The 70,137-nt window shown below is 50.5% G+C and overlaps 2 protein-coding genes, 1 non-coding gene and 1 pseudogene across 6 annotated transcripts in view; 1 reads left to right on the forward strand and 3 right to left on the reverse strand.

Moving 5' to 3' along the window:
- The first annotated feature begins 3,406 nt into the window (after positions 1 to 3,406).
- On the forward strand, positions 3,407 to 17,722 carry PTMA (prothymosin alpha). 4 transcript variants are annotated; one of them, XR_010025706.1, is made up of 5 exons: positions 3,407 to 3,675; positions 9,213 to 9,284; positions 10,191 to 10,287; positions 11,146 to 11,307; positions 14,412 to 14,486. XR_010025706.1 is itself a non-coding variant. In XM_063131789.1 (5 exons), exons 1-5 carry the CDS (start codon positions 3,631 to 3,633, stop codon positions 17,080 to 17,082), a joined length of 336 nt encoding a protein of 111 aa, XP_062987859.1. In that variant the 5' UTR covers positions 3,407 to 3,630; the 3' UTR covers positions 17,083 to 17,722. The 4 variants fall into 4 exon arrangements, 3 of the variants coding, with proteins under 3 accessions (XP_062987859.1, XP_062987861.1, XP_062987860.1); XM_063131789.1 differs by lacking the exon at positions 11,146 to 11,307 and adding an exon at positions 17,035 to 17,722 and having other exon boundaries at positions 14,412 to 14,485; XM_063131791.1 differs by lacking the exon at positions 11,146 to 11,307 and adding an exon at positions 17,035 to 17,722 and having other exon boundaries at positions 14,418 to 14,485.
- A 41,721-nt stretch (positions 17,723 to 59,443) lies between these two features.
- Positions 59,444 to 59,607, reverse strand: LOC134403255 (U1 spliceosomal RNA). Its single transcript, XR_010025791.1, has one exon. It is a non-coding gene; the product is annotated as a U1 spliceosomal RNA (small nuclear RNA).
- A 7-nt stretch (positions 59,608 to 59,614) lies between these two features.
- On the reverse strand, positions 59,615 to 59,733 carry LOC134403251 (5S ribosomal RNA; annotated as a pseudogene).
- Positions 59,734 to 61,901: 2,168 nt separating this feature from the next.
- Positions 61,902 to 70,137, reverse strand: part of PDE6D (phosphodiesterase 6D) — a 49,695-nt gene continuing 41,459 nt past the window's right edge. Inside the window, exons 5-6 of the mRNA XM_063131758.1 lie at positions 65,951 to 66,056; positions 61,902 to 62,626 (exon numbers count right to left, since the gene is read on the reverse strand). Of these exons, the coding sequence (XP_062987828.1) occupies positions 62,545 to 62,626; positions 65,951 to 66,056 (188 nt within the window). The 3' untranslated portion in view covers positions 61,902 to 62,544. The remainder of the gene's footprint in view (positions 62,627 to 65,950; positions 66,057 to 70,137) is intronic.

Here is a 70,137-nt window from a genome sequence, read left to right on the forward strand (position 1 = left end):
CTTTGAATGTGGCACGGTCCCTGGTGCAACTGGGCATCTCTGTTTAGGGGAGATATGAAGTTACAGGTGAGAAGCCCACCTTCCATAAAGCTTTTGATTCAGAACACCTGGTTGTCAGCACTGGTAGGGCTGGATTACAGGAATTCCTATAGATTTGTTTCAGAATGGCAAGAGATCCTTAATGCTGTTCCTGCCCTAAATTCAGAGAAGAATTTTCTATTCTGGTACTGATGCTGATCATGAAAACAGACTTGCGACCTTATTTATTTATTTATTACATTTTTATACTGCCCAATAGCCGGAGCTCTCTGGGCGGCTCACAAAAAATATTTTTGCAATAATGCCCCTTCCGGAGAGGCTTTTTTTTTATAAAAAAAGGAAGAGCAAGAACAAAAGTAGCTGTTCTCAAAATAACATTCCAGTCCGTGGTTGTTCATGATCTGAACCCAGACCCCCAATTTACGAGTCTAGAACTCAAAACACTTAGCACACTGAAGCCGAGGGGAGAGGGCGATCTTAGGAACTCCAAGGCAAAGTTACTGTAATGTAAAGTGTTCAGGAACTTAAAATAACATTTAAAATTAAGAAAATATATGTTGTACAACTCAAGAGGAGACATTTAAATAACCAGCGTGACTTTAAAATGGTTCAGACCCGGGAACATGCAAAACTGCAACTATTTTTTATTTATTTACATTATTATTATTATTATTATTATTATTATTATTATTATTATTATTGTTATTATTATTATTACTATTATTTAAAAATGGAACACAATGGGGGAGAGGAAGAAATAAAAACTACACACGTAAAACGTCGATAGCAAGTTTTTAAAAGTAAGATTTGCAAAAGAAAACACAGCAAGGAGAAAAGTCCATGCCGCGTTCGGAACCGATAAATTGTTTCTTATCTCACCAATGCACCACTTTTAAAGGAAATCGCGTAAGGAAGAGCAAAAACAGAAAAAGAAAAACCCACCCCAAAACAAAAACCTTTTCTGCTGCATCCAGCCGCCCAGTTTATACAGGCAAATTTTCCCTTCCGTTCTTTCTTTCGCAAACTAGGCGGCCGCAGCTAAAGTCCATTCCACTGAGCCAGGATTATCCCGGCCTCCCGGTTTTCTTAAGCACCTTAATCATAAGTGGCACACACCTCGTCCAATAAAACACCGCAAAGCGTCAACATTGTGTTCGCTCGGCACCATTGGCCAATGGTCATCGTCGGAGTTCAATGTCCCGCCTTCCGTGGAGAAGATCTGCACCGGCCCAGCGGCCATGTTAAGTGTGGCAAAAGAGCAGTTCGGTCTCGGGGAGCCTAGTTCGGCTATCCTGAGAAGTCGCTGCCGGTTCTGGGCACCGGGGGAGGGTTTCTTAGGATGCAGAGGAGCGAGCTGGGTCGGATCCGATCGATTAGCGGTTTTGGCTGCGTGGGGAAACCGAGTGGTGTCTCCACCAAAGGCTCCAAGCGCCATCTTAAGTGTGGCAGATCATGCTTGCCTTGCCGCCTCCATTGGGTAGTCCAGGCATGATCCGGTGCTCAGTGCCCTTCTGCCCCATGCATCCAGCTGGGATGGTGGGGGGGTCAAATCTATTGCCCCTCACCAAGAATGCAAAGTTTTGCTACTTTTGCAAACAGCAAAAAACACCCACCCACCCAAAAAAACAACACTGCGCTCAATTGCATAAAACAAGCAATTTCATTTGGGTTTGGGAGGGGGAGATAAATTGTTTCTACCATTGCAATTATAAGGTTATAAGTCTCCGAATCGTTCCTCCAAATCTCTTTTGCAAAGTCATTTTTTGTTTTTTGGGGGCGGGGAGATATTGCAAAAGGTTTGAAAACTGAACTTCGATTTATCTTCTTTAACGGGTTTGGCCGAATCAAATCGGTTTGGATGTTGCCGGGGGTGGTGGGTGGGTTGGTGGATGGGGCGGGGAGTAAGTTTGGCAAGTGCCTTTATTAGAAACCAGTTTGGTGGTGGTGTAAGTGCGGGGGCCGGAGTGGGGGCGGGGGAGAGCGCGTTCGGCTTTGTGAAATCGGGATGACAGCAAAAAAAGGAATCGCAAAAGTGGCGAAAAAGCCAGCTCGAATTTCCCGGTTTTCTCGCGCTCGGAAATCGAATCGCTTTCTCACCACCCGCCTCGCTTATTTCACGTTTCTCCCTCTCCGCCTCCCCCCCCCCCCATCCCGCTTTTAAACTGGAGTAGTTTTGAGTTCCTTCTCCGCAAAGTGATTAGTGTGGCAAAAAGGCGAAATCTCTCCATGGAAAGAAAAGCGAGGTGATGGACTGGGGCGAAAGATGAATTGGACCAAGAGCTGCGGGTTTCAACAGCACGCCTCCACCCCGCTTCCCGTCATTCCCAGACACGCAAACGGACGTTTCCACGTGCACGGGAACTCCGCGATCGGGCGTGCGGTTCTCCCCTCCCAGCTCCGGTGGAAAACAAAAGTGCGCGCGCGTTTTTGCGCGCGGTGGGGCGCAGATCCTCCCCGGTCCACTTTGTTGGCTGCTGCGCGATCCAGCTTGTTCGCTCATCAGCCAGCCAGCGTCCCCGGGAAACTTCGCTGGGACTCGCTCCCGCGTGAAGAGCGCCTACACGCGTGTCTGTGTGCCCTTTAAAAGGCGCTCTTTCCCCCACTTCCCGCAGGATCGCAAGCCCGGTTGAATCCGGCGGGACGTTACTTGCTTGCAAGCGTGCAAAACAAGAGGAGGGTGGGCCGGGAGCTACTTCGATTCAGCGGGGGTGGAAATGGTTTGAACGCGCCTTTGTAACTTTGAAGTCGCCCTCGGTGTAGCAGCGGGCGCGGAGCGGAGAGAGAAACGTAAGAACTCGGCTTTTCTCCTCCTCCTCCTCCTCCCGCACCTTCTCTAGTCTCCGCCCTCGCTCCGAGTCTTTGCCGAAGTGTTGCGTTTTAACAATGCCACCGGGCTCATGCGCTTTTGCAGTATGCAAACCCTTCTCGCGCCCACCCCCACCCCTTCGCCCCACTTCCACCCCCAATGAGGAGGAGCAGGCTCCCGAGGGGGGCATGCCTCCTTTTGCCGCGCGCGCTTTGCAGCGCCTCCCTCCTGTGTAAGTTTTGCCAAACACACACACACACACACCAAAGAAACACAACCCACCTCCCTCTTCTCCCCCCCCGCTCTTTTTTTTTTTTTTTTTGCACGGCTGAGGCCAGGCATAAACTCATCGCAGTGGTGACAAGACGGGCGGGGAGGAGGAGGAGGAGGAGGAGGAGGAGGGCGCACAGCCTTGTACAGCTTTAAGCAGCCTTGCCCATTGTTCGCCCCTCGACCAATCGGCGGGCCCATCTTTTCCCAGGCCGTCCAATCGGCGCCGTCCAGGGGAGTGAGCGCGCCGCCCACTAATCTATATTAAAGGTAGTGGCGCCGCGTGAGCCGTCCACTGGCTCGGTCCAAAGCCATCTTTGCATTGTTCCTGCCTTTTTTTGCTCGGGCTCTTGGGGCTTTTATTTTTTTAATTTTTTGGCTCTTCTTCCCCCCCTTCCCGCTCCCGTTTCTTCCCACCTTGCTCGGCGCGCGCCGTCGGACCTGTACATTTTGGGGCTTATTTTTGTATTTTAGCTCTATTTTATATACCGCACAAACCGACTCGCAAGCCAGCCATGTCAGACACCGCCGTGGACACCAGTTCCGAGATCTCCACCAAGGTAAGGCGCCTCGGGCCGGATCGCCTCCGCTCGCCTTTCTCTCCCAGCGCTGCTTCTTTATGGACCGGCTCCAGCGGCAGCGGCAGCAGCAGCAACGACAACAAAACCCACTCCGAAGTACCATTTTGTGAGCGCCTCCCGCGTCTCCAACGTGCGGCGGGCGCTCGCTCGCTCGCTTTCTGCTCCCCTCTTCCTTTGTTTGAGACGGGCTCCGGGCTGCTGTCCCTTCCTTTCTTGCAATACAAAAATTAAAAAAGGTCTAACACCCACCTTGGGTTTTCCGTCTCTCTTCCCCCCCCCCCAGGGGACGGACAGATCGTGTCTTCTGGGGGGGGGGAAGATAAGAGAAAGAGGCTAGGATTTGGGGGGGGGTTTGTTGCATTAAAACTGCTCTCGCTTTCCAATCTCCAACGTTGCCTGTAACAACAGCGAGGCGTTTTGGAAAGCGCTCCCATTCAAAGGCGGCTTCGCGGGTTTGACAGACGCATAAAACTTCAGAGCTCCTTCCGTTGTCTTCTTTTTTTTTTTAAAGTGCGAGGAGATTGGGGGGGGGGGCGGGAGGAAGGAGAGGGAGAAACCCGAAGCCAGCTGGCGAGAAGCCCCCGCCGTGCCAGACGCGGGTGAGAGCGCCTTGCGATCTCTCCACCTGAAGCTGACACCAGCGAAGCGGTCCAAAACTAGCGCGCCGCCGCCGCCGCTGCTGCTGAACCTCCTTTGTGATGGTTCCGACGTACTTAAATGGAAGTTGACTGTGTGCCGCCGCCGCCGCGGACCCCCCCCTCCCTCCCTCCCTTTTCTTTAATTTGTTTCTGCTAATTGCACGGAAATAACTTTACGACCCCCGGTGGCTGTGATAAAAATCGGAAGTGGTTTATTTAAGAGGGGAGGGGGGAGCGGGAAGGAGGTTTGGGGGATTGGAAGTGGGGGGGGCGCTCGCGGAGGGTGGGGGGGGAGTTGTACAGACAAGACTTCACTTTGATGGGAAGCGATCGAATCGGAGACGGGCAAAATGTTTGCGGCCATCCGGCGCAGGTTCTTTGTTTTACTGGTGCAGGGAAGGGATTGCGCGGGGCGCCCCCAGCCTCTCCCGGGAGCTTTCCCGGTTTTCTACCTGCCTTCCCTGCTTTCGCCCTCCGGCAAACACCCGGCAACCGCCACCGCCGTGCCCTCTACGGAAGGGGTTTCCCCTCCCTCCCACCCATCCACCCCCCGAAAAAGATTGTGATCCCCCCCCAAAAGATGGATGTATAAGAGGCTTTTAAATCGAATCTCTTAATTTAACCTGTTCCCCCCCCCCCAAAAAAAGGGAATCTGTTTTTTTTTTAAATAAAATCGGTGGTGAGTTTTCCTCCCGCCCCCTTGGAAGTCCCGCTGCCCCCCAACTGAACTAGGATGACCTTTCCCGCCCCTCCGTCACCTCCAGCGCCCCCTTGGGCCGTTGAGGAAGCCTCTCTTGACGGGGCTTCGGGGGGGGGCAGGAGGGGGGCGCTCGGGGACGGAACCCACGCGTCCGCGGGCGCAGATGGGCGGGGATGAATGGGGAGACGGGCTGCGGGAAGGCGAAGGGGGAAACTTGGTGTGTTTCGGGCGCTGACGGATGGAAAGCTCCCTCCTCTCCCCCCCCCCCAATCGTATGGGCTGTTTCTCCCTGGCCTGGACCCCCTCCCCGGACGGGTGGCGGATACAATGTAGCAGCCGCCGGATACATTGTGCCAAGCGGGCGGCGCGCGGCTCCCTCCAGCCTCCTGGCCACTTGGAGGGGCGGGGGAAGGTTACAGCCGTCCGGTGGCCTCCTCTCTCTCTCTCTCTCTCTCTCTCTCTCTCTCTCTCTCTCTTTCTCTCTCCCCCCCCCGGCCCCACGTCCGTTTTTAGTCTCCCACGAGCGATCCGCACGTTCTTTCGTGGGCGCCCTCGATGTAGTCGCTTCTCTTTCTCTCTCTCGCCTCCCCCCCCCATGTTCAGCCCCTCCTCCTCGTTCCAGTCTCGAAGGGTTTTGAGGCCGGGGAGCGAGGGAGACCCACAAGGTCATTCCGCGGCACGCAGCACCCCCTTCCCCAAGTCCCCCCCTCGACGGGACCCGGGGGAGGGTCGCGCAGCGGACGCCTTCCGCTGCTGCCGGGAGCTCAGAAAGGGCCCCCCTTCCCCATGCTCGCCCGCCGTCTCCAGCCTCCCCGAAGGGCCGCTGCTGCTTGTTCGCCCCGACGGGTGCTGGCTAAACGGCCGGGGGTGGGTAGGGGGGCAGGGAAGTCTTTAAAACCGAGATCCACGCGCTTGGAGGTGCAGGTTTTGTTTTCTAAATAAAGTGATTCGGATTAAAGGCTTGACTGGGATCGCGATAGCGAAGAGTGGTTCCGTGTTCTGAAACCGACGGGGGGACGGGCTGCATTAATGCCCCCCTCCCACACACCCACACCCGTGTTAAGCGAGCGAGACCCCCGCTTGGATGCTCGTGCCAGATGCGGGTGGGCGCCCTTGATGTGACAGGTTGCCACCTGCGGGGGCCAAAGGCGGGGAGGAGGGAGTGTTTGGATCGCCTCCTGGACCGGGGGGGGGGACGTCCACACCCCCGCATGAAGAGCCTGCGTCCCCGAACCTATTACTTTTATTTTATTGCATAGGGGGGCAGCTTTCAACATTTACCGAATTGTAACCCTCTTGATGGTGTAAGCCATTACAATGACCCCTTCCCCGAATTCTGGACGGCTGCATCCCCGAACCTATTTCATGGGGGGGGGGGAAGCTTGCACTGCTTGCAGCACCAGGGCATTAAAATGCTCAGGGGGTAGAAAGCTGCAGATTTATTTCCCAGGCGGGCGGCGGCTCCTCTCTCCAGCGCCGCCCCCGGCTGTCTGCGGCCGCAGTAAACAGCCAGCGAGCAGCAATCCTGAAGCGCCCCACCACGTGCCGCTTTTTGGTCCCTCTCGCTCTCTCCCCTTTTCTAGTCCCCGCCCGCGCGGCGCCTCTTGGGAATCGTAGTCCCGCTCCCAACCCGCGCCGTGCCACTTCCCCCCCTGTTGGCCACCGGCCTCCCACTCGGAAAGAACTACACCTCCCGGCGTTCCTTGGGAGCTCGGCGGCGACTGGCCAATCGGAGTGGCGCCAAGTGTGGCGCCAAGGTTTGAAATGGCCCAGGGTGCATGGCAGTACCGCCAGCCGCGAGTGCCCAGTTCATGCGCCCCCTGCAGGTGGGAGGTTTTGTGTTAATGGCTGGCTTAATATTAAAGGAGTTTTTTTTTAAAAAAAAAAATTGCCTGGATAATTAGGGTCTTAATAAGTGTATCTGTTATGGGGGTGGGGGAGGCTGCACTTTTCCCGGCAGGCCTATCCAGATCAGTGTAAAATCAAGAATTTTTTAAGATGCATTGATTCCTGTTCTAATGTTGTTCCCCACCTCGATCCAAAGGGAGAGGCGGGTAAGAAATAAACATCATCATTATTATTATTACTATTATTATGTGAAAAGATTGCAATTAAACCAACAACACAATGTATTTAAGAGCTGGGTTAGCCCAGGCTGCTGGCTGCCAATGTTTTTCTCCTTTTGAAGGGGTTTGAAGTATTTCATCCGTTTGCCGTATGTGGGCCATTTTATTTCCACTCTTCACTTATCAAATGGGATTCTTATAAGCTCCTCCAGTCTATATTTCCTCTGCCAAGTGCCTTACATATTGATGGAGCGCGGCATATTGCTATTAATAAAAGATGTGTGTATCCTAAGTACAACTTAGATGCTTGGAAAAATTTCTCTTGACTGATACACAGCATTTTGCAGCATAGGGTGATTTTTTACAGCATACTTTACATTCTGTAGGGGTTTTTTTGTGTGTGTGTTTTTAAAAATCCCCAGCAATATTGTGACTGATTTTGAAGCTGCAAATGTATCTATTTGGCCTATAATGATAGAGACACCTCAAGCTTATTGCTTGTAACCTGGAGCGCCTCACAGATGGTTTTGTAGATGGAGGTGTTCTTTGGAGGTGGGGGGGAAAAATCTGATGGTTGTGACTTTTGAAGTGCCATCGCTCCATACAAACCAGGCCGGTCTAGCAATGCTATTGACCTATAATGCTGTACAGTGATGGGTTCAGGTTATGAAGTTAAATTCTTCACCAGTGAAATATGCTGCTTCTTAGGAGTGTTATCTAGTCATTAGAATTTGTGGCTGTATAAAAGAGAGAGAGAAAGAGAGAGATGGAATTTTCTCCTAATTCAATCACCCTTGGTGTATTAGTACTGCTGATGAATATAATCAGATTTATTTATTTTTTTAAAAAAAGATACTAATGTTTTTTTATTGGGGTTTTTATTTTATTTTTATTTTTTTGCCAGAGTTCAGTTTGAGCAACAGGTGTATGTGAGTAGTACTGGCACAAAGCACTTGGGAGTAAAAATTCCGTGTGTTTCTGGGCAACGCAGTCAGAGTTTGCTAATCCATTCCCGATTTACCCAGAAGCTTCGGCTGTCCTGAGAGGCTTAATCGGAACACCCTTGCCTTGGGCCTGCAATACTGGTGGAATAATCCGTAAGGCGAGTCTAATCCAAAGAAAGAAAGGGGAGGAAGAAGGCTTGGGGAGGGGGGAGCATTCCTTATTTATGGTGGAGCTGCTGCACGCGCCAGAGTTGCGTCGTCATTTTAACGCCAAGGTCTGTAAGGAATGGAAGCGAAGCATATGGTGGTTGAGGAGGCAGAGCTGTCAAAAGCCCAGCCCAAGCAGAGCACGGCCCTGCCAAGACGTTTTCAGGCACCACATGGCCTTCTTGAGAGGCAGGCTTGGGCCTGCGGAAGGCATCTTAGCTGTGCTGAGGGTGAGCAGTCCCCCCTTTTGCAAGTTCCTGCTGATATAAAGGGAACTTGGGGGGGTAGGTGGGCTCTTCTCTGGCTTCAGCCTTGGCCGCTCGGCATCTTTTTCACCTCTTCCTGCTGCCTGACAAAAGCAATAGGTACAAACATCGCTTCTCTTTCACTTCTGTGGGGAGCCATTCGCGCAAGGCTCAAGACGTGCGGTTTTTAGTGTTCAGTCAGTGGCTTGCTGATGAACTCTTAACTCACCCAGGCCTCTGTCTGACTTTTTCATAGCAGAGAGAAACTTGCTGTAATTTTGTGATGCCGGTGTGGCAGGGGGAGAGATGTTTCTTTGCCTCGGACGAGGAGCCTAATCTAATAAAGATTTGGCCTTTTGCGGGGGAGCTGATGCCCTGCATGGAAAGCATTAAAATCCGGCTTTTCCACTTGCGAGTTTCTGAGGTTTAAGCATGTTTGTCAAACGCCAGATGTTCTAAGCAGAGTCTGCCTTTTCGGTTGCAGGGAGCCAGCGAGTCAGACTTGAGCGTTCAAGCTGTTACACACGTGGGTGGGAAGAAATATTCCCACACTTTCCCCAATTGCTGTTGCTCTAATGTTTCCTGGGTTGTTGTTTTTTTCCCCTCTCCCAACTTTCCTGGGGTGGGGTGGGAGAGATGCCAAGAAGAAGAACGCCAACCCTATTAGAAGCTGGGACCCTGGTGACTCATTCTGGTTTATTTCTGTCCCTTTTAAGGACTTGAAAGAGAAGAAGGAAGTAGTTGAAGAGACAGAAAATGGCAAAGATGCACCAGCCAACGGCAATGCTGTAAGTACCTCTGCCAGGCAAGGGGGTGTCAGCAGGTGAATGGAGGGGAAGGTACCTTTTCTTGAGTCTGACCATGGGCTACACCTAGCCCAGTATTATTTACCCTTTAGCAGCTGCTCTATGGAGTCTCAGTTTCGTGCTACCCGAGATCCTTTTAAAATTAAAATCTGGAGATAGCAGGGATTGAAGTTGGGCCCCCAGTGTGAGCAGATCTGTCGTTCTGCTGCTAAACCGCAGCCTCCCAGAAGCTGAGGCCTGACCCCCTCCATATGTGTGTGGACGAATGCAATGCCTTAATTCTCCTCCCCGCCCCCCAAATCAAAAACCTCTCTAGTAAAAGCATACATGGGTGTATGAAAACCCAGCGGAGTGGAAGAGAATCCTGGAGGGTTTTATCAACCCAGGAATATTCTGCAAACGCGGAACGGTGGAGATGTTTTGCATGCCATGAAAATAGCTACAGCGCAGACAGCAGCCACAGTAAATAGTAGACAGAAGGTTGTTGGTAAAGTCTGTCCCTTGGAGTTGCCTCTCGCTTTGGGATATTACTCATAGTTCTGGACATAGTTTTGGCCCAGTACTAATGCAAAAAACCTCCACCCCTTTGCAACCTCCTGTTTTGATTGACTTAGAGTGCAATCCTAGGCGTGTTTAGACAGAAGTCAAAGTCCTACAGCTCCCCACATTCCACAGACAGCTTTGGCTCCTGCTGACCCGCAATGAGAGAGTGGCGAAGGGTGCCAGCCGCCCTGATGCATATTAGAGCAGCCGCCGCCGTCGGGAGACATGGGCTGCGCCTCTCCCTTTAAACGGCAGCTCTTAAGTCAACGGTCTGGGCTCCGCCAGGGCCGATAACGCACTGACGGGTCTTGGGGCACGTTTTTAAGTGTGTCTTGTTTCAACAAGGAGAACGAGGAAAATGGGGAGCAGGAAGCAGACAACGAGGTAGACGAAGAAGAAGAAGAAGTTGGCGATGACGAGGAGGATGAGGAAGAAGGCGATGGTAAATGCCCTTTTCGCTTTCCCTGTCCCCCCCCCTCGCCCCATCCCTCTTTCCCCGGTCCGCTGTTTGCCCCTCTTGCTCAGGCGGTGAGGGTTTGCGGAGGGCACTGGTGCCCCCTAGTGCCCATTCTGAGTTGAGCACAGTGAACCAGACAGTTGGCCTTTTCCACCAGTGTGCCACCCCCCCACCACCCGGCGCGAATAAATTCTTAGTGGTGCGGCTCTCAGCTTGAGAAAAGTGGAAGAAGAGGCTCGTTTCTCTTTGGGCAAACTGGCGCCAGGGCTGGGGATTAAATGAAATCTGGGTTTGGGCGTCAGGCCTACAACTCCCATGATCCCTCACCATTGGCTGGTGGGAGTTGTAGGCCCAAAAATCTGGAGGGCCACCGGTTGCCCTCCACTGAACTAGCTAGCCAGATTGGAGCACTAATTTTTGCTCGGCTACAGGGTAATGGGGAGGTAGCAGTGGGAAACAGCTACTTAATTATTTCATTTAGTTAGGTTTTTAATTAATTTTTCAAGGAGCATACATAATTTTCTAGTTTTCTTCTGTTCTGCTCCCCCCCCTCCCCATCTTCATAACAACAACCCTGTGAGGTAGGTTAGGCTGAGATTTAAGGCCTGGCCCAAAGTCACTTGGAAAGCTGAGTGGAGACTTAACGCTGGGTTTTTCCAGTCCTAGTTTTGACAGGTCCAGTGGCCATGCTGGCTGGGGATGATGGAAGTTGGTAGTCCGACACAACTGGAGGTTGGGGAAGGCTGCTTTAACCATTACTCCACACTGTCTAGGACTAGATTGCAGAGTCTGTCCAGGTGCGGGGAAACGGATCAGGTCTTGATTGCTGCCATTCCTTTGCAGGCCTGGCTCCTTTACATTTGCAGCTGCCTCCCCAACCTTATTCTGTTCTGGTGCTGAGGACTCGGGGATAACTTCTTGAGCCTTCCCCCCCCCACACATGCACTCCCGTTGGGGTTAAATGTGAAGGATGCCTCTTGGTGTGTGGGTGTGTAGAGGATACAGGTATATTTTCATGCGGCATTAAACCACTTACTCCATAACTGTTTCTAGAAGTGGCTAGTAGCTTTTCCACTCGAGTGCTTGGTAGTGTCACAACGAGCCAGCCGAAAGGGCCGTGAGGCATCTACTGTGGGCACCCCAGAGCGAGAGAGGAAATGTTCCTTCACCTCATCTCCCTAGGCCTAGATCACAACAATCTCTGCCTTGAAAGTGAGAACTGAAGGCCCTTTCTCTACCCTGCAGGCTGGGTGGAGAGTTCAGAGCAAGTGCCGCTGTTTTGCTCCCTGAAGCTTCGAGTTAGACGCTTGAACCCGGACTCTCTTTAGCGCTCAGAGGGAACCCTGCAGATATTTGGGAGTGACGGGACGCCAATTTTCCCGGCGGCTTTTCCCGCAACTGATCGCAGTGCCAGGATTCCCACTCGGTTTCTGCCTGCCCTTGTAAAGAGACCCCGCCCTCCCCCCAGGCGCTCCGTTCCCCTCCCCAAAACCCACTTGGAGCTGATATTGCCGGCCTTTTGCAAGGCCTCCCTCTGTCAACCCCCTGGTCCTTAACAGCTCCTCCAGAGATCTCTCGGGTGCATCTCCTCGCGAGTGGAAAACAAGATGCAGCTTGCCAAAAAGCCGGGCCCCTTTTGGAGGAGGGGGAGGAACCCTGCCGCTCGTTAGAAATGCTGCTGCCACCTCCGGCAGCCCCCATCAGCCCCCCCTGGCAGCCTGGCGGCTTTGGCTGCCTCCAAGGGAGGGTCTCCTGCGGCTCAGGGCCGTTTTGCATAATTGGGCGTTTGTTGCTGGGTGGGGAGCGTTGCTTGGAGACTGGAGACTGGGGGAGGAGAGGGGCGGGGAGCACAGCTTGGAAACCATGGCGATGAGCGGTGATGTCAGCGCCAGGCTGGGATGCAGCGGCAGGGAACGTTCTGGGTTGCCTACAGGGAGAGGCGGCGGCGGCCTGGAGCAGCTGGGAGGTTGCGGCGGTGGCAGCTTCTCCCCGGGGCGGGGGGTGCGGGGCGCCTTCCCTTCTCTGCCTCCCGAGTAATTGCCTCTGCCTCCCAGTAGCTCCCCGGGGCGATACCTTTGGCGGGTCTGTTTTTCCTCTCCTTTTTGGGGTGGGGTGGGGGAAACGAGGTTAGGGTGCTACTTTTAGGGTCCCTTTGTTTACTTTGCTGAAATCCAGGAGGTAAGAATGCCCCGATCTGCCTCCCCAGTTCCAACGCAGCTGGGCTCGGCTCAGCTTCGCTGATTCCTCGCCACCCCCCCCTCCTTAAACCGTGTGCGGGATGATAAACCAGGAGCGGCGTTGAGCTACACTTAATCTTCCCCGCTCAAGCCGACATCCTGGGCTGGGAAGGCGGGTTTTTATGTCCAGGTGACCCTAATCTATCACTCCCATAATCCACTGCAGTATCCCCTTGTGGCTCACGGTGGCAATTAAGGAAGATTACTGGCCTGAACGTGGCTGCTTAACCAAAAGAGCTTACACGGGAACAACCCCACCCCACCCCCAAGCTCTGTGGCTTTCGGAGTCACTCCCGCCAACTGGGCTGAGCCGTCCCCGATCCACTGGCCCATTTCACCCCTTATCTGGGTCAACCCACACTCTGCCTCGTTTCTCCCTCTCTTTCTCCATCCATTCCGTAGGATCCAGCCCACCGGCAGAATCGGTGCCTGCGACGCAGGATCATTAGAAAATGTCCTGAGTCAGAACTAATGAATTCTGGCTCTCTTACCTCATTAAAGATGGACTCATAGTGGAGAAGAGACGCAGAAGTAATCTGAGGTTGGCTGAGCGATGCAGCCGCCGGAACAGGCAGTGCCCCACGCCGCTTTTTGTGTGGGTCTCGGGAACTTAGCCCTGACAAAAACTGCTTGTTTCAGCAACTCCTTCATCGAACCCCTCTATAGCTCTGGCTTGTCTAAAGTTGCGGTATCCCTACCGAGAAACTCCCTCGGGCGCACCGTTCTCGGACATTTGTTTATTTATTTATCATTTGCATCCCGCCCTATATCACTGGGATCTCAGGGCGGACCTAGCGGGGCCCGGGCTCCCATCTCAAGTTGAGTAGCCCAATTCTATCTTGCATATTTATATATATATTTCCCCCCAGCGCAGAGAATTAAGGGCCGTGGGTCATTATTGTACTGCTAAACCATGCACAAGCTCTACCAAGTTTGAGACCAGTTGGCAACCCAACCACCCACCCCGGAATTATTTAGTGTAGATTTCCCAGCACTGCCCACGGCCCTCTCCACACCGTGTTGACTGGATCTACCTGGACTAGAAAGGGGCACCAAATGCCACAGCCATGGTTAAAGCGCGACAGGTGCTAGATCTGCCCACGCGGCACCTGGGCGTCCCCCCCCCCCTTAATGAGAAGAGCAAAGTAGATGAGATAAGCCAGCCTCCCCAAATCCAGCACTCTCCAGGTGTGTTGGACTCCGGGGAAGCTGAATCCGCTCCAGGTTTTCGTCAGGACTCTAAAGGAGCTGTTTAAGGTATGCGAAGATGTGTGACTGAAACCTGGGCCGGATCTACACTACTGCTTTAAAGCGCTTTATAACAGTTATAAAGCGCTTTAACTGCTTTAAAGCGCTATAAAACTGTTATAAAGTGCTTTAAAGCAGTAGTGTAGATCCGGCCCTGGAGTGGATTCACCGCCCGGCTGGCATCAGATCCCCCCCAGTGTGGTTGGACTACAACCCCCATAATCCTCCCAGACAGCAGCCTTCCTGCTGAATGCTTGCAGCCCATTCCGTAGCCTGGGTTTGGGGGGCGGGGGCGGAGAACAAGCAAAAACCCTCCCTCCCAGGGCCACGTCTCGGTCTCTGGGGGCTCGTGGCGGCTTTGCTTCTGAACACCAGGAGTGGGAGGCAGCTGTTGCTTGTGGGCTGCCGTGGGCACCTGGTTGGCCACCGTGGGGAGCAGGATGGTGGGTGAGAGAGGCCTTGGGCCCAATCCACCCAGCCTGCTCTTGTGGTCCCGTGGAGCACCTGAGTGCGCGTCTGCCGGCATCGGTGGGGGGGGGAGGGTGCGGCTGGTGGCGCGTTCCCGCATGCCTCCCCCCCTTCGCCTGGCACTTCCTCTCCTCACTCCTGCCCTCTTCCCTGCAGGCGAAGAAGACGATGGCGACGAGGACGATGAAGCGGAAGGTCCCACAGGCAAACGGGCAGCCGAGGACGACGAGGTGAGCAGCCCACCACCACCCGGACAGAACTGAGCCCTGTTCCCATCCCAGGCACGGATTCCTCCGTGCCAGGGCTGCACCCTCCCATCAGCCGTAACCCAGAAGTCAGGGCTGATAGGCATTGTAGTCCTTGTTTTGGAGGGCCACACGTCCCCCGTTCCTACTCTAAATCAGGCCTCCCCAACCTGGTGCCTTTCTCAGCCAGCAAGGCCATTAGCCTGTGGTTGTGGTGGTTGGGGATGATGGGCATTACAGTCCCAACATCTCTCTGGGCAGGGCCCCAGGCTGTTTTTATGTGTCAGCAGCACGTAAATCATCTTCAAGCAAAACACATTCTCATTGCAGCGTCCCTGCAATGCACAGGTTTAGGTAGGTTTAAATCGCCCGTCTCCGTCCTGCAGATTGTAGTACTGTGAGAGGCCAGGTGTAAGCTCCAAGAATCCTCTGGGCACCCTTGCCTAAACTAGCCAAAAACCCAAGCGGAGATTTCTAGCGCAACGAGTTCCCAATGGGCACGTTGCCTAGGGATAATGGGAGTTGTAGTCCAGTAGATGCGAAAGATACCAGGCTGAGGAAGGCTGGTTTAGGCCAGAGGTAGGCAACCTGGTGCCCTCCAGCTGTTTAGGACTACAACCCCCATGATCCCTGACCGAGGCACTGATGGGAGTTGTAGTCCCAAACAGCCAGAGGGCTCTCTCTAGACTAAAGAGCGGTTGCCAAGTCATTGAACTTCCTGGGGGATTCGTTTAGCGTGACGAGATCCAGCTGGATTGGATGAATCTACAGCTGTTTGCCCAGCTTCAAACATCAAGCAAGGGGGCTGCTCCTGTCCTGCTGCAGGGCGGGAGCCTTTCTCCAGCCTTTCCATGCAGTCATCCGTAAGGGACCATGGGAAGCTGCCTCATTCTGTGTCAGACCTCGTCCATCTAGCCCAGTATTGTCAAAACGGACTGGCAGCTGCGGTTCTCCAGATTTTTAGGCAGGAATTTCTCCAGCCCTACCTGGAGACACCGCCGGGGAATCGAACCGGGGACTTTCTGCACGCAAAGCAGACGCCCTCCCGCTGAGCCACGGCCCCTCCTTACAGGGAGGTGGAGGCAGCTACTGTCCTAAGCTTCTGGAACAGCCTCCCTCAACCTGGGGCTTTTTAGACGTGTTGGATTGCAAGCCCCATCAATCCCAGCCATTGGCAGCCTTCCCTGAGCTGTGCTCTGCAGATATTCCGGGAAATGCAGGCAAATGAACAGTACGGTAGAAGGAAACTTCAGGAGGGAAGAAAGAGCACGGCTAGCGAAGTTGGTTGGTCTCCTCCTGGCATGACAATTGTGGGAACGTCTTTTACGGGGACACTGAGAGCCGGTTCAAAAGCCTAACTGGGCCTGCTGAGCTAATGAGGTCGGTTCCTGTGTCCAGTAGCTGCCGGTTCTCCCTATCAGGCCAATCTGCTTCTCCAGACTGGAGAGGGGGGTGGGGGTGGGCTTCAAACTATTTGGAATCCCCCTCTTTGCATCCAAAGGCATTGGTGGCTGTGCTAGGGTGACCGTATGGAAAGGAGGACAGGGATCCTGTACCTTTAACAGTTGTGTTGAAAAGGGGATTTCAGCAGGGGACATTTGTAGGTATGCAGCACCTGGCGAAACCCCTTCTTCGTCACAACAGTTAAAGCTGCCTAGCGTGACCAAATACAAAAGAGGGCAGGGCTCCTACAGCTTTAACTGTTGTGACGAAGAGGGGGTTTCGCCAGCTGCTGCATGCATACAAAGGACACCTGCAGAAATTCCCTTTTCTTTCTTTCTTTATTACCTTTCTATACCGCCCAATAGCCGGAGCTCTCTGGGCGGTTCACAAAAATTAAAAACATTCAAAATATAAAGCAACAGTATAAAACCATAATATAAAATACAATATAAAAACTCAACCAGATCAAAACAGCAGCAATGCAAAATTACGAATTTTAAACACCAAGTTAAAATTTATTTATAGACTGTTAAAATGCTGGGAGAATAAAAAGGTCATCACCTGGCGTCTAAAAGCATATAATGTAGGTGCCAAGCGAACCTCCTTAGGGAGCTCATTCCACAGCTGGGGTGCCACAGCAGAGAAGGCCCTCCTCCTGGTAGCCATCTGCCTCACTTCCTTTGGCAGGGGCTCACGGAGAAGGACCCCTGAGGATGACCTTAGGGTCTGGGCAGGCACATACGGGAGGAGGTGTTCCTTCAGATAACTTGGCCCCAAGCCGTTTAGGGCTTTAAATGTTAATACCAGCACTTTGAATCGTTGAATAGTTCCAACAGTTGAACTATACAACTGTTAAAGATACAGGAGCCCGGTCCTCCTTTCCATACGGTCACCCTAGGTTGTAACAAATTGGTGCTGCGTAAGCATTTTAAGATGAGAAAGGAAGGGGCACGTGGGCTGAAATTAAAGATTGGCTTTGTGACCCGCAAAAGCTGAAGGCTGCAGCCTAAGTGGGGGTGGGGGTTTTCTTTTCAGCGCCCCCCTTCCCGGCCGGCCGCTCTCATTCAACGCTCCCTTTTCCTCTTTCGCAGGATGACGACGTCGACCCCAAGAAGCAGAAAACCGACGCAGATGATTAGGAAGCAGAGTGATTAAAAAGAGAGAGAGAGAGAGAGAGAAACACTTTTTTTTTTAAACTTAAGAGGAAAATTTTTTTAAAGGCCAGCGTGACCTACTTCACCTTTGAAACTTCCTGTTGCAGAACATGCCCCCCCGCCCCGCCCCGGTCTCCTCCTCCTTGCTGCGGTCACTGTCCTCAAGTAGAGCGGAAAAAGTCCTGTAAAAAGCCAGTGTGCCGCTACCATTTGCCCAACTCCGAATGAAATAAAAGTGGAAATAATTCCTCCTCCTCTCCTGCTTTGCCACCTTTGGGGAGGAGGGATGGGGGGGGGGAAAGGTGACACGGTTCCCCCCCCCTCCTTCCTCCGCTCTTCCCTCCTCCACTGGAAACTTCAAGGCCCGGCTTGCTTTTCTTAAAAGTAACTTTAAAGGAGAATTTGTTTGTATTTTTTATTTACATTTTATATTTTTGTACATATTGTGACGAGGTCAGCCATTTTTAACGCGATCTCCGATTGACCAAAACGGGGGTGGGGGTGGGGCTTTGAAGTGCAGGTTTTTTTTCCTCTTGTCCCTAAAAAAAAAAAAAAAAGCAAAAATTTTCTTGACTTTACTTGTGGTGTGACCATGTCCAAACCATTGTCTCAAAGGAGAAGAAGAGAGAGAAAAAAAGACCTTGTAAAAAAAAAAAAAATCAAAAATGCAAAAAAACTCCAATCTTTATTCTGAGCATTCCAGTAACTCTTTTGTGTATGTACTTTAGCTGTACCATAAATAGTGGGTTTGTATGAGAAGGCAAGGCCAAAGATAAAAGGATTTTTCTTTTTTTTCCTTTTTGTTCTTTTCTTTTTTTGTCTGAAGTTGCTGTTAATTTTTTTTTTTTTTTGGCCTGTTTGATGTATGTGTGAAAACGATGTTGTCCAACAATAAACCGGAATTTTATTTTGCTGAGTTGTTCTAACGAAGCTGGTTGCACAATCGCTGTGTAGTTTTTCTTTTCTTTCTCTCCCTATCCGGATTTCTTTTTTGTGTGTGAACAGGGAGGAACCTGGAAGTTACCCTGGGTTAAAAAACACCTGTCCATTGCTGATGGAATGTTGGCAAACAGTCATGGTTCTGTGAGAGAAGAGAGAGGTCAAGTTTTGGTGGAGTAGGACTTCACCCCAAAAACTTTGCCACACAAAGATCCAGAAGGATAGGGCTCCAGTTCTGGGCTCCACAATTCAAGAAGGACGCAGACAAGCTGGAGCGTGTTCAGAGGAGGGCAACCAGGATGATCAGGGGTCTGGAAACAAAGCCCTATGAGGAGAGACTGAAAGAACTGGGCCAGTTTAGCCTGGAGAAGAGAAGATGGAGGGGAGACATGAGAGCACTCTTCAAATACTTAAAAGGTTGTCACACAGAGGAGGGCCAGGATCTCTTCTCGATCCTCCCAGAGTGCAGGACACGGAATAACGGGCTCAAGTTAAAGGAAGCTAGATTCCAGCTGGACATCAGGAAAAACTTCCTGACTGTTAGAGCAGTACGACAGTGGAACCAGTTACCTAGGGAGGTTGTGGGCTCTCCCACACTAGAGGCCTTCAAGAGGCAGCTGGACAACCCTCTGTCAGGGATGCTTTAGGGTGGGTTCCTGCATTGAGCAGGGGGTTGGACTCGATGGCCTTGTAGGCCCCTTCCAACTCTGCTATTCTATGATCTTTTTATAATCCAGTCTCCCCTGATTTATTGCCAGATCCCTCATGGCCCCTACTTTCTTTTTTTTAGCCCTTTCCACTCTACTCGTCCTGCATCTGTTGGGGTCTCTTGTCATCTATGTATGGTCTTTGCTGCCAGCCATCACTAATTGTTATTTTCGGCCATCCCTGTGGTCTTTCATGATGATCCAGAACGATCCACCTGTCTCCTTCCTACTGTGCATTCCTCCCTCCTGCTAGGAGAGGATGTTCACCCCAACTTCCGTAAACACAAGTGTTGCTTGCTACTCTGTTCCTTTTGTACCGCTCCGTATAGGGGTCTTTCCTCCACGGTTAGGGACCCAAAATACTTTGCTACTTTTTAATAAATTCACATTAATTTAAAAACACGCATTGATCCTCCCAGTTTTGGGGGTGAAACTCTCAGTTCCTTTCCTTTTTAAAATCTGTGCCCGTGTGAATTGCATACATCTGCTGGGAATGGTAGAACTTCTTTATTTTGGTACGATCAGTGCCAAACTCATGTCTTAGAACCATAGAATAGTAGAGCTGGAAGGGTCCTCCAAGGCCATCAAGTCCAACCCCCTGCTCAAGGCAGGAATCCACCCTAAAGCATCCCTGACAGATGGTTGTCCAGCTGCCTCTTGAAGGCCTCTAGTGTAGGAGAGCCCACAACCTCCCTAGGTCACTGGTTCCATTGTTGTACTGCTCTAACAGTCAGGAAGTTTTTCCTGATGTCCAGCTGGAATCTGGCTTCCTGTAGCTTGAGCCCATTATTCCGTGTTCAGCACTCTGGGAGGATCAAGAAGAGATCCTGGCCCTCCTCTGTGTGACAACCTTTTATTTCAAGTCCTTGAGTTCTCTCATGTCTTCCCTCAAACTTCTCCAGGCTCTCGCACACCAGGGGGTGGGGGCTGCAGTGTGGAGAGACCCTGACATAAACAAGGAAAAGTGTGACAATGAAGGACATCCCATCTCTTGTCAGAGTAAGTGACAAAATGGGCAGAGAGGCACCCAAAACCATGATGGTTTGGCTTCTAAATCATAACAGTGCAGCCGTGCATTAAGTTCTGGCTGATCAACATATCCCTGTTTTACAGAGGCTCAAGAAGCTAATGCCGAAACGTTCTGTGTTTTCTTTAAGATGCCTTCTTTCCGTTTAGATGGAAAGATGCCTCTTTGGGTTGTTGTTTTTAGCTGTTACATACTTGGCAACCCACTTGAAGGGTTTGTACATCTGGTATACAAGGACTGCTACGATTTGATTCTTTTGTGGGCGTTTGGCCTTGGTTATTAGCCCAGAAAGAATCTGCAGGGAAGCCACACTTTACAACAGGAACTGAAATCGGGTTCTTCCTTCTCTATCGGAGCTCCAGCGTGGAAGTGTTGATCGTGATCAGGCTGTTCAAAGAAAACAAAGCAAAGCCCCACCTCGCCCAACTGAGAACGGTATAAATAATGCAGCCTGCATGATTTATTCTGCTTTTGGTAGTGCAGAGAGATAAGAGCCACCTGAAATCTACATAGCCTGGATCACATGCTACATAACTAAAAGCCCTGAGCTTTATCGCACCAGCGTTATACTGTGCAATCACGGTGAATTGCATGCAAAGGACTCAGAAGTTTTCCACCTTATAATCTGCTTTGATTGTGAAGTACTCTCAGGCATCCTGCTGTAATTGTGCAACGAAGCCAAAAGATTCGCCGTATTTAGCCCCTACTTTTTGAGCGTATCTTCCGAGCCGCCGCTGGGGTGCATGAGCAGGTTTTTAAAGAAATGCTTACATCTACGTAAGCTTTAAAGATAAAGACACCAAAATTGGCACAGTAATAGATATTAGGGTATAGATATTTGAATTGAATTGGGTCATCCCTTGATTTTTTAATGATTTTTTACATTTCCCCACTTAAACTCATTTCCTGGTATGCAAAGGAACTTGCCACCCGGTAGCAAGAACAACCGCAAAAGCTTAGCGCTATGGGGATAAGCCGAGGGAAAAAGGTACTGACTGTTAGAGCAGTACGACAATGGAATCAGTTCCCTATGGAGGTTGTGGGCTCTCCCACACAAGAGGCCTTCAAGAGGCAGCTGGACAACCATCTGCCAGGGATGCTTTAGGGTGGATTCCTGCCTTGAGCAGGGGGTTGGACTCGATGGCCTTGGAGGCCCCTTCCAACTCTGCTATTCTATGATTCTATGATATGAAAAGTGAGGACTTGGCCTCCAGGAAGGGTCTTAACTTGGCCGATGAGCTGAAGCTGGAATTGCACACCTGGCTGTGGCCATCACCTGGCTGGCTGTTCTACGAGGTAGCCACGGTCCATTCCCGAGGCCTGGCTTGCTGCTGGCACGTGTCCTCAGGTTCGAAGTGTTACAGTTTTTTGCGCCGATCCTATGAGCTAAGCGGCCATCAGGTGAACAAGAATCGCAGCCCGGCCAGAAACATTCGTAGCCACTGGGCCGTCTCCAATGGGGCAGGGCCCGGGAGTGAGCGCGCCCTGCCATGCGAGGAAGCCGTGCCTTTCTAGGAATCCCTCCAGGCAGCTTTTGAAAGCCTTTCCGCTCCCGAGCGCACTGACCTCGCGTCCTCGCCTGCTGCTGCCTCATGCATCTTTCATGCGCGATGCTGGGTTACTGGGGCAGAAGGTGGGGGGGTCGGAGGAGAGCAGCGCAGCTGGGGCGGTGCATCAGAGACGGGGCTTCCTTCCACACAGCTTCTCTTGCGCATGGGAAGGTGCCTGGATAGTGGAACGCAGAACGCAGGAAGAATCTTGTCAACACTGACTGGAAGCAGCGGCTCTCCAGGGTTCCCCCCCGCCGCCGCCCCCAGCCCTACCTGGAGATGCTGTCATGGATTAAACCTGGGTATATAAAGCCTGTGCTCTACCCACTGGGCTACAGGCCCTCCCTTTTGATGCTCAACACACATAGCAACCTTAAAACAAGATAAACTCCAGTGAGGTTTGTCCTATCCCATTGGCTGGGGGAAGACGGCTACCTCTGCCCCTTAGAACGCCTTTTGACCTGGAAATGACAGGGTAACCCCAGCGCTAACGCTCCCCACCCCGGTCCCTGGCACTGGTTTTGTGCCAGGAACCACGTAGGACATTCTGTTCGCAGAGCGTGCCCAGTCTCACCACACCTCTTGAGAATTAGTGGCGGTGGGGGGAGGGATTTTTGAAAGCAAATTTCCCAACGGCCCAAATGCCTTGTCAAAACACACACACACACACCACCCAAGCCAAACACATTATTAGGGTGGATTCCTGCATTGAGCAGGGGGTTGGACTTGATGGCCTTACAGGTGCCTTCCAACTCTACTATTCTATGATGCTATGATACTTTCACGACTGGACATATGATCATCAACACTAGAAGCACCTTAAACTTAAAGTCAGATTGACAGGGCCATACGGATACCCAGGAAGGATGACAGACCAAGAGAAGTACACCACTGGTGTTCAGCTACGCCCCCCCCCCCCACCCCAATTGAAACCACTGCAATGGATCGTCAGTGAACTCCAACCCATCATCAGCACAGACACTTCTCTCTCACAAGCCTTGGGAGGCAGACCGGGCCTGATCTCCAGACAACCGCCTAACCTGAAAAGCAGATGCTAACCAGCAACAGTACATAGGACTGTGACACAGACAGAGGGACCAGACCATGCAATAGAACGAAGTGCCAACTCTGCCCCTACATCTATCCAGGCAACACTGTCACAGGACCCAACAACATCAACAACAACATCAATCCCAAACCATCAAGGGCTCTTTCACCTGCATCCTTATATAATTTGTGTTACGTGCCATCCCTGACTTTGTCTATTGTTACGTTCTTAATAAACACATACATATAACACGTGTCTTATTTTTTTCACCACTTTTTCCAACTGCCATTTATAGCCCACTTTATTTTCCTCCAAGGAACCCAAGGCAATGTACATAATCCTCCTCCTCCTCCTCCTCCTCTCCATTTTATCTCACTACAACAACCCTGTGAGGTAGGCTGGAGTCTGTGACAGGCCCAAAGTCACCCAGTGAGCTTCCACGGCCAAGTGGGGACAAGAACCTGGATCTCCCGACTCCCAGTCTGACGCTCTTGCCACCACACCACAGTGACCCTCAAACGCAGGTTCTCTGAGATGCCCCAAGCATGTCGGAGGGACACCGCTTCAGAGCCTTGGACTGGCGCAGAACATCGGTTCGCGCTTCTGTTTCATGGACCCCAGTGTCCACGTGGCTGAGCAAAGAGGCCACGCATCTGCCCGGCGCTGCTCCAGCTGGTTCTGTGACATGTGCCTGAAACAGAATTGGTGGCACGTGAGTCTTTCACTGAGGGATGTAGGGGTTGGGGTGGGTGGAGGCTGGGTCCTGACGTCACGTAGAGCTCAGAATCTTGCAACCTTATGCAAAGCTTGTGCTAATTTCTTCCTTCTCCCCTTTTGGCAGCCAGGAATAGAAACCTGCCTCAGGCACCTGCAGCGCCAGGCAGGGTGAGTGCAGAAGGGGTCATATCCCCTGGGCCTGGTCTGGGGGCGATCTTGGAGGGTCCGTAGCTCACTGTGATGGAGCGCAGCTGCTTTGTAGGAAGCTCCCAGTTCAATCCTTGGCAGCGTCTCCAGGCAGGGCCAGCAGAGAGTCTTCCCTGAAACCCTGGAGAGCCATAGCTGCCAGTCAGGGTCACTGGTGATGGCCACCCATTTGGATGGCTTTAAAAGGGGGTTGGATAAATTCCTGGAGGCAAAGGCTATCCATGGCTACTAGCCCTGATGGTTGTGTGCTGTCTCCAGTATTCGAGGCAGTAAGCCTGTGTGCATCTGTTGCTGGGGAACATGGGTGGGAGGGTGCTGTTGCACCATGTCCTGCTTGTTCATCCCTGGCCGATGGCTGGTTGGCCACTGTGTGAACAGAGTGCTGGACTAGACGGACCCTTGGTCTGATCCAGCAGGGCTCTTCTTATATTCTTATGTTCTTAACACTGGGCTAGATAGACCAAGGGTCTCAGTATAAGGCTACTCCCAATGTTCCTGTCTGAACCCTGGCACCTCCTTTCGAGGGCTGAGGCGTTGGCTGTGGAGCATGTGCAAAGAGCTTTCATAGAATCATAGAATAGCAGAGTTGGAAGGGGCCTACAAGGCCATCGAGTCCAACCCCCTGCTCAATGCAGGAATCCACCCTACAGCATCCCTGACAGATGGCTGTCCAGCTGCCTCTTGAAGGCCTCTAGTGTGGGAAATCCCACAACCTCCCTAGGTAACCAATTCCATTGTCGTACTGCTCTAACAGTCAGGAAGTTTTTCCTGATGTCCAGCTGGAATCTGGCTTCCTTTAACTTGAGCCCGTTCTTCCGTGTCCTGCACTCTGGGAGGATCAAGAAGAGATCCTGGCCCTCCTCTGTGAGACAACCTTTTAAGTATTTGAAGAGTGCTATCGTGTCTCCCCTCAATCTTCTCTTCTCCAGGCTAAACATGCCCAGTTCTTTCAGTCTCTCTTCACAGGGCTTTGTTTCCAGACCCCTGATCATCCTGGTTGCCTTCCTTTGAACACGCTCCAGCTTGTCTGCATCCTTCTTGAATTGTGGAGCCCAGAACTGGACGCAATACTCTAGATGAGGCCTAACCAGGGCCGAATAGAGAGGAACCAGTACCTCACGTGATTTGGAAGCTATACTTCTATTAATGCAGCCCAAAATAGCATTGGCCTTTCTTGCAGCCATATCACACTGTTGGCTCATATTCAGCTTGCGATCTACAACCATTCCAAAATCTTTCTTGTTTGTAGTATTGCTGAGCCAAGTATCCCCCATCTTGTAACTGTGCATTTGGTTTCTATTTCCTAGATGTAGAACTTGGCATTTATCCCTATTAAATTTCATCTTGTTGTTTTCAGCCCAGCACTCCAGCCTGTCAAGATCACTTTGAAGTTTGTTTCTGTATTCCACGGTCATCCCATATCCTTTCTCCATATCCACTGCCAGGTCATCCCATATCCATCCAGTCTGCATGTAGGATCCAGCCTGCCATGCCTCTCATTTTAAAGCAACCTTCTCCAACCTGGCACCCTGCAGGTGTGTTTGGACTACAATGCCCATCACACCCAGTCTGCATGGGGATGATGGATATTATACTCCAAACACGCCTGCAGGGCACCTGATTGGGGAAAGTTGTTTTATGGAACATAATATCTGGATATAAATGTTTAAAGAGGGGGTGTTATAGGGCATGGCAAAACAAGAAGGAAAGAAAGTCGGGGTCCCAGTACCTGCCCCCTCATTCTCTTCCGGCATTTTTGCCTCCAGGAATATGCTAAATACTTTAATTTTACCTATTTATTCATTTGTGATACTTCTATACCGCTTGACGTAATAAAAACCCTAAGCGATATAGAAGGGTTATTTTATAGCCTGCCCTATTCTTAAGGCTCGGGGTGGGTGACAATGCTCCTCTGTCCTCCGTGGTGGTGCCAGTGAACTAAGTAAACAGCCCTTCTGTTTTATGGAAGAGTGAATTGCACCTTTGGCCAGGCCTGTGAATTGGCAATCCTGGCACCAAATCCTGGCACCTAGAACTTGAATCCAAGCCAGGGCTGGCCTCAACCCACGTGGCACAAAGTGGACCAGGGAGGAGGCTGTGCTGCCTGTCATGCGTGAACTACTCTGGTTGCTCATACTGTATCGTACCGCCCTTATACAAAGCGATGGTGCAACCACACTTAAAATACTGTGTACAGTTCTGGTCACCACACCTAAAAAAGGGATATTATGGAGCTGGAAAAGTGCAGAAAAGGGCAACTCAAATGATGAAAGGGCTGGAGCATCACTCCTATGAAGGAAGGTTACATCAACTGGGATTGTTTAGCTTGGAGAAGAGGCTGAGGGGAGACATGATAGAGGTGTACAAAGTTATGCATGGTATGGAGAATGTGGCTAGGGAGACATTTTTCTCCCTCTCCCAAAATACTAGAACCCAACGGGCTCATCCCATGCTGCTTCTGATGCTCCCAGACTGTGGCATGGCCTGCCGGAGGAGACTCGTCAACTTGACAGTCTAGTAGCATTCAAGAAAGCTATCAAGACTGATCTCTTCCGGCAGGCCTATCCAGGGGAATTTTAGGATGCTTTAACAATGCATATAATGTTCTTAATTCAGTTTTATATGTTTTATATTTACTGTTGTTCCCTGCCTCGATCAAAATGGAGAGGCGGGTAAGAAAATTATTATTATTATTATTATTATTATTATTATTATTATTATTATTATTATTATTATATCTACAAGCCCTGCTCTGTCTGCTGTCTTTAACCGAATCACAAATAATTCATTGGCTGCCAGTCCAGGTCCGGGCCCGATTCAAAGTGCTGGTATTGACATTTAAAGCCCTAAACGGTTTGGGGCCAGGTTATTTGAAGGAATGCCTCCTCCCATATGTACCTGCCTGGACCTTAAGATCATCTACAGGGGCCCTTCTCTGTGAGCCCCTGCCAAAGGAAGTGAGGCAGGTGGCTACTAGGAGGAGGGCCTTCTCCGCTGTGGCACCCCGGTTGTGGAATGAGCTCCCCAGAGAGGTCCGCCTGGCGCCTACACTGTACTCCTTTCGTCCCCAGCTGAAGACCTTTTTATTCTCTCAGTATTTTAACACTTAATCTTAACTTAAATTTAAATTTTACTGTTCTAACTCTGTATTTTAATCTTATATCAATTTTGCTGCGTGGTTTTATCCTGGTTGTGCTTTTTATACTGTATTTCGTATTTGTGCTTTTAACCTGTTGGTTGTTTTATTATGGTTTTAATTTTTGTGAACCGCCCAGAGAGCTTTGGCTATTGGGCGGTATAAAAATGTAGTAAATAAATAAATAAATAAATAAAAAATCCCCTGGTGGGCATCTAGAAACCGTGCTAGTGGTAACGGGGATGATGGGGGGTCAGGTCCCACTGGTCATCCTTATCATTTGACCATTGAGTTGGGTGGTTACAGAGCTGCTGAGCCACAAAAAGATGGTGAATGTGTAGGGCTGCTGCATTTGCAAATCTGGCATCCCCTCACTGACTCAGCTCTACCTGCTAGGCCTGCCAGCCCCATGCCAGGTAGCCTGGCTGGGGAAGCAGTGGAATTTAACTCCAATCCCCCCCCCAGCGCCGCCCCCAGATCAGCTGTCTCCGTTCCTAGGCAAGAGGGAGACAGCACAGCACATGGAAACGCCGAACGGTGCCCGTGTTATTTTTAATGGGGTGTTGAGAGTGTCTGGAACAAGCCAGAGCAGACTTCAAAGGCCTGCAGTGAAGAAGATGCACATGTGTGCATGAGTGTGGTGTGCAAAACACTGAGCATACAGGCATAGGGTGACCATATGGAAAGGAGGACAGGGCTCCTGTATCTTTAACAGTTACACAGAAAAGGGAATTTCAGCCCTTGGTATGCATGCAGCACCTGGTGAAATTTCCTCTCCACCACAACAGTTAAATCTGCAGGAGCCCTGCCCTCTTTTGTATCTGATCACGCTAGCCAGTTAAAGCTACACTAGCTATACTAGAGCACACACACGGTCCTCTTACAATCAAGGCCGCTGAGCGTTCGTGGCCACCGCAGAGAGGGAATAGGGCTGGCACACTGCCGGGCAGAACGCTGAAGCTCATCCACTTATGACAAATGTTGTGGCCATGCAAAGGGAGGAGAGGAAGAGGCTTTTACACCGCTAATAGCTGGAGATATTCCTCTAATGGACTCTGATATCTTGAACATGCTCACTTAAATGAGCATTGATGGCTTTTGATAGCTGATGGGTCTTAGCGACACGCCCTACATGACTGGTCAGGTTGCAGTTTGAACGTACTCAAGGCAGAAGCAAACAATCTTTCAGCTGGATTCCAAGGAACGTGTGTGTGTGTGTGTGTGTGTGTGTGTGTGTGTGTGTGTGTGTGTGTATCTCCCTGGTGTGCTATCTATTCTTGTGCAAACTGATCCTGCTTTATAGGCTGGGTACTTGCCTGATCTTCCACACACACAAGAAGGCTCATAGACTCATAGAATAGCAGAGTTGGAAGGGGCCCACAAGGTCATCGAGTCCAACCCCCTGCTCAATACAGGAATCCACCCTAAAGCATCCCTGACAGAGGGTTGTCCAGATGCCGCTTGAAGGCCTCTAGTGTGGGAGAGCCCACAACCTCCCTAACTGGTTCCATTGTCGTACTGCTCTAACAGTCAGGACGTTTTTCCTGATGTCCAGCCGGAATCTGGCTTCCTTTAACTTGAGCCCGTTATTCCGTGTCCTGCACTCTGGGAGGATCGAGAAGAGATCCTGGCCCTCCTCTGTGTGACAACCTTTTAAGTATTTGAAGAGTGCCACCATGTCTCCCCTCCATCTTCTCTTCTCCAGGCTAAACATGCCCAGTTCTTTCAGTTTCTCTTCATAGGGCTTTGTTTCCAGACCCCTGATCATCCTCTGTAAATAATCAGATATTGCAATCATCTTCATCTTCATCATCATCACCACAAGTATTCATATTTAGTGCCTTGAAATCACACGCCTTCCCCCATCCCAACAAACCCAATTCTAACAGTTTGGGAAAGTACCCTATTTCTTCGATTCTAAGACACACTTTTTCCCCCATATAAACATCTCTAAAAATGGGGTGCGTCTTAGAATTGCGGGTGTGTCTTAAGGTGTTGGTTTTTTCTGTTGGTGGTACTGAAATTAGTGTGCGTCTTACAATCGATGGCGTCTTACAATCGAAGGTGGGTAGCAAACCCAGCAATCTCTCTTGGCGATTTTGGCCATCCTTCCCTTACTTGTGAGACATTCCTTGGAGAGACATCGTGAAGACATGTAGTGATTAGAGGGCTGGACTGGGACCAGAGTTCTAGAAGCTTCTTCACACAAGCAAGATAAAGGACAAGCACCCTTGTGACTGGCCACGCACGGAAGTTCAGACGTCCTTTTGACGACGGTGGCAGCATTGGCCAGGACGTCTCCTGTGTTTTCAACCTTTATTCCATTTTAAAAGAGATCAGAGGAAAGTTGGAATAAACCCTAATGGCATGAAATCAGCAGCATGTAAAACTGGGGTTGCACTATGAACTTGCTGCAGAAGGACTTTCCGTGTCTGTGATTGAGAGAGAAAGGGATCAAATGCCTCCCTGCAACACGCAGACAAGCTGGAGCGGGTTCAGAGGAGGGCAACCAGGATGATCAGGGGTCTGGAAACAAAGCCCTATGAAGAGAGACTGAAAGAACTGGGCATATTTAGCCTGGAGAAGAGAAGATTGAGGGGAGGCATGAGAGCACTCTTCAAGGACTTGAAAGGTTGTCACACAGAGGAGGGCCGGGATCTCTTCTCGATCATCCCAGAGTGCAGGACACGGAATAACGGGCTCAAGTTAAAGGAAGCCAGATTCCAGCTGGACATCAGGAAAAACCTCCTGACTGTTAGAGCAGTACAACAATGGAATCAGTGACCTAGGGAGGTTGTGGTCTCTCCCACACTAGAGGCCTTCAAGAGGCAGCTGGACAACCATCTGTCAGGGATGCTTTAGGGTGGATTCCTGCATTGAGCAGGGGGTTGGACTAGATGGCCTTGTAGGCCCCTTCCAACTCTGCTATTCTATGAACAAAGGGAGTCAGACCACCTGATCCCCCCACCCCGCCAAGAGCATCCCTTTCAGTTCAATGGGGCTTCCTTCCAAGTAAATGTGTCGAGGGTTGCAGACTTAAAGCACAATCTTACATCTGCACAGAAGCAAGTCCTGGGGGCTGCAAGGAAACTGTACAGCACAAGTTAACCTAGGGAAACAGGGCTTCTCCTCCCCTCCTTTTTGCACCCAGGCCAGTACGGGGAGGGAGGCGCTCCCTCGATTCAAACCTTTAAAGGAGCCCCAGGAAGCAGCAGGATCTTCCGCCTTGTTGCTCCTCTCCTCCTGTGTAATGCAGCCCATAACAATCGTGCCAAGAACCAGGAAGCGCAACAGCCCCGGCTAAACAACGCGATTTCCCTTAATGTAGAGTCCCCATATGGTCACGAAGCTCCCTGGGTGACTTTGAGCTGGCCACGGACTCTCAGCCTAGCCTACCTCACAGGGTTGTTGTGAGGTTTAAATGGAGTGGAGGAGGATTATGTATATTGCCTTGGGTTCATTGCAAGAAGGAGGAAAGGCAGGAGCTAAGTTAGGGTGACCATATGAAAAGGAAGACAGGGATCCTGTTTCTTTAACAGTTGCATAGAAAAGGGAATTTCAGCAGTTGTCATTTGTATATATGGAGGACCTGGTGAAATGCCCTCTTCATCACAACAGTTAAAGAAACAGGATCCCTGTCCTCCTTTTCATATGGTCACCCTAACTTAGCTCCTGCCTTTCCTCCTTCTTGCAATGAACCCAAGGCAATATACATAATCCTCCTCCACTCCATTTAAAGCATTTTTTAATAAGCAGGGATGCTGACATCATCTGCCATCTGCCTCTCTCCCTCCGAGTTCCCCCTTCCCTCTGAGTTGAGCCGGCCCTACCATGTGGCAGAGAGAGGCGGTTGCCTCAGGCGGCAGTTGCTGAGAGGCGGCAGCAAGGTGTTGGAGGAGAGAGCCACACAGCAGGCCCTGCGCCACCCCCACCCCCCACAAAGCTACTCTGCTGCCTTAAAGGTGTAGCAGAGGAATTTCAGCAGGTGTCATTTGAATATATGGAGGACCTGGTGAAATGCCCTCTTCATCGCAACAAGTTAAAGCTGCAGGTGCCCTGCCCTCTTTTAAATCTGGTCACTCTAGTATAGCTCCTGCAGCCTTAACTGTGGTGATGAAGAGGGAATTTCACCAGGTTCTCCATATCTATAAATGACACCTGCTGAAATTCCCTTTTCAATACAACTGTTAAAGATACAGGAGCCCTGTCCTCCTTTCCATAGGGCCACCCTACTCTACTTAAACACATAAGGAGGAAAGCCCATGGCTATAGATACTGAAACGGGATGGCTCAGGACATTTTGGTGCCAGAGGCAGAACATTCAAATGGCATTATAAACGTATTGATCAACACAATAACTGATAATTTGCTATATCTAAACATACCAAACTCACCCACTTTCACAACGTCAGTCTTCTTTCTGTAACATGGACATAATAGCACTGGTGAAGAGCTTTAGACACGTAGTCTAAAGCCCTCCTTAAGAGCTATCAACTTTCCATGTTTAATCTCTTTATCTATAAAAAAAATTACACAGGTGTAAGCATTTTTGTTAATTTCCATTTAAAAATTTCTTTAAACTAATCAAAGCATGAACCAATCTGATTCAAACTTGGTAGAGCTAAAGCCCTCCTTAAGCACCATCACTGTGCCAAACTTTGTCCCTTTATCTTTAAAAATGAAGGCGCTGTAAGCATGTCTGTTAATACCAGTTACCCAAATACTGAACAGTTGAAATTCGATGAGGGGGTGCTACAAAATCGAGGCAGAGAATCACCTTTATGGAGCTCAAGAGGCAGAGAAGACCCACTTTGCACACCCCTTGTAATCATTTATACAAATGCCTAAGGTTTGTGAAGGGAGAAGTTAATTAACTTTTAAAAAAATCTTTATGCATAGTCCACTAACAGCTGCAGCCTCTGGAACCCAAAGTAGTGAAGTAATTAGAGGAGATTTATTGCCTTCCAGATGTGTTGGCACACAACTCCCATCATCCCCAGTCAGCATCTGGAGGCCACTGCATCGAGGGAGGCTGGATTACAGTGGTGGGCAAGGGCCGGAGAGACGAGGGGTTCCTATCCTCCCCTCACCTGTGGGGCTTACTGGGGGATTTTGGGCCACTTGCTGTTAGCCTAACCTACCTCAAAGGGTTGTCGTGAGGAGAAAGCAGAGGAATGCTATATGTCACCCCGAGCTCTTTGGATGAAGGAGGAGAGAAATAAAAATAAAACATCACAAAAGGCAAGTCATCAAGCAAGGCGAGGGAGGGGTAGCTAGAAGAGATCAGGATCAGGCTAGAATTTGCAAGTTGCCCCTCAGCTTCATAACCTGAGACTGGTGGGGGGGGGCGGGGGGGCATGGTGTGGTGAAGCTGACAGTGGCGCCAGCATTTTTTTAATAAGCAGGGATGCTGACATCATCTGCCGTCTGCCTCCCTCCCTCAGAGTTCCCCCTTCCCTCTGAGTTGAGCCGGCCCTACCATGTGGCAGAGAGAAACGGTTGCCTCAGGCGGCAGTTGCTGAGAGGCGGCAGCAAGGTGTTGGAGGAGAGAGCCACACAGCAGGCCCTGCGCCGCCACCCCCCCCAAAGCTACTCTGCTGCCTTAAAGGTGTAACAGAGGATGCTGTTCCATCACCAGTGTCGAAGAAAGCTTCCAGTCTAGTCAGAGGGGTGGGTGGGCCTGAGGCAGCAAAATATCTTGGGCCGGCCTCGTTCCCAGTAGCGAGGGAGACCTGGATTATCCCAGCAACAATATGTTGTTCCTTGTTGTCAAGGCCGGCCCTACCATGAGGCAGAATGAGGCACCCGCCTCAGGCAGCCGATTTGGAAGGGCAGCAAATGCTTAGCAATTCTATTTGTTAATATTGCATTTTTACTGCTAGAGGTGAAGATAAGTGCTTGTGAGAGTGTTATTTTTTGCTTCATGTGCCCGAATAACACGCCTGGCTTTGCATCCTACGCGTATTGACTTGGGTAGGTGAGAGACTCCGTTTCCTGCTCCGCCTCAGGCAGCAAAATTTCTTGGGCCAGCCCTGCTGGTGGTCGTATAAAGTATTTTAAGGGGGTCTTGGAATTGAATGGGTTCATTGATATGGCTCCACACAGCTGCTGTTAATTTTAGATTCACCTTGGGGTGGGTGGGTTAGGGTGACCATATGAAAAGGAGGACTGGGCTCCTGTATCTTTAACAGTTGTATTGAAAAGGGAATTTCAGCAAGTGTCATTTGTATACATGGAGAACCTGGTGAAATCCCCTCTTCGTCACAACATTTAAAGCTGCAGGAGCTATACTAGAGTGACCAGATTTAAAAGAGGGCAGGGCTCCTGCAGCTTTAAAAGAGGGAATTTCACCAGGTTCCCCATATATACAAATGGCACCTGCTGAAATTCCCTTTTCAATACAACTGTTAAAGATCCAGGAGCCCTGTCCTCCTTTCCATAGGGTCACCCTAGGGCGGGTGTCTATGGGGCACCAGCCCTTCAAAATTAACTACTAAACACCTCCTGCAGGGAGGAGAACCCAGAAAGTGAAAGGCAGCACCTCAAAGGTCAGGGGTGGAGCCTGGTGGGATGGGAGGAGCCTGACGGACCTGAGGGCAGAGTTAATAGCCAAAAAACGTCAAGCTGAAGCAGGAAACAGTGTCTCCATTTCTTTCCCCCGGGGAGGCTCTGATCTGGATGAGAACGATGCAGGGCTGCCAGGTTTGTTAGGGCCTTGTCCCAGGAAAACGCAGATGGTGGAGAACAAAGTGCAAGGAGACCACCCAGCCACATCCCTGAAGACAATTACAGCTGAGCAGGGCTGGGCCTTCAGCTGGTGTGCATCATGCCAGACCCTCCCGCGTTGGTGGCCCTGCGCTGACATGACAGACCTTCTGGAAACATGTACAGGGTGCATTAAGCAGCCGAGCGTGCAGCAGAGACGCAGCCCAGCTGTACACGTTCCTGTTGGAACGGAGCTCAGACATCCCGAGAGTAGGCACGCACCCTGTTTGCACAGCTCACAGCAGCCGGCTAAACCAGGAGCCACCATCCGTGGCTAGAAAGTTGCTTCTGGCTTGACTAGGGTGACCCTATGGAAAGGAGGACAGAGCTCCTGGATCTTTAACAGTTGTATTGAAAAGGGAATTTCAGCAGGGGTCATGTATGCGCAGAGCAGTAAAGCAGCAGTTTCTGCAGCTGAAACTCTCCCCACGGCCTGAGTTCGATCCCAGCGGAAGCTGGTTTCAGGCAGCCGGCTTGGGTCGGCTCAGCCTTCCATCCTTCCGAGGTCGGTAAAATGAGTACCCAGCTAGCTGCGGGAAAGGTAATCACGGCCGGGGAAGGCAACGGCAAACCACCCCGCTATAAGGCCTGCAAGAAAACGTCAGTGAAAGCTGGCATCCCTCCAAGAGTCAGTAATGACTCAGTGCTTGCACGAGAGGTTCCTTTCCTTTCCTTCCATATATGGAGAACCTGGTGAAATTGTGTCTTCATCACAACAGAGAGCCAGTGTGGTGTAGTGGCAAGAGTGTCAGACTGGGAGCCAGGAGATCTGGGTTCTAGTCTCCACTTGGCCATGGAAACCCACTGGGTGACTTTGGGCCAGTCACAGACTCTCAGCCCAACCCACCTCACAGGGTTGTTGTTGTGAGGATAAAATGGAGAGGAGGAGGAGGAGGATTATGTACACCGCCTTGGGTCCCTTGGAGGAAAAAAGGCGGGATATAAATACAATAATAATAATAATAATAATAATAATAATAATAATAATAATAATAATAGTTAAAGCTGCAGGTGCCCTGCCCTCTTTTAGATCTGGTCACAGTATAGCTGCAGTATTTATTTATTTATTTATTTATTACATTTTTATACCGCCCAATAGCCGAAGCTCTCTGGGCGGTTCACAAAAATTAAAACCATCATAAATCAACCAACAAGTTAAAAACACAAATACAAAATACAATATAAAAAGCACAACCAGGATAAAACCACGCAGCAAAATTGATATAAGGTTAAAATACAGAGTTAAAACAGTATATTTTAAATTTAAGTTAAAATTGTGTTAAAATACTGAGAGAATAAAAAGGTCTTCAGTTGGCGATGAAAGGAGTACAGTGTAGGCGCCAGGCGGACCTCTCTGGGGAGCTCATTCCACAACCGGGGTGCCACAGCGGCGAAGGCCCTCCTCCTAGTAGCCACCTGCCTCACTTCCTTTGGCAGGGGCTCACGGAGAAGGGCCCCTGTAGATGATCTTAAGGTCCGGGCAGGTACATATGGGAGGAGGCGTTCCTTCAAATAACCTGGCCCCAAACCGTTTAGGGCTTTAAATGTCAATACTAGCACTTTGAATCGGGCCCGGACCTGGACTGGCAGCCAATGAAGCTGGAAAAGGACTGGCGTAATGTGGTCTCGTCGGCCAGTCCCTGTTAGTAAGCATGCTGCCCTGTTTTGCACCAGCTGAAGCTTCCGGACCATTTTCAAAGGCAGCCCCACGTATAACGCGTTGCAGTAATCCAAACGAGAGGTTATCAGAGCATGGATGACTGTAGCTAGGCTATCTCTGTCCAGATAAGGGCGTAGTTGGTATATCAGCCTGAGCTGATAAAAGGTGCTCTTTGCCACTGAGTTCACCTGTGCCTCAAGTGACAGTTCTGGATCCAAGAGCACCCCCAAACTACGGACCCGATCCTTTAGGGAGAGTGCAACCCCGTCCAGGACAGGGCAAACATCACCTCGCCGGACAGATGAACCACCCGCTAACAGTACCTCCGTCTTGTCTGGATTGAGTCTCAGTTTGTTAGCCCTCATCCAGTCCATTACCGTGCTCAGGCACTGGTTCAGAACAGTCACTGCCTCACCTGGGTTTGATGAAAAGGAAAGGTAGAGCTGGGTATCATCCGCATATTGATGACACCTCAGTCCACATCTCCGGATAACCTCCCTCAGCGGCTTCATGTATATGTTAAACAGCATAGGGGATAAAATAGAGCCCTGCGGAACCCCATGGCTTAGGAGCCACGGCACAGAGCAATAATCCCCCAGCACCACCTTCTGGAATCGGCCGTCCAAGTAGGAGCGGAACCACTGTAACGCAGTACCTCCAACTCCCAGCTCAGACAACCTATCCAGGAGGATACCATGGTCGATGGTATCGAAGGCCGCTGAGAGGTCCAGGAGAACCAACAGGGTCGCACTCCCCCGTCTCTCTCCCGACAGAGGTCATCCCACAGGGCGACCAAGGCAGTTTCCGTTCCAAAACCAGGCCTGAAACCCGATTGAAATGGATCTAGATAATCCGTTTCATTCAAGAGTGCCTGGAGCTCCTGCAGCTTTAACTGTTGTGATGAAGAGGGAATTTCACCAGGTGCTGCATGCATACAAATGACACCTGCTGAAATTCCCTTTTCTATGGAACTGTTAAAGATACAGGAGCCCTGTCCTCCTTTCCATATGGTCACCCTAGGCTTGACGGGTCGCCGTCTGTGCAGGTTCTGGTTCAAGGTACTCTAATTCCAGGATGGACATTTTCCGAGCGTCGGATTCTGTGTTCCTCCACCACTTTCCGAGAGGGTGGGCAGCTCTGTGGAAGCGGAAAATCTTGTCCTGGGCTAAGTGGAGAAAGCAAGGGTCGGCTGTACCTCTTCCTCTGCCCAGCGCTACCAGGTAGGGGGATCCTGTCCAGCCCTGCCCCTGGGCTGCCCATCGAACGCAATGGAGCCCTCCTGGGACAGCCACTTCCACGCTGCCAAAAAAGAAGGGGAATTGCATCAGGAGAAAAAAAAGAGAGGGCAATATGGGGCACCAATTTGTTTAATATTCGCAGATAGAAATATATATATATATATGTACCGGCGCAGATTTGGAAATAATAACTATAAGTTCAGTAGAAATGCAAGACGTCTCTCCATAGTGGAGAAGACTGGCCAGGTGACCGGTGTGGTGGACGGGCAACTCCAAGGCCCCTCTGCTGATCTCCCTTGTGAAGGTACTTTGACTTTACACCGTACGTGGACTGGCCTCCCCTTCAAACAGAGCCCGCCTTCAAACAGAGGACTCTCCTCCGTAAACTAGGACACCTGGCCACCCTAACCTGCCAGGTACCTTGGCAAGCTTTCTGATTTTTGCACTCTAAAGCAAGTAGCCCAAAAGCCCCTGGTGAGAAGCCATACTGGGCCAGATGGTGTATTCAGCTTAGTGGGTTACGAGCTACACCAGCTTGATAAACACATCCCAGAGCCCACCAACACAGCTCATTCTCTAACTACTGATTATTATTATTATTATTATTATTATTATTATTATTATTATTATTATTATTACTATTTGCTTGCAAGAGTGCAGGGCCGGCCCACCCATGAGGCGGGGTGAATCTCTCACTTCAGGCGGCAGATCCAGAAGGGCGGCAAATCACACGCCCCTGCACACTGCCAGGAGTGAAGCATAACCCTCTGCTGTGGGAAGACCACACGTCCTGCTGCCTATACATCTCACTCGAAGGACTTCTCAGAGGGAGACATAACGCATGGGCGGCCATTCCGGACAGCACCGCTGGCCACTTTTCTGCAGACGCAGCCTGAGAGTAGATGGCGCGGCTGTCTGGAGCAGCGGCAGTCGCCCACTCTACTTCTTACTCTGAACACGCTGAGCACGTGCCGTAGCAAAGGAAAGTGTTGGCACAAACCCCGGAGCAGCAAGCCAATGCTTTATTTTATTTATTTATTATTGCATTTATATCCCGCCATTTTTTCCTCCAAGGAACCCAAGGCAGCGTATATAACCCTCCTCCTCTCCATTTTATCCTCACAACAACAACCCTGTGAGGTAGGTTGGGCTGAGAGTCCGTGACTGGCCCAAAGTCACCCAGGGGGTTTCCATGGCCGAGTGGGGACTAGAACCCGGATCTCTGGACTCCCAGTCCAACACTTTAGCCACTACACCACACTGGCTTTGAGCAAGGGATGGCCCGGCTGGCACTGCAGAGACCCACACCAACTGCTTTCTAAGTGCCTGATGATGACTAGCTCTCTGAGGACTCCTCTGAAAGCCAGGCATCAGGTGGGGTGGGAGGTGGGGCCAGGGCTGGTGCTACCATAGAGGCCACTCAGGCGGCCGCCTAGAGCGCCAAGATAAGGGGGGCGCCGAACGCCGCACCCGGAAGCCACTCTCCCATAGCGGCTCTGAAAGGGCTGCTTCCAGGCATGCCGTTCCGAAGCCGCCAGCCCCAGCATCCTGGCTTCTCTTCGGCTGGGCGCCCACCCAGCCGAAGCGAAGCCATGCCCGCCCGCCCACTCCAGCATCCTGGCTTCGCTTCGGCTGGGTGGGTGCCCAGCCGAAGCGAAGCCAGAATGCTGGGGTGGGGGGACCGGGCAGGCGGCTTCGGAACAGCGCACCCGGAAGTCGCTCTCCCAGAGCGGCTTCCAGCCGGGCGTGCCATTCTGAAGCCGTCCCCCCACGCCAGCGTCCTGGCTTCGCTTCGGCTGGGCGGGCGAGATGGCGCCCTGTGCCTAGGTACGCTGGGGTGGGGGTGGGGGTGGGGGTGAAAGCAGCTCACCTGCCTAGGGCGCAAAACAGTCTGGCACCGGCCCTGGGTGGCGCCACTCTCTGGGAAGCCCCACCGGCTGCTTCTCAAAAAGTGACCGGCGTGGCCCTTCAGAGATGGAGCGCTGTGAGGGGGTCCTTCCTTCTAGTGAGACATCAGCAGGGAAGAGCCTTTGGAAATGGCCCTGCTGCAGCAGCACAGGTGGTCTCCAAGGCCACCTTCCCCACTGATGTCTCCCTAGGAGGAAGGACCCCTCACAGCAATGCATTGTGGGGGAGTCTATAGGCAGCAAGGAAGGGAAAGGAGGGTGAAGGATGTTGGTGCTGGCTGCAGGGGAAGGGCCAGTGTGGTGTAGAGGTTAGCGTGTCGGACTGGGAGTTGGGAGATCCGGGTTCTAGTCCCCACTCAGCCATGGAAACCCACTGGGTGACTTTAGGCCAGTCACGGACTCTCAGCCCAACCCTCCTCACAGGGTTGTTGTGAGGATAAAGTGGAGAGGAGGATCATAGAATAGCAAAGTTGGAAGGGGCCTACAAGGCCATCGAGTCCAACCCCCTGCTCAGTGCAGGAATCCGCCCTAAAGCATCCCTGACAGATGGCTGTCCAGCTGCCTCTTGAAGGCCTCTAGTGTGGGAGAAGAGCCCATAATCTCCATAGGTAATTGGTTCCATTGTCGTACTGCTCTAACAGTCAGGAAGTTTTTCCTGATGTCCAGCCGGAATCTGGCTTCCTGTAACTTGAGCCCGTTATTCCGTGTCCTGCACTCTGGGAGGATCAAGAAGAGATCCTGGCCTTCCTCTGTGTGACAACCTTTTAAGTCTTTGAAGAGTGCTCTCAAGTCTCCCCTCAATCTTCTCTTCTCCAGGCTAAACAGGCCCAGTTCTTTCAGTCTCTCTTCATAGGGCTTTGTTTCCAGACCCCTGATCATCCTAGTTGCCCTCCTCTGAACCCGCTCCAGCTTCTCTGCCTCCTTCTTGAAGTGTGGAGCCCAGAACTGGATGCAATACTCAAGATGAGGCCGAACCAGTGCTGAATGTCATCACAAGTTCCAGAATGTGTGAACATTTACCCACCCCCAGCCCCCAAATGCACTCCTGTTTGTGTGCACTTTCGGGGTTGCAAACAGGGCAAGTTGGGCATGGGACGATTTGCAAACAGAAATGAAACATCCCTATCGAAACTCTTAGATTTATGAACAAAGAGAGACCCCTGGTGGCTGAAACCAGGCCTGTCTCAAGGCCATCTTCTTCCCCTACCATGGACCAAGAGCTTCATCCCAGGTACCTGCTTCCCTCGGATTATCCCCGTAGCGCTAAGCTTTCGCGGTTGTTGTTTTTGCTACCGGGCGACAGCGATCCTCTGCCTACCAGGAAGTGAGTTTAAGGGGGGGAAATGCAAAACAAATCATAAAAAATCATGGATGACCCAATTCGATTCAAATTTGGTATGCTTAAAGCTCTCCCTAATATCTATTACTGTGCCAATTTTCCTGTCTTTCTCGTTAAAGCTTACGCAGATGTAAGCATTTCTTTAAAAACAGGGCTCCTGTATCTTCAACACTTGTACAGAAAAGGGAATTTCAGCAGGTGTTCTTTCTATGCACGCAGCACCTGGTGAAATGCCCTCTTCATCACAACAGTTAAAGCTGCAGGAGCCCTGCCCTCTTTTGTATCTGGGTCAAGAGGGCAGGGCTCCTGTAGCTTTAACTGTTGTGATGAAGAGTGCTGCGTGCATAGAAATGACACCTGCTGAAATGCCCTTTTCTATACAATAAAGATATAGGAGCCCTGCCCTCCTTTCCATGTGGTTACCCTAGGCAATGCTACAATCAATCATCATGTCCTGTATTCTGTGTACCCAAAAGTTCCCTTTTTGCCTGATGAAGAATTCTGTGCAACTCGTAATTTCTCCTTTGCCTGCATCTATCTATCTTTCTCCATCTATCTATCTATCTATCTATCTATCTATCTATCTATCTATCTATTGGACATAAGAACATAAGAAGGGCTTTGCTGGTTCAGACCAAGGGTCCATCAAGAAACCAAATGCACAGTTACAAGATGGGGGAAACTTGGCTCAGCAATACTACAAACGAGAAGGATCTTGGAATTGTTGTAGATCACAAGCTGAATAGGAGCCAACAGTGTGATATGGCTGCAAGAAAGGCAAATGCTATTTGGGGCTGCATTAATAGAAGTATAGCTGCCAAATAACGTGAGGTCCTGGTTCCCCTCTACTCGGCCCTGGTTAGGCCTCATCTAGAGTATTGCGTCCAGTTCTGGGTTCCACAACTCAAGAAGGATGCAGACAAGCTGGAGCGTGTTCAGAGGAGGGCAGCCAGGATGATCAGGGGTCTGGAAACAAAGCCCTATGAAGAGAGACTGAAAGAACTGGGCATGTTTAGTCTGGAGAAGAGAAGATGGAGGGGAGACATGAGAGCACTCTTCAAATACTTGAAAGGTTGTCACACAGAGGAGGGCCAGGATCTCTTCTCGATCCTCCCAGAGTGCAGGACACGGAATAACGGGCTCAAGTTAAAGGAAGCCAGATTCCGGCTGGACATCAGGAAAAACTTCCTGGCTGTTAGAGTAGTACGACAATGGAATCAGTTCCCTAGGGAGGTTGTGGGCTCTCCCACACTAGAGGCCTTCAAGAGGCAGCTGGACAACCATCTGTCAGGGATGCTTTAGGGTGGATTCCTGCATTGAGCAGGGGTCTCGATGGCCTTAGAGGCCCCTTCCAACTCTACTATTCTATGATTCCCAGCGCCAGCTGAGTCCCTTTCTCCAGAGACGCTCAGTGCCTCCCTCAGCATGGAGAAAGGCAACATGGGTGTGTGGGTGAATACCCCTCCCCTGGTGATGTCAATGGTTGTGGCTACACCCACTGACGCCATCTGGCCCATGGAGGGCCTGGTAGGGGGGCATTCACACCACCACATGCAAAGTGTGTTGCATTCCTTACGCAAGGCCTGGTGGCCACGCGGTTTCTTGCAAAGAATGCTGGGTCTAGGCGTTCCCCTAAGTTCTTCCCCAATTGCTAAGATGGTCTTTGGAGGCTCTTCTCTGGTGCTGCTGCCCACCATGGTGGAACTGGAGGCGTCTTGGGAAAGGCCTTCTTTGTAGTGGCCCTCCGTCTACGGAATGACCTAGACTCTTATAGGCCCCTTCCAACTCTACTATTCTATGATTCTATAGCCTGAGCCTCATTGGGCCCTTCTGATTCTTCCCACCTTTGCAGAGTTTTGGAGCCCTTGACATGACTAAGCTTGTTAGTTCTGTTCTCTGGCACAGCAGCAGAAGCAAGGCTGTCATTGCCTCTTTCAGGCTTCTCTTCTCCAGGCTAAACAGCCTACGTTCCTTCAACCTTTCCTCGTAGGACTTGTCTGCCTTACCCTGAGCCACGTCCGCTGCTCTCCATGGAGCCTGTTCTAATTTGTCTATTTCTTTCTTAATGTATGACAGAGAGAACTGAACACTAGAGATGTGCTCCACTTCTAATCGGACCGGCGAATTAGAAGCGGAGCGGGGTGCTTCGCCTCCCCTTAAGGCGGAGGTGAAGAGGATTGGGGGGCCGGCGGAGCGTGGTGAAGAGGATCGAGGTGAAGGCGGATCCTTCGCCTCGATCCAGAGCTCCTCCGGAAAGGTAAGTGTGGTTTACCGGGCCCTGGCAGGGCCCGGTAAACCCCCCCTCCTCTCCCTTACCTGCCTCCGTCCGCGGTCCTTTGGCTTCTTCAATTGAGCCCGCAGTTCAACCAGGAAGTCTGGGCCGCACTGCGGCCCAGACTTCCTGGTTGAACCACAGGCTCAATTGAAGAAGCCGACGGACCGCAGACGGAGGCAGGTAAGGCTCCCCTCCCTCTTGGTCCCTTACCGGGCTCTGCCGCCGTCGCCGCACGGGCGGCGACAGCGGCAGGGCCCAGTAACCCCCCCGCCCTCCTCTCCCGGACTTACCTGACACCACTCCCCTCCACTGCGGAGCTCCGATTCCGCAGAGTATCTGCGGAGCTCCGCAGCAAAGAGGAGCAGAGTATGGGCGGAGCAGCGCGGGCCGATCCGAAATTTTCGGATTTGCCCACAGGGCGGTGCAGGGGGTCCGTGCACACCCCTACTGGACACCATACTCAAGATGAGGTCTGATAAGTGCAGAATAAAATAGAACTAGTACTTCCCGTGACTTAGAAACTTTGGCTCTCAAATTAGCTGGGGTGGGGGTTTGGCCTCTGATGAGGTGCTATTGAGGGGCTCAATGGCTCCTCAGTTTCCCAACCAGCTGTGAATCCGCCTGAGAGCAGCAGCATTTAACCATTTTGCTCACCAAGATGTCGTGGGGCAACTTGTCAAATGCATTCGCTGAAATCAAGATAAATTACATCCACGGCATACCCACAAGCCACTGAACTCGTAACCCAATGAAAATATGAGATAAGATTAGCCTGGTGGAATTTATTCTTGAGAAGTCCATGCCAACTCCTACTAATCACTGCATTGTTATTACTGTATTTCTTTGATTCTAAGACACCATCGATTGTAAGACGCACACTAATTTCAGTACCACCAACAGGGGGGAAAAAAGCTTTGATTCTAAGAAATAATAAACGCACCTGCGATTCTAAGACGCACCCCATTTTTAGAGATGTTTATATGGGGGGGAAAGTTCCTCTTAGAATCGAAGAAGTACAATAACTTGGATTTGATAATAAATTCTTACATTTCAGTACGGATGCATATTATCTTCCTATCATTATTTTTTTTTAAAGGATAGAAAATTATGATCCAGAAAAAGCTAAATTGTGCTCCTCCAGGTTAATCCCTCTTGGTTGGGATTAAGCCCGGGGGTGGGGTGCATGGCGGCGCAGCGTCAATTATATGACGACGCTGCAATTGTGCAGCCACCCCAGGGCTTTCTGCTGAAGCTGCAGAGAAAGAAAGTCGGGGACTTCATTCTCTGGAGCAAGGCGAGGATGCGCAAGACGGCATCAGGACTGTCCCTCAGCCTTGTTCCGGAGTTGCAGCAGATGCGTGGCTGGGCGGTGCCTGGTGGAGGCGATCTGTGATTGGTCGCCTTCCACCAGGAAGAGGGGGGCAGCTCCAGTTTCCAGATGGCCACCCGAAACCCCGCACCCGCTCCTCAGCGTTGGGATTACCCGACACCACCCCAGGGGAGGGAAAACACAGGGACGCTGTGAAGACACACCCACCCAGGGAAAAGCATCAAGAGTGCTTTCTCCAGTATTCAAGGCACTAACCTCCAAGTTAGATTACTGCAATGCACTCTACGTAGGGCAGCCTTTGAAGATGGTTCGGAAGCTGCAGCTTGTGCAAAATGCAGCGGCCAGATTGATTTCGGGAACCAGAAGGTCTGGCCATGTAACACCTGCTCTGGGCCGCTTGCACTGGCTGCCTGTATGTTTCCGAGCCCAATTCAAGGTGCTGGTTTTGACCTATAAAGCCTTACACGGCTTGGGACCACAATACCTGACGGAACGCCTCTCCCGACGTGAATATAACCAGTCACTACGTTCAACATCTAACGTCCTCCTCCGGGTGCCTACTCCGAGAGAGGCTCAGAGTGTAGCAATGAGGGACAGGGCCTTTTTGGTGGTGGCCTCCAGTGACGAGGCTCGCCTGGCGCCAACGCTGCTATCTTTCCGGCGCCAGGTTAAGACTTTCCTCTTTGCCCAGGCATATGGCGGCACATCTTAATCACCCACACGTTTAGTTTTTAACAGCTTTTAATGTTTTATGTGTGTATGTTCTGTGTTTTAGAATTTTAAATTTTGTATACTTGTTTTTATCTCAATTTTAGAATTTCTGTAAACCGCCCAGAGAGCCCTGGCTATGGGAGCGGTATATAAGTGCAATAAATAAAATAAATAAATAAAATAAGCTTGTGTGCACCAGTTGCTGGGGAACATGGGCGGGAGGGTGCTGTTGCACCATGTCCTGCTTGTTCATCCCTGGCTGATGGCTGGTCGGCCACTGTGTGAACAGAGTGCTGGACTAGATGGGCCCTTGGTCTGACCCAGCATCAGGGCACTTCTGATGTTCTTAGTAGCTAGCCACAGACATTTATGGCGACCAACTCAGAAGTCAAAATGTAGGGGGAATCAACAAATAGACTTGGTGCACATTAAAGACTAACACACTCATTATAGCCCAAGTTTTTGTGGACTAGCAGCGCCCGCTTCGTCATTCCCGATTAACGTCCGTTTCCCCCATTTAAGAAATGTGTTAGTTTTTCAGGTGCAAGGAGAGACTGTCGGTTTGGTTTGGGTTTTGTTACAGGCGAAACCGGCGACTCCTCTGTATTGTTGATAAGGTTGGCTTCACCGGAATTCTTCTCTTGGCTGCATCTTAAGCAACAAGAAGAAAAAGAAGAAGAAAATTGCATGCAGGGAGGGGGCAGGGAGGGAGTAAGATGTTTCTGGACATGACGAAAAGCCAAAGTCTGCAGTTTATTAGAGACCGAAGATGGAATGGAGGAAGCATTTTGCTGCCGTAATTAGGTTAGATTAGATTGTGGTGTCTGGTGCAAAAAGATCTCAGGTTGCAGCAAGGCACGCTGGGACAAAGAAGCCAGAGCACAGCTGTTCTCGCCCTGAAAATATGAACGGCAGCAGTTCTTTGGATCGGCCTGTGGCACAGAGTGTAACTTATTGGGCCTTTTCACAATACCTTATTTATTTATTATTTATTTATTACATTTCTATACCGCCCAATAGCTGGAGCTCTCTCTAGCTTCTCCTAGTCTTTCTCCATTTCCCCCTCCTTCCTCTGTCATTCCCCCTTCTGGTCAAATTTTAGATTGTAAACTCCTTGGGGCAGGGGGTCTGTCTCTTCTTAAACGCTGTAAAGCACATTGGTGGTGCTAAATAAGAGAAGGAGAAGGAAGATGATAACATGATAACACGATACAATGGAACCTTCTCAAACTGGGGAGAGGCAACACGTGGGGTACCGCAGGGCTCAGTCCTGGGCCCGGTGCTCTTCAACATTTTTATTAATGATTTGGACGAGGAGGTGCAGGGAACGCTGATCAAATTTGCAGATGACACAAAATTGGGTGGGATAGCGAATACCCTGGAAGACAGAAACAAACTTCAAAGTGATCTTGATAGGCTGGAGTGCTGGGCTGAAAACAACAGAACGAAATTTAATAGGGATAAATGCCAAGTTCTACATCTTGGAAATAGAAACCAAATGCACAGTTACAAGATGGGGGACACTTGGCTCAGCAATACTACAAACGAGAAGGATCTTGGAGTTGTTGTAGATCGCAAGCTGAATATGAGCCAACAGTGCAATATGGCTGCAAGAAAGGCAAATGCTGTTTTGGGCTGCATTAATAGAAGTATAGCTTCCAAATTGCGTGAGGTACTGGTTCCTCTCTATTCGGCCCTGGTTAGACCTCATCTGGGCGCCACAATTCAAGAAGGACGCAGAGAAGCTGGAGCATGTTCAGAGGAGGGCAACCAGGATGATCAGGGGTCTGGAAACAAAGCCCTATGAAGAGAGACTGAAAGAACTGGGCATGTTTAGCCTGGAGAAGAGAAGATGGAGGGGAGACATGATAGCACTCTTCAAATACTTAAAAGGTTGTCACATGGAGGAGGGCCAGGATCTCTTCTCAATCCTCCCGGAATGCAGGACACGGAATAACGGGCTCAAGTTAAAGGAAGCCAGATTCCAGCTGGACATCAGGAAAAACTTCCTGGCTTTTAGAGCAGTACGGCAACGGAACCAGTTACCTCGGGAGGTTGTGGGCTCTCCCACACTAGAGGCCTTCAAGAGGCAACTGGACAACCATCTGTCAGGGATGCTTTAGGGTGGATTCCTGCATTGAGCAGGGGGTTGGACTTGATGGCCTTGTAGACCCCTTCCAACTCTGCTATTCTACGATTCTATGATTCTATGATAATCCTTACATGAGCAAAGGAGGAGGATAATTTTAGACGTTGCCCTAGTTACCATGTCCACAACAGGAGACTTAGTGGCTGGAGGTCTCCTTGCAACCCCCCGCACACACACACAGACTTTCTAGACAAAGTCCCATCACTGACCCATCTTCCGCGGTCTCTAGAGTTCTCCTTCCTCTACATGCCTGCTTTGAATTCTGGTTGGGAATAGCAGAAGAATTGCTGTGTTGCAGCACCATCTCGTGGCCACGGGTGGTATTGAGCAAGAGCATTCGGCTGATAAATGAAGAACTTGCAAGGAAGCGAATCCTTTGCTTGGGATTTCGCGCAGGAAAAAGGGCAGAGGCGCCCTCTCATCTAGATGTCTTCACCAGTGATCCAAGATGCATTGTGGGCGCTTATTCAGTGGTGAAACAACTGGGAGGGGGGAGGCAGGGAGAGAGAGGGAATGATGTCCCTCTGCACATGCTCAGAGGTACTCTTTTAATTATGTTCATGTTTTTATTGATGCAAGGTTTTATTGTTTTAAATGTTTTACACTGCCTGGATGGCTCTTCAGCGGACAAGGTGGTAAATAAATGTATAATAATAATAATAATAATAATAATAATAATAATAATAATAATGCTTTTTCACTTTCCAGAACAGGAACATTTGTCCACGCTACTGCGCCTGCTCATAGAATCGTAGAATCATAGAGTTGGAAAGGGTCTCTAAGGCCATCTAGTCCAACCCCCTGCTCAATGCAGGAATCCACCCTAAAGCATCCCTGACAGATGGTTGTCCAGCTGCATCTTGAATGCCTCTAGTGTGGGAGAGCCCACAACTTCCCTAGGTAACTGATTCCATTGTTGTCCTGCTCTAACAGTCAGGAAGTTTTTCCTGATGTCCAGCCGGAATCTGTCTTCCGGTAACTTGAGCCCGTTATTCTGTGTCCTGCACTCTGGGAGGATCAAGAAGAGATCCTGGCCCTCCTCTGTGTGACAACCTTTCAAGTATTTTAAGAGTGCTATCATGTCTCCCCTCAATCTTCTCTTCTCAAGGCAAAACCCGCCCAGTTCTTTCAGCCTCTCTTCATATTCTATGATTTCACAGAATAGTAGAGTTGGAAAGGGGCCATCTAGTCCAACCCCCTGCTCAGTGCAGGAATCCACCCTAAAGCATCCCTGACAGATGGCTGTCCAGCTGCCTCTTGAAGGCCTCTAGTGTGGGAGAGCCCACCACCTCCCTAGGTAACTGGTTCCATTGTTGTACTGCTCTAACAGTCAGGAAGTTTTTCCTGATGTCCAGGAAAATGTTAGCCTCCACTCTTGAAGGCGCAAGAGCAGGGCCAGGACAAAAAGGTGGCAGCGCTGTTCTGGGGCTGTTCCTGGAACTGTTCCACTGCTGAGCTTTATAGTAGGCACACAGGAAGAAAGGAGAGCTCTGGGTCATCCTTTGAGCCCCATTCCAACTGGATTGATAGGGATGGAGAAGCCCTTTTTCTGTCTTCATAGGGTGCTATGCATGCTACACCTGCTGTAATCCCCTCTTCTGTGCAAGTATTAAAGGTGCAGGAGCCCTTTCCTCTTAAGAACATAAGAACTGCCATGCTGGATCAGACCAAGGGTCCATCTAGTCCAGCACGCTGATCACACAATGGCCGAGGGCTGAGTTTGGACAACACAATAACCACATTCTGGATTCCGACAACATGATAACCCATGATGGGTTAAATAAACTATCGGGGATTATATAACTCATCTTGGGTTATTGTTTCATCTGTTGGGGATTTCCTTAAAACTTTCCTTGCTAGAAATAACCCACTCTGACAATAACCCACAGTCTGCCATAGGGGTTGCTTAACCCACCGTGGGTTATCTGTCGGGCACTGTAGGTTGATTTGCCCACCTATAGAATTGCGTGGCAAGAAGGGATCATCTAGCTGATACCGCTCTATAAACCCTTGAAGGTTTGCAGGATTGGGTTAACTCTTCATAGGCAGCATCACCTAGTGGGGAGGCACCCAAGCCACCTTGAAAATCCTCTGCAATTACACCCAGGGGAGGGGAAATAGGGAAATTGCCCCATAATCTGCACAAATGTGAATTCATACATGTGCAATTGTGCTCTTTAGTCTATAGGGGAAATGCATATTTTTGGCTATTTTTGCTTATTTTCCAAAGCTTTATTTGTGCCCCCCCCCCTTTCTGAGGCACCGTGGATTTTCCCTCACCTGGGTGAAACTGCAAGATTTTGATGTTACATCAGGTGCCTCCGCAAGTTGACCCAACACTGCAAAGCCCCAAGGTTTTATAGCCATCACTCCCTTTTTGGTGCACTTGAGCTCTTCGCTCCTTTGTGAATCGTCTTGCCCTCTTTTGTAACTGGTCATGCTGGGCAGGGCTCCTGCAGCTTTAACTGTTGTGATGAAGAGGGAATTTCACCAGGTGCTGCACGCATACAAAAGACACCTGCTGAAATTCCCTTTTCTGTATAACTGTTGAAGATACAGGAGCCCTGTCCTCTTTTCCGCAGGGAATGCTTATCATATTTGCAGATGGCACAAAATTGGGTGGGATAGCAAATACCCTGGAAGACAGAAACAAACTTCAAAGTGATCTTGATAGGCTGGAGTGCTGGGCTGAAAACAACAGAATGACATTTAATAGGGATAAATGCCAAGTTCTACATTTAGGAAATAGAAACCAAATGCACAGTTACAAGATGGGGGATACTTGGCTCAGCAATACTACAAACGAGAAGGTTCTTGGAATTGTTGTAGATCACAAGCTGAATAGGAGCCCACAGTGTGATGTGGCTGCAAAAAAAGCAAATGCTATTTTGGGCTGCATTAATAGAAGTATAGCTTCCAAATCGCATGAGGTACTGGTTCCTCTCTATTCAGCCCCGGTTAGGCCTCATTTAGAGTATTGCATCCAGTTCTGGGCTCCACAATTCAAGAAGGACGCAGACAAGCTGGAGCGTGTTCAGAGGAGGGCAAACAGGATGATCAGGGGTCTGGAAACAAAGCCCTATGAAGAGAGACTGAAAGAACTGGGCATGTTTAGCCTGGAGAAGAGAAGATGGAGGGGAGACATGAGAGCACTCTTCAAATACTTCAAAGGTTGTCACACAGAGGAGGGCCAGGATCTCTTCTCGATCCTCCCAGAGTGCAGGACACGGAATAACGGGCTCAAGTTAAAGGAAGCCAGATTCCGGCTGGACATCAGGAAAAACTTCCTGACTCTTAGAGCAGCACAACAATGGAACCAGTGACCTAGGGAGGTGGTGGGCTCTCCCACACTGGAGGCCTTCAAGAGGCAGCTGGACAGCCACCTGTCAGGGATGCTTTAGGGTGGATTCCTGCATTGAGCAGGTGGTTGGACTCGATGGCCTTAGAAGCCCCTTCCAACTCTACTATTCTATGATTCTATGGTCACCTAGCTGAGCTGATTCTCTTAAAACTTAGTTACTGTCCCTAAGAAGTTTAGGGTGCAATCCTGTGCATGTTTATACAGAAATAAGTCCGACAACTCCCAGCATGCTTGAGCTGGCTGGGACGTGCTGGGAGTTGTCAGACTTATTTCTGTCTAAACTTGCACAGGATTGCACCCTTAAGCTACCATGTGCTGGGATTTTGGCTCCGCCCTTTTGGCCTTTAGCCACGCCCACCCCTGGAATGTGGCCCCGGGGGAACTTCTCTGCAATGGAATGTGGCCCTCAGGCTGGAGAGGGTTCTGCACCCCTGGTGAACGAGCTCTGTTCTCTCTATTTGGGAGGTTCTCGAGTAGCAACAGGTGACAGGAGGCCCTGCGATGCCACTGCCAGGCAAACCAGGTGATAGTGAGCTAGATGGGCAGATAGAGCAGGTTCCCGTGTTCTTCGTGCTGCATCGCCCTCTGAAACGGAAAATTGATTTGCGTAACCCTGGTTGTGAGCTTAAATCAACCTTTACAGGAGGATTGAACTGGACTTGTGGATGTCTCAGCTGGTGAACAAGTCCTGCATCCCTACATCAGCCTCCCACAACCTGCTAGCTGGGAATGATGGGACTTGCAGTCCAGCACATCTGAAAGGCACCAGCCATGGGAAGGCTGAACTACATCCTGAAGATGCTCACCGTGGTGTGAAAGGTGAGTCTTGGCACTGACAAAAGTCTTCTGGGTCTAACTGAGAGCCAGTGAGATGTAGTGGTTAGCGTGTTGGACTGGCACTCAGGAGATCCGGGTTCTAGTCCCCACTCAGCCACGGAAACCCACTGGGTGACTTTGGGCCAGTAAAAGACTCTCAGCCCAGCCTACCTCACAGGGTTGTTGTTGTGAGGATAATATGAATCATAGAATCATAGAACAGTAGAGTTGGAAGGGGCCTCTAAGGCCATCAAGTCCAACCCCCTGCTCAATGCAGGAATCCACCTTAAAGCATCCCTGACAGGTGCCTCTTGAAGGCCTCTAGGGTGGGAGAGCCCTATGAAGAGGAGGAGGCCCAGGTGAACTGCCTTGGGCGCCTTGCAAGAGGAAATAAGGCTTTATTTATAAATAAAGCCGTGGCTTCTGAGTCCGTTGGCTTGACATCCCAGAGCCACTGGCCCTTTTTCCTCGTGCACCTGCCGCCTCTCCTCACCAACGTCTCACAGTGCAATTGCTGAGCAGCAACAGTTGCAGCGCAGGCGGTGGGCATCATGCGCCCGTGGGCAGCGTCATCGCCTTTTGTTCGGCACGGATCCTCACGTTCTGGATCATTAAATCCATTAGAAGGCGCAATTTAACAGGCTTGAGATTGATCAAGTGGGACAGGGGAGGGGCAGGCAGGCTGCCAAGCCCAGGCGTCTCTGGGCTTCGGCTTTGGGCAAAGGTTTTGTGGGCATCGAAGCGTTGATGGAATGTTTCCTGCCAGGTAAACTGAGAAAGCAACGCAAGCTGACAGCTGGCGGAGTGGATAGAGGGAGGATTAGGGTGACCGTATGGAAAGGAGGACAGGGCTCCTGTATCTTTAACAGTTGTACTGAAAAGGGACTTTCAGCAGGTGTCCTTGGTATGCAGGCAGCACCTGGTGAAATTCCCTCTTAATCACAACAGTTAAAGCTGCAGGAGTCCTGCCTGATGTGACCAGAAACAAAAGAGGGCAGGGCTCCTGCAGCTTTCACTGCTGTAACAAAGAAGGGATTTCACCAAGTGCTGCCTGCATACCAAGGACACCTGCTGAAATTCCTTTTTCAATGCAACTGTTAAAGATACTGGAGCCCTGTCCTCCTTTCCATATGGCCATTCTAGGGAGGACCCTATGTTGCTCAGACTTCTCTATCCTGATGCTTTCTAGAAGCATTGGATGATTACAAACCTCCAACATCCACAGCCAGCAGGCATGTGCTGTCTGGGAGATGGTGGGAGTTTTACTTGCTGGTTGGAGAAGGCGGCATCACTTTTATTTTGGGGTGTGTGTGTGTGGTTTTGGGAACAAACAATGAGGAAGGATTGGAATGTTAAAGAAAAGAAAAGAAAATCAAGGAGAAAGGCCAAATGATGGTTTGGGGCAAAGAATCTCCTGTCCTGATCTAGCAGAGGAGCTACAGTGCTGCTCCTTCAGAGGGTGAGCATACTCAGAGGAGGACAAAACCTTGAGTGCACAGGAAGACGTGTGGTGGAGTAGTGTGTGTGGGGTCTTCCTAGTACCCGGATGCTGACCTGTGTAGGTAGATCACACTCTGGATGTTTTGCTGCCTGGGGTGGGACAGCAAATACCCCACTCCCTCCAAGTCAAGGTTGCCATAGTATCCATTTCTGCACCTGAGGCAGATTATAGAATTGTAGAATACCCTATTTCTTCGATTCTAAGACGCACTTTTTCCCCCATATAAACATCTCTAAAAATGGGGTGCGTCTTAGAATCGCAGGTGTGTCTTAGGTTTTTTTTTTTTCTGTTGGTGGTACTGAAATTAGTGTGCGTCTTACAATCGATGGTGTCTTACAATCAAAGAAATACGGTAGTAGAGTTGGAAGGGGCCTCTAAGGCCATCACGTCCACATTCCTGCTCAATGCAGGAATCCACCCTAAAGTATCCCTGACACATGGTTGTCCAGCTGTCTCTTGAAGGCCTCTAGTGTGGGAGAGCCCACCACCTCTCTAGGTAACTGGTTCCATTGTCATACCGCTCTAACTGTCAGGAAGTTTTTCCTGATGTCCAGCCGGAATCTGGCTTCCTGTAACTTGAGCCCATTATTCCTTGTCCTGCACTCTGGGAGGATCGAGAAGAGATCCTGGCCCTCTTCTGTGCGACAACCTTTCAAGTATTTGAAGACTGCTATCATGTCTCCCCTCAGTCTTCTCTTCTCCAGGCTAAACATGCCCTGTTGTTTCAGTCTCTCTTCATAGGGCTTTGTTTCCAGATGCCTCCCCGGGAGTAAAAATATGGTAATGGTAAATAACGAATCTTTCTGGCCTTTCTTGATCCCTTAAATCAGCCGCCTAAGAGAGCCCCCATTCCTTACCCAATGGTAAGGACGGCCCTGTGAGATTATGGGCAGTTCTGTAAACCGCCCAGAGAGCTCTAGCTATGGGGGCAGTATATAAATGTAATAAATAAATAAATATGGGCAGGCTTTCCCTAATCCAGTGCCTCCCAGATGCATCAAACTTCAATTCTCATTACCCCCAGCCAGTTGCAAGTATCATAGAATCATAGAATAGCAGAGTTGGAAGGGGCCTACAAGGCCATCGAGTCCAACCCCCTGCTCAATGCAGGAATCCACCCTAAAGCATCCCTGACAGATGGTTGTCCAGCTGCCTCTTGAAGGCCTCTGGTGTGGGAGAGCCCACAACCTCCCTAGGTAACTGGTCCCATTGTCGTACTGCTCTAAGAGTCAGGAAGTTTTTCCTGATGTCCAGCTGGAATCTGGCTTCCTTTAACTTGAGCCCATTATTCCGTGTCCTGCACTCTGGGAGGATCGAGAAGAGATCCTGGCCCTCCTCTGTGTGACAACCTTTGAAGTATTTGAAGAGTGCTCTCATGTCTCCCCTCCATCTTCTCTTCTCCAGGCTAAACATGCCCAGTTCTTTCAGTCTCTCTTCATAGGGCTTTGTTTCCAGACCCCTGATCATCCTGGTTGCCCTCCTCTGAACACGCTCCAGCTTGTCTGCATCCTTCTTGAATTGTGGTGCCCAGAACTGGACGCAATACTCATGATGAGGCCTAACCAGCACTGAATAGAGGGGAACCAGTACCTCACGCGATTTGGAGGCTCTACTTCTATTAATGCAGCCCAAAATAGCATTTGCCTTTCTTGCAGCCACATCACACTGTTGGCTCATATTCAGCTTGCGATCTACAACAATTCCAAGATCCTTCTCATTTGTAGTATTGAGTAGAGACTATAGGCGTTGTAGTCTGCTGCATCTGGAGAACGGGAGAGGCTGAATTAGGGCTTCCAGAGGAGCCTGGATGGGAATTTGCCTCTGTTCAAGGCCTAATGAAAATAGAGGAGGATTTGGAGTAATTCCTTCTGGATCCTCAAAGAGAACTAATAAGGTAATGTGTCCTGCTCAATTGCTGTATGTATGTGGCATACAATACTCTATACGGAACATACATTTCTCACAGCATGAAGCAGGACTCCACGAATAATGAAACCTCCAAGTGGCTTTTGAGAGAAGGGCCCAATTCAAAGTGCTAGTTTTAACCTATTAAGCCTTACATGGTTTGGGACCACAATACCTGACGGAACGCCTCTCCCAACATGAACCTACCCGTACACTGCGCTCAACATCTAAGGTCCTCCTCCGGGTGCCTACTCCAAGGAAAGCTCGGAGGATGGCAACAAGGGAGAGGGCCTTCTCAGGGGTGGCCCCCCAATTATGGAACTATCTCCCTGATGAGCCCTGCCTGGCTCCAACATTGGCCACAGCTAGACCTAAGGGAGAGGGCCTTTTCAGTGGTGGCCCCCCAACTGTGCAACTTGAGCCTCATCTCCCCGATGAGGCTCAATGTTATTTTTTCAGCGCCAGGTCAAGACTTTTCTCTTCTCCCAGGCATTTAACAGCATTTAACAACATATGCTAAGTTTGTTTGTTTTTTAATGGACCCCAGAACTGTTGTTGTTTAAAATGGATACTGTATACTGTTGTTTTTATATATTTTTGATGGTTTTAAATTTTGTATACTTTTTTAACGTCCACTGTTTTTTTTAACTTTTGTAAACTGCCCAGAGAGCTTCATCTATGGGGCGGTATATAAATTTAATAAATAAATAAATACATAAACTTCAGTGAAGAAGCAGCAGAAGTCACTTCTTCAAACTTTTCTTCTGTTTAAGTGTACTATTTTTTAATTGACACTTATTCTTTGAACAATGCTACATAAGATGCATTGACCCTGTTCAGAAGACACGCCTTTAAGCCACGGCGGTTACGCATTTTGAGCTAAATATTATGGCTTAAGCGTGTTCTGTGAACCATTCCTAACCATGCTAACCTTTCTGCAGCAAATGGTTAGTACAAACAGTGTTTATCTAGCCACTGTGGTTAGGAATGGCTCACATGACACACTGGGCCATAATGTTTAGATGAAAATGCTTAACCACCGTGGCTTAGCGTGTCATCTGAACAGGGTCATCCGGAGTTTAAACATGCTCACAAACCATTTGCTGCAATTCTATCCAAGCTGGAACAGCCACAGTTGAAATAATTTACCTCTGCCCTGAACGCCATGGTGGGGAGAGGAATTCGTAAACTAGGGCTGTGCACCGCCTCAGATCCAAACCCCAAATCCGAAGCGGTTCGGGGTGGGTCGGACCCTTCCGAACCGGATCCGAGGCGGTTCGGGCGAAGGCCGAGGCGGTCCGAAGCAGAAGCCAATTGGCTCCTAACCTTCGGGAGACCTCAGCACTTTGGAGCCGCCCCCGCCCTCTGCCTCCCTACCAGTCTCCTTACCTGCTGCCTCCATGGCCACCGCCGCCATCTTTCTTCCGGCAGCTTCCGTTGCTGCCGGAAGAAAGATGATGGCAGCGACGGAAGCAGCAGGTAAGCACTCAGAAAACTCTGAGACACCTCGGCGGGTCCGAATTTCACCTCGGCTTCGGGGCTGCTTCAGGGACTCCGGATCGGTCTTCAAGGCGGATTGGGGGTCCCTGCACAGCCTTACCCAAAACCCATGTTGGGCCTGAGCTATTTCCCCAGCTGCCACAAGGGGGCAGCAAAAACACACCCAGACAGTGGGGATTAGTGCAGATGATGAGTTAATTGCCATTTTATTTCAATGGCCAAGAGACCTTAGGAGCGCTGCTGTTTCCCTGGCCTGATGGGGAGGGGGAAGAGTTGTGGGGGAAGGAGAATTGCTGAGCATTCATGGAGGCTGCAGGCTGTCTTCACGGCGCTGGGTTGGCACTGCCTTCCTCCAAAACCCAACCATTTTCCTCTCCTGGAGTGCCGATTGATGAGAACATAAGAACATAAGAAGAGCCCTGATGCTGGACCAGATCAAGGGTCCGTCAAGTCCAGCACTTGGTTCACACAGTGGCCAAGCAGCCGTCGACCAGGGATGAACAAGCAGGACATGGTGCAACAGCACCCTCCCGCCCATGTTCCCCAGCAACTGGTGCACACAGGCTTACTGCCTCAAATACTGGAGATAGCACCCAACCATCAGGGCTAGTAGCCATGGATAGCCTTCTCCTCCAGGAATTTATCCAACCCCCTTTTAAAGCTATCCAAACGGGTGGCCATCACCGCATCTTGTGGTAGTGAGTTCCATCGTTTAACTATGTGCTGTGTGAAGAAGTCCTTCCTTTGATATGTCCTAAATCATGTCCCAATGTCATGTCTCAGGGCCGGTGCCTGGGCCTGAGCGAGAAACAGGTGAACAAGGAGATTGCCGTGTTGAGGAGAAACAACGCCAGGGGCTTCTTCTTCATGGACCCTTGCTGGACTGCAGTCCCTTGGCAGCTGCCCAACAATGCCCGCCCTTGATGCTAGCCCTGGCTGGCAGGCAGATGGTCTCAGGTTCAACCCTTGACCTCTCCAAGTAAGACTGGGAGGAAAATCCTGCCTGTATCCCTGGAAAGCCACTGCTGCCAGTCAGTGCCAATGATGCTGGGCTAGGTGGACGGATTGCTTGCCTCGGTTTAAGGCAGCTTTTAAGGTCCCCTCCAGATGCTTTGGACTGCAGCTCCCATGAGCCCCAACTAGCATGGCCAATGACCAGGCATGCTAGGAGTTGTACTCTCAAGACATGTCGAGTGCAACAGGGCAGAACGGAGGCACAATTGTCCCCAGTCTCATGCACCCAACGGTGGCCAGCCACAAACTCCTGAGAAGTTCACGGGGGGGGGGGCACAATGGGGACAGCTCTTGGTTTTGCCCCCCTCCCTGCAAGGTTCTCTTATTTCTATAGCTCACCTAGTGACCCGGGCCTACAAACAGCTGTCCCCACCCGAATCCCTTATGGGCCTGTTTTGATGGCAGCACCATGGCAACCGCATGGAAAGAATGCAGCCCTTGAAGGATGCCAGGCCCAAGGGAGGCAGTTTCTATAGGAACCGGGTGCGCAAAAGCATCAGGCAGCCTCCTCCAGAAAGCCACAGAGGAGGCCGTCATGCGCCTCTCCCCTGTGGGACGAGCAGGAGCCAGAGAGCATCATGGGCACAGGGCCCTGCTCCGCTCACACCGCCAGCCTCCGGCTATTTAACAGGGGGCCTCTGAAGAATAATGCCCTTCGTTGGCCTTTCCCAACCTGTTGCCCTCCAGATGTGCGGGACTACAACTCCCAGCTTGGCTGGGGAGGCTGGGAGTTGTAGTCCGGCACATCTGGAGGGCATCAGGTAGGGGATTGCTAGAAGCCCTTACCGGCCACAAAGATTTATTATTATATCAATATTATGCCTTTTCCCCTCTTGGAAAGAATCCAAGGTGTTCCTCCTCTCCAATTTATCCTCACAACAACAACCCTGTGAGGTAGGTTGGGCTGAGAGTCCGCGACTGGCCCAAAGTCACCCAGGGGGTTTCCATGGCCAAGTGGGGATGAGAACCTGGATCTCCCAGCCTGACACTCTAGCCACTACACCGCACCGGCGCCTATGATTCCCAAGGATGTGCTGTGTTCTCCGCCATCAACATTCGCTTTCCCTGCCAGCCGGCCGTGCACGAGCAGGGCCGGTGCTACCATAGAGGCCACTCAGGCGGCTGCCTACAGCGCCAAGCTAAGAGGGGCGCTGGGCACAGAGCAGCACTCATGTGCATTGGCTGTGAGCCGGCCTGGCCCGAGGATTCAGCTGGGCCTGGGTGGGCGAGATGGCACCCCGCGCCCGCCCAGCCGAAGCGAAGCCAGGGACGCTGGGGTGGGGGTGGGGCGGCTCCACCTTTGGACTTCCGGAACGTGCCCGGAAGAGAGAGAGAGAGAGAGAGAGAGAATGTATGGGTGAATGGGGTGCATGGGGCCTTTGAGTGAATGCGTGTGTTCATGCGTGTTTGTTTGGAGTGAGTGATGCTGAGTGTGTGTGTGCGCACGCATGTGAGTTGGGGGGGATGATTTGGAGGTGATATTCCTATTAAATAATGCATTTTAGACCCATAGACGTTCCTTTCCCATTTGTTTGCTGTAATTGGCATGACGTATTTCTTGCACTTTAAAATAAATTTAGCAGTTTCAAGTTTTGTGCTTATTTTTTTCCAGGAAACATCTGTTCTTAAAAATCAAAGTTGGCATTATTTGGGGTGTGTGTTTGTGTGAAAGTAGCTCACCTTGCCTAGGGCTCAAAATAGTCTGGCACCGGCCCTGTGCACGAGCGGCCTGTGGCCTCATTGCATTTTGCTACCCGAGACACAGCTTGGATGGGTGGGTGGGCAGGCGTGGGAGAGGCTGGCTGAGCGGCCTTTTCCTGCTGCCATGCTGGGGGGGAGACATTCCTCTCCCGTTTCATGTCCACCATTGCAAGGTGATTGTTTCGCTTACGTATTGTCAGGTTGTTGATTTTAAAAAATAAAGTAAAAAGGCACAAAGTAGGGATGTGCTCCGCTTCTAATCGGACCGGCAAATTAGAAGCATAGTGGGGTGCTTCGCCTCCCCTTAAGGCGGAGGCGAAGAGGATTGGGGGGCTGGCAGAGCGTGGCGAAGAGGATCGAGGTGAAGGCGGATCCTTCGCCTCGATCCGGAGCTCCGCCGGAAAGGTAAGTGGGGTTTACAGGGCCATGCTGCTGTGGCTGTCGCCCATGCGGCGACAGCGGCAGGGCCCGGTAAACCCCCCTCCTCTCCCTTACATGCCTCCGTCCACGGTCCCTCGGCTTCTTCAATTGAGCCTGCGGTTCAACCAGGAAGTCTAGGCCGCACTTGCGGCCCAGACTTCCTGGCTGAACCGCGGGCTCAATTGAAGAAGCCGACGGACCGTGGACGGAGGCAGGTAAGGTCCCCCTCCACCTTGGTCCCTTACCGGGCTCTGCTGCTGTCGCCGCACGGGCGGCGACAGCAGCAAGACCCGGTAACACCCCCCCGCCCCCCTCTCCCGGACTTACCTGGCACCACTCCCCTCCACTGAGGAGCTCCGATTCGGAGCCGGAGCTCCGTGGCGAAGAGGAGCGGAGCATGAGCGGAGCGGAGCATGAGCGGAGCGGCGCGGGCCGATCCGAAATTTTCGGAGCGGCCCGCGGGGCGGAGCAGGGGGTCCGTGCACACCCCTAGCACAAAGTATTTTAAAAACAGTGTTCCCTCCCCGCCCCATGAGAAAGGCTCTTGAGACGTCAGAACACCCTCCCCGCAGTGGTGTGTGGGGCACCCTCCCCGCTGCCTGAGTGTCTCTGAATGACATACTGCTCTGGTTTGGTCTCCTACTGGCTGGCTTCCCCCAAGAGTAAATAATTCTGTCTGTCCATAGGAGGTGAAATCGTGTCATCCCATCATTCTCAATTCAGGGGAAAGGCTGGATTATTTGCCCTCCCAAGAGGCTGCCCGTTGGGTGCGATTGCTGATCTGGTTTCTTCGGAGGCACACCCGCAACGGTGACTCCTACAGAGACACAATGGTGGTACTCCTGCGTGGCTGGGTAATTACGAGCGCTACTCAAAAACGGCCTTCTCCAACATGGGGTCCTCAAGGTATTTTACCTCGGATGATCTCCATCAGCACCCACAGACCCCATCACCTTGGTCAACGTGATGGGGGCTATGCTTTAAAACATTTGGAGGTCACCGCAAAGAGCGGGGAGGAGGGACGCTTTAAAATTTTTAGCTACAGGGGCAAGTGTGCATCTGGGACTTAGGTTGTGGGAGGAAGAAAGAATTCAAAGAATTCAAAGAATCATAGAGCTGGAGGGGGGGATTTGTGCCACTGAGTGCAACCCCCTGCTCAACGCAGGAATCCAGTTTAAAGAACCGTGAGCCCTTTGACTAGGAAACGGATTTCAGAAGAACTTTTTGTTAAGGAAACCGAGGATTTCAAAGAAAAGGAACCTCAATCTGTACCAAGCAGGCCTGTGAGCTGCACTTACTGCTTTGCGAGCAGCGGCCTGACGTTCAGGAAGCAGCGATGGCCCCTCTTGCATCTTACCTGGGCGTCTACCCGGCGTGGGGAAGTTGCCTTTCAAGCTGGGAGACCTGGTTTCTTTTTCTTTTTTAGGGGAAAGCGTGAACGCAGTCCCCCACTACCACAAATTATGCAGTCGAGTTTCCCGCATTTGGGGAAATCGCAGGGGTCAGCACACCCGGAGTGCAATGGATGAGCCTCACCCTGGGAAAACCATCTTCATGATCATGGTGTCTCCTCTGCCAGGTAAGTTTTTTTTTTAGCCTATAGCACCCAGAATTCCCAGGCGGTCTCCCATCCTGGTACTAACCAGGCCTGACCCTGCTTAGCTTCCAAGATCAGACGAGATCGGGCATGTTCAAGGTAGTATGGCAGTAGGCGGAGACCTGGTTTCGAGGGCTGCGTCATGTGGTGTCTCTGGGGCAGTTGCCCAGCCTCTGTCGTAGGAGTGACTTAAAATTTCATTCATCCTCAGAGGCTGGAGAGATAAGTTTACAGTCCAACACATCTGGAAGGTCCCAGGTTGGGGAAGGCAGTTCTAAGCATCAATTCAGCATCTCCCTGCCCTCACCCATAACACATACACACATTTTTGAGAACGAGGACCTGACAAGTTTGCAGATGCCCAGGAATTCTGCCCAGAGGGTCTTGTGCCTCCACCCACACAGAACCCCCCCCCCCAATTTCATCGGGATCCTCTGAATTGCCCTGAGGCAGCTAAAGACTGACCTCTCCCAACCGGCTCAGAAATCATGCAGTGCCTTTTGCTGCCAGCTTAGCAGCAAGAACCAGGTGGTTCAAGGAGAGAGGTATTGACCAGTGAGGGCAGAAGGCAACAGGGCAGTAACGGCAGGGAGGGACCATGAGGATGCTTGAACCTCAAGGCTCGGGATGTACTGAAGATGAACCCAGGCCGATCTCCCTGCTAGATCCTGGCCCGTGCGCTGGGCAGGTGTGAAAAGCCAGCCCAGTGCGGGTTTTAAAATCCCAAATGTGCTTCACACGGTGGATGCGTAGACCACGTTCCCAACGCTTGCATTGGGGACAAGGAAAAGGTCACCGTATTCTACCAAGTAACATGTTCTACACACACACACAGAGCCTTGTGTGTACCTACTGCCGGAGTGGACTACTTGAGGCCCTTGTGGGACTGATGGGATTTGGGAGGGCTACAAGCTGCCCTCTGCTGATTTACTCTGAGCTGGGAGGACTTCACGGATCATAGGATCATCGAATCGTTGAGTTGGAAGGGGCCTCTAAGGCCATCAAGTCCAACCCCCTGCTCAATGCAGGAATCCACATGAAAGCCGACCTTTAAGCCAGCTGGCAGCAGGAAACCTTCTGAAGCATCTCTGTCCAAGCAATGGCCCACCTTGACCAGACATCCTGCCAAAGAAGGCTGGGGCTGACCTTCAGGGACAGCTGCAGCCCGAAGGGGTCTGGAAACAAAGCCCTATGAGGAGAGACTGAAAGAACTGGGCCTGTTTAGCCTGGAGAAAAGATTGAGGGGAGACATGAGAGCACTCTTCAAATACTTAAAAGGTTGCCACACAGAGGAGGGCCAGGATCTCTTCTCGATCCTCCCAGAGTGCAGGACACGGAAAAACGGGCTCAAGTTAAAGGAAGCCAGATTCCGGCTGGACATCAGGAAAAACTTCCTGACTGTTACAGCAGTACAAAAATGGAATCAGTTACCTAGGGAGGTTGCGGACTCTCCCAAACTAGCGGCATTCAAGAGGCAGCTGGACAACCATGTGTCAGGTGTGCTTTAAGGTGGATTCCTGCATTGAGCAGGGGGTTGGACTTGATGGCCTTTTAGGCCCCTTCCAACTCTACTGTTCTATGGTTCTATGAAGGCTGCAGGCACCCCTCTCCAGGTGGCTGTATGCCAAGTTCAGCAGGAGGGCGTGGCGTTAGGAAGAGTCGCTCCTGGCTGCCTCTCCTGTTCTGGGCCACTGCCTGGGTCAGTAGGTTAGAGACCAGCCAGACACTGAAGTGGGAGGTGGGGGCACACCTGTGCTGCAGTCAGGTGGAGAGTGGTTGTTCTCGTCTACGTTGACCATCTGGCTACATCACCTGTCTCGTGAAGAGTCTAACTCTTTTCCAACCTGGGGCCCGCCGGCTGTGATGGACTACAACGGGGCGTTGTAGTCCATCACAGCCGGCGGGCCCCAGGTTGGAGAAAGCTGAACTAGCCATGGGTCCAACCAGCTTGCTTCTTCAGACCTCCAGCGGTGAAGATAGCCCAGCTACTTGTTCCAATGCTGAAGCACCTGGACAACTGGAAAATTCTTTCAGGTGCTGAAGCAGGTTGCCAACCTCTGGAGGATGAAGATGACACCCCTCTGAAGGGACTTTGTCATCCCCTCTCCAAGCAGAGGAAACACACACACACCCCGCCCCAGTGTGCTCTGTGCACGTCACGTCTCCAGCCTGTGAAAAACACTTTTCCGGTCCTTGTTTTTTGGCAGTGATCAGCCAAGAAACCTTCAAATGAAAGGACGGAGCCCCAGATAATAATAATAAAAAATCTCACCTGGCCTTGGAATGGTAGGAATGTTTGCTTTTTAATTCAGAAATTGATTTTAATTACATTATGTAATAATATCACAGTCTATTTTACAAGTTTAAGGAGCAAAGGGATGAGGGAGCTGATATCTGGACCAGTTACATAGAAATAAGAGATGAAATTAATTAAAGAGAGAGGGAGAGAGAGAGAGAGAGAGAGAGAGAGAAAGGAGCCAGCGAGTTAACTTAAAAACAAAGAAAGAAACTATGAAGAACGGAGGTGACACGTCACCTGCCGAGAATGGGAATTCGGGACGCCAAGATATGGAGACATACAAAGGGTTTTTAAAAAACCTAAACATAATTTACAGTCCTGATGCGTCACGCCCGTTTGCTTGCCGGTTTGGGTCTCTGACGGAGTCCTTACCCCACGTCTGAGCGGAGGGCGACACGCCTTGCAGCTCGGCCTCATCCAGCCAGGAGGAGGGGGAATAAGAGAAGGGCCGGCCGGCCAAGGTTGCAACTTTGCACGGAGCTGGTCGCCGCCTAAAGGAAGGGAGAGCGGGAGGGCGCGCCTTCCCCTTGACACTTTTTGGGCAGGGTGGGGATGCGGCGCCAGGAACCAGGTGTGGGGGCGGTGGGGTGGGAACTAAGCCAGGCCCGAGCCCCGCCCCGGCCTTCTCTCAAACGTAGAACAGTCTTACTCTGGAAGTGCTTACGAGGAGGTCGTCGTCGTAAAACTTGGTTTCTATGATAACGTTCCCGCTGCGGAAGGGAAGGGGTGGGGGAGAGGAAGGAGGAAGAGACGTTCAGACGAAAGCAAACAAGGAAATAAAAGGGCTGCTGATAAATGGCATTTTCACTGGCAGGGAGGCATCGCTGGCCAGGCACCTACACCTGCTCAAGAGGCCCTCGGCAGCGTTCATAGGGGGACGTGGAGCCCACCGTGAATCCACAGAAGCGCCTCCTGAAGCAGGGGCTCAGGGCCCACCACGGGACAGAGGATGCTGGCTTAGATCACGGCCCTTAAACTAATCCGACTGCCAGTGGTTCTCCAGAAAATGGGAGAGGGGGATCTAATTTTCTAAAAAAACGAGGGCCTGCTCCTGGTGGTTCCACCTAGATCCATCCTCCGATTGGAATCCACCAGGGGAAGAGCCTTCAGCGTGGTGGCCCCCCTCCTGTGGAACTCCCTGCCTCTGGAGATCAGGCAGGCTCCGACCTTGTACTCCTTTCGGCGCCTCCTGAAAACATCTTTATTCCAAGAAGCTTTTCTTTAACACGCAGCCTTGGATTTCTGATTTTTGCTTCTTTTAAAATTTTGTTTCAACTGTTTTATTCTGTTTTTATTTTCATTTTACCTTGTACACCGCTCCGAAATTTTTCAATGGGGAGCGGTATATAAATATTCTAAATAAATAAATAAATAAATAAATAAATAAATGGAGTGTGTGAGTGCCCCGTTCACACTAGACCTGAACAGGGCAGCCACGGGAACAACGAATGCAGCTGCTATGTGGAGCTTGGAACTTTGGAGACGGGAGGACATTTCCCCGGCTGTTAAGGACGAGGCTGTCCTTTGGGATAGTTATCCTTTGCATCTCAACGCATTCCCCAGAAGATGCCGTCGCTTACGCACAGGTGGAGTTTAGCTCGAAAGGCCGGGGCCACAGCTGACGGAGCGCCTCCACACCTCAGCGGCCACCCTGAATCAACGCAGGACGGCATACATGCCAACGCCGTACTTCTAGAGGAGAAGGCTATCCATGGCTACTAGCCTTGATGGCTAAGTGCTACCAGTATCCAAGGCAGTAAGCTTATATACACCAGTTGCTGGGGAACATGGGTGGGAGGGTGCTGTTGAACTCATGTCCTGCTTGGTGGGTCCCTGGCCGAATTATTATTATTATTATTATTATTATTATTATTATTATTATTATTATTATTATTATAGCACCAACAATGTAGTTGGTGCTGTACAAAATATGGTGCTGTACCAGATTTTATTTATTTATTTATTTTATTACGTTTACATACCGCCCCACAGCCGAAGCTCTCTGGGAGGTTTACAACAATTAAAAATGGTAAACATTTTTAATTGTTGGGACTAGATGGACCCTCGGGTCCGATCCAGCATCAGGGTTCCTTTTATGTACCGAGCACAGAACTCCGCACCTGAGTGTTCGTCGGGGAATGTACCAGAACGGTCAGCAAAGGGAGTTGGGACGTTTCTGGTTGGGAGTCTCAGCCGAGGCTTGATGAGCTCCCGAAGCGGACCTGAGCAGGCCCCTCTTTTCTCGCCCTCTGCAACAGGACACCCCGCTAGTTTGCAGGACTGGGGAAAGGCTGCCAAGAGCATGGATGGGAAGGGCACCAGATCAGTGCTGTGCGCTACTGCTCAAGAACAAAGCTGCTAAGACGGACTTCCCCAACCTGGTGCCCCCGCAGAGGTGTTGGGACTACAACTCCCAGCAAGGATCTAGATGCTGGGAGTTGTAGTCCAACACTTTTGCCGGGGGTGTGTGTGTGTCACTAAGAACATACTTAAGAAGAGCTCTGATGCTGGATCAAACCAAAGGTCTGTTCGTGTCCAGAGGAGGGCAACCAGGATGATCAGGGGTCTGGAAACAAAGCCCTATGAAGAGAGACTGAAAGAACTGGGCATGTTTAGCCTGGAGAAGAGAAGATTGAGGGGAGACATGGTAGCACTCTTCAAATACCTGAAAGGTTGTCACACAGAGGAGGGCCAGGATCTCTTCTCGATCCTCCCAGAATGCAGGACACGGAATAATGGGCTCAAGTTAAAGGAAGCCGGATTCCAGCAGGACATCAGGAAAAACTTCCTGACTGTTAGAGCAGTACGACAATGGAATCAGTTGCCTAGGGAGGTTGTGGGCTCTCCCACACTAGAGGCCTTCAAGAGGCAACTGGACAACCATCTGTCAGGAATGCTTTAGGGTGGATTCCTGCATTGAGCAGGGGGTTGGACTCGATGGCCTTGTAGGCCCCTTCCAACTCTGCTATTCTATGATTCTATGATCCATCTAGTCCAGCATTCTGTTTACATAGTGGCCAACCAGCTATCAACACACAAGCAGGACACAATGCAGCAGAACCCTCCCAACCATGTTCCCCAGCAACTGGTGCACACAGGCTTACAGCCTCGGATACTGGAGGTAGCACTTAGCCATCAGGGCATATAGCCACTGATGGCCTTCTCCTCCAGGAATTTATCCAACCCTCTTTTAAAGCCATCCAAATTGGTGGTTATAACTACATCTTGTGGTAGTGAATTGACTATGCGCTATGTGAAGAACTTCTTTTCAACCATGTACATTGATGGTGCTATATAAATAAATAATAATAATAATAATAGCTTAGTTGGAGAAGCCTCTACTAGGTCTTAAGGCTGGGGAAAAAATGCTTGGAAATGCGAGAGCAATTTTCTTAACCACCACGTGTATGTGTGCACACATGTGTAAGTAAAATATCTGGGCAAGATTTCCAGCAGGCAGATGGGAGTGCTCCAGGGCCCTGAATAGATCTTTCCCCCTCTCTATAGTTAGCAGGAGCAGAATTCTGCAATCTAAGCCAGGACATGTAAAGTGCACAATCGACTCAGGGTACAGAACTCAGTTTGGAGCAGAATTCTGAAACCCTCGGATCACAGAAGAGGCACAGTCTTGCAGCTGACAACAGCCATGTTTGCATGTAATGGTGGGAAATTGTGGGTTGTGTACCTGGCATGTGCCACTTCATTTTGAATATGCAACCTCCCAACTGGAGGTTATTCTGTGATGTGCAAACTCCGACACTATGGGTTAATTATGTGTGAAACGACCCACAGTTAAGAACTAACTGTAAGTTAATTGTAGGTTGTTTAGCTCCTGATTAATTCACAGTGTCTGGGTTTGCACGTCACGGAATAAAAATAGCGGCAGCACGAAACTCTAGCAATTCGTGAGTTAATTAGCTCATAATTTGCCACCGTTGTGGGACAACATCAGAACTGGACCCCTCCCACAACTCCATTTTCCAGCTACCTCCCGGATCGATCCTTCTGAGAGGGTTCAACATGTGTCAACTCACGTTAGAACATTAGCCGGCATCATCTGTGACTCTGGAGCAGCCTCTATCAAGGACTGCCAAGTGTTTGTGGAGTTGGGGATGACAAAGCCAAACTCGAAGAACCATTCTGCAAAGAGAGGAAGGGGACAGGTATTAAGACCACCCTATCTGGTGCTAGGGAAAGTGGAAGGCAAAAGGAAGAGGGGCCGACCGAGGGCAAGATGGAGGGATGATATTCTGGAGGTGACAGACTTGACCTTGGGGGAGCTAGGGGTGGCGACAGCCGACAGAAAGCTCTGGCGTGGGCTGGTCCATGAAGTCACGAAGAGTCGGAAGCGACTGAACGAATAAACAACACCAACAATCTCCCCTACTGCACTGCTAAAACCCATCTAAGCAAGTTCACTGTCTAGCTCCTTCCTATCTCTCCTCTCTCATCTCACACTATTGCCCCGCTCGTGCTCTTCGCTCCTCTGATGCCATGTTTCTCACCTGCCCAAGGGCCTCTACTTCCCTTGCTCGGCTCCGCCCATTTTCTTCTGCTGCCCCTTACGCCTGGAACGCTCTTCCAGAACATTTGAGAACTACAAGTTCAACCACAGCTTTTAAAGCTCAACTAAAAACTTTTCTTTTTCCTAAAGCTTTTAAAACTTGATTTTGTTCTGACTTTATACTGTTAGTTTTACCCTACCCTGTGCCTGTTTACCCTACCCTGTACCTGTTTGCATTCTCTTCCCCTCCTTATTGTTTTACTATGATTTTATTAGATTGTAAGCCTATGCGGCAGGGTCTTGCTATTTACTGTTTTACTCTGTACAGCACCATGTACATTGATGGTGCTATATAAATAAATAATAATAATAATAATAATAAGTTACTCTCTGCACTGATGGCTTCTCAGCATACAGGCCAGATCACATGCTCACCAGCTCCCACGAGAAACTGAACCCCCCACAAAGTTTGTACAGATGTGTTTCAGCGATAGCCAACCCACGAGAAATCAGTGGAAGTTATGAGGACTGATGCCCGGAAGCTGATCTACACAGCCACTTAACAGCTTCACACATGTCCAGGCTCTCAGGCTCAGCCGTTTACGTGTTTGCTTTGCCTGAATCTTTTCAAAAGCGGTGTTGGTGCTGACAAGCCATTCAACTTTGACGTTAGCACTCAACCCATCTCTTCACAGAAGGGCATTCTGTCAATGCCCTTCCAGGGGTCTGGAAACAAAGCCCTATGAAGAGAGACTGAAAGAACTGGGCCTGTTTAGCCTGGAGAAGAGAAGATTGAGGGGAGACATGATAGCACTCTTCAAATACTTAAAAGGTTGTCACACAGAGGAGGGCCAGGATCTCTTCTCGATCCTCCCAAAGTGCAGGACACGGAATAACGGGCTCAAGTTAAAGGAAGCCAGATTCCAGCTGGACATCAGGAAAAACTTCCTGTTAGAGCAGTATGACAATGGAATCAGTTACCTAGGGAGGTTGTGGGCTCTCCCACACTAGAGGCCTTCAAGAGACAGCTGGACAACCATCTGTCAGGGATGCTTTAGGGTAGATTCCTGCATTGAGCAGGGGGTTGGACTCGATGGCCTTGTAGGCTCTTCAAACTCTGCTATTCTGGACATTAGGAAAAACTTCCTGACTGTTAGAGCAGTATGACAATGGAATCAGTTACCTAGGGAGGTTGTGGGCTCTCCCACACTAGAGGCCTTCAAGAGGCAGCTGGACAACCATCTGTCAGGGATGCTTTAGGGTGGATTCCTGCATTGAGCAGGGGGTTGGACTCGATGGCCTTGTAGGCTCTTCAAACTCTGCTATTCTGGACATTAGGAAAAACTTCCTGACTGTTAGAGCAGTATGACAATGGAATCAGTTACCTAGGGAGGTTGTGGGCTCCCCCACACTAGAGGCCTTCAAGAGGCAGCTGGACAACCGTCTGTCAGGGATGCTTTAGGGTGGATTCCTGCATTGAGCAGGGGGTGGGACTCGATGGCGTTGTAGGCCCCTTCCAACTCTGCTATTCTATGATTCTAAGTCTTTCCTCGTTGAGCAATATTCCCTCACCTAAGGTTGCCTTTTCAGTGATGTAGTGGAGCCTGGGGCTCACAGGGAAGGAAGCAGCACCCGGCGCTTTCACTAGCAGGGGCACCAATGCCATCTCTGCCCCCCTCAGGCTTGTCTGTGAATGGGCCATAAAGACCCATTCATTTACTCTACCAAAAAGAACTGCTCCTGATGGAAAGGAAAACTTCTAGAACAGGGTTTGTCGATATGGATCCACACAGCTCCCGCACTTTGGGCCTCTCCTGTCCAGTATAGGATTTCCATTATCCACAGTTTTAGGTTTGCCCACATGAGAAGATTCTTCAAGAGACTATTAAATGTCAAGGTCAGCCATCTGGACTTGGACAGGGCATTTTTTCCTAGTGGGGTGACTTAATTGCCAATAAGTGACTTAACTGTCTGTACAGATAACGTGTTGTATATATATGCCTAGTGCATGAGTGTCTTCTTACTTCTCTCCTGTATATTTATTTATTACATTTCTATACCGCCCAATAGCCAAAGCTCTCTGGGCGGTTCACAAAAATTAAAACCATAATAAAACAACCAACAGGTTAAAAGCACAAATACAAAATACAGTATAAAAAGCACAACCAGGATAAAAACCATGCAGCAAAATTGATATAAAATTAAAATACAGAGTTAAAAGAGTAAAATCTAAATTTCAGTTAAAATTAAGTGTTAAAATACTGAAAGAATAAAAAGGTCTTCAACTGGCGATGAAAGGAGTACAGTGAAGGCACCAGGCGGACCTCTCTGGGGAGCTCATTCCACAACCGGGGTGCCACAGCGGAGAAGGCCCTCCTCCTAGTAGCCACCTGCCTCACTTCCTTCGGCAGGGGCTCACGGAGAAGGGCCCCTGTAGATGATCTTAAGGTCCGGGTAGGTACATATGGGAGGAGGAAGTGTTCCTTCAAATAACCTGGCCCCCAAACCATTTAGGGCTTTAAATGTTAATACCAGCACTTTGAATCGGGCCCGGACCTGGACTGGCAGCCAATGAAGTTGTAAAAGGACTGGCGTAATGTGGTCTCATCGACCAGTCCCTGTTAGTAACCGTGCTGCCCTGTTTTGTACCAGTTAAAGCTTCTGGACCGTTTTCAAAGGCAGCCCCACGTATAACACATTGCAGTAATCCAAACGAGAGGTTATCAGAGCATGGATAACTGTAGCTAGGCTATCTCTGTCCAGATAAGGGCAGAGTGTAATATGCTGTTACGCTGTGAGTATTATGTTATTTTATTTGCCACGTATGCTGTAAATATATTTATCAAAACAAGTTAAGCCTTAGTAAATGTTATTGAAGAAACTCAAGTGTCTCTGGTCTCTGGTTATGTCATTGTGTTTTCGCACACTAAAAAGCTTCCAGCTATTCTCTTCTCTTACAAGAGAAATATAGCCATCTTGACATCTCCTTGGGAGCAGGACTATGGAGACTGCCTCAGAGAGTGAGTTCCTCACATCATTTCATCACAGGATGACAATCCCGGAGAAAAGGATCATAACCGAGTCGTGCAAAAGCTGCTCACCTGGTTGCAAGTGAAAGTCATAGAATCATAGAATAGCAGAGTTGGAAGGGGCCTACAAGGCCATTGAGTCCAACCCCCTGCTCAGTGCAGGAATCCACCCTAAAGCATCCCTGACAGATGGTTGTCCAGCTGCCTCTTGAATGGCTCTAGTGTGGGAGAGCCCACAACCTCCCTAGGTAACTGGTTCCATTGTCGTACTGCTGTGAGGCTGTGCTTCCTGCTGAACGGCCGTGGGCTCTCCAGGATGCCAGGCAGAGGTGGTACCCAGAACCTGGTCCACAGCATCCATTTAACTGGAGTAGCGAGGCTAGGAACCGGGGGCCATTTACAAGCTCCAACCATCCAACCTCCCAAGCAACCGGGGTGGGAAGTGTTTGTAAATTACAGGGCTGTTGGGGTCCGTCCCCGCCCCGCCCCGCTTCCTCCCAATCTTTCAAGCCATCTTTGTGCCTTTCATAACTAACACAGCAGGCCAGTAGGCCAGTAGGAATTCTTTACGGGCAAAGTCTACATATGGCGTATGCCAGGTGGCCCAGTGGCAACCATTCCTTTTGAGCTGGCAAGTGACGGGCCCTGGCACAAAGCCTTGCGACATGAGAGAAAAGCCACCAGCCCT

Source organism: Elgaria multicarinata, chromosome 8 (assembly GCF_023053635.1).
Source record: "Elgaria multicarinata webbii isolate HBS135686 ecotype San Diego chromosome 8, rElgMul1.1.pri, whole genome shotgun sequence".
NCBI lineage: Eukaryota > Metazoa > Chordata > Lepidosauria > Squamata > Anguidae > Elgaria > Elgaria multicarinata.

What these genes read in the sequence shown, in the direction of transcription:
- PTMA (XM_063131789.1), top strand. Translation starts at nt 3,631, where the DNA reads ATGTCAGACACCGCCGTGGACACCAGTTCCGAGATCTCCACCAAG. An exon ending in CACCAGCCAACGGCAATGCT is followed by an intron (nt 9,285 to 10,190) that starts GTAAGTACCTCT and finishes TGTTTCAACAAG; the next exon opens with GAGAACGAGGAAAATGGGGA. An exon ending in GGGCAGCCGAGGACGACGAG is followed by an intron (nt 14,486 to 17,034) that starts GTGAGCAGCCCA and finishes CCTCTTTCGCAG; the next exon opens with GATGACGACGTCGACCCCAA.